This window comes from Trichechus manatus, unplaced genomic scaffold (genome assembly GCF_000243295.1).
Source record: "Trichechus manatus latirostris isolate Lorelei unplaced genomic scaffold, TriManLat1.0 scaffold00010, whole genome shotgun sequence".
Classification (NCBI taxonomy): Eukaryota; Metazoa; Chordata; class Mammalia; order Sirenia; family Trichechidae; genus Trichechus; species Trichechus manatus.
In genome coordinates, this window is record NW_004443946.1 from 13798685 (window position 1) to 13865133 (window position 66449).

General features: G+C 37.4%; 2 protein-coding genes across 5 annotated transcripts in view; both read left to right on the forward strand.

Annotated features, from left to right (window-relative positions):
* Positions 1 to 5302, forward strand: part of HIF1A (hypoxia inducible factor 1 subunit alpha) — a 54296-nt gene extending 48994 nt beyond the window's left edge. For 2 of the 3 annotated variants that reach the window (XM_023726262.1, XM_023726261.1), the window contains 3 exons: positions 2719 to 2827; positions 3410 to 3536; positions 3974 to 4310. In XM_023726262.1, coding sequence (XP_023582030.1) covers positions 2719 to 2827; positions 3410 to 3536; positions 3974 to 4125 — 388 coding nt within the window. In that variant the 3' untranslated portion in view covers positions 4126 to 4310. Of the gene's footprint in view, positions 1 to 2718; positions 2828 to 3409; positions 3537 to 3973 lie in introns of all 3 variants that reach the window. The other variant, XM_004370926.1, reaches the window with a different exon arrangement.
* A 15604-nt stretch (positions 5303 to 20906) lies between these two features.
* SNAPC1 (small nuclear RNA activating complex polypeptide 1) lies at positions 20907 to 55768 on the forward strand. Of its 2 annotated transcripts, XR_002823113.1 has the most exons (11): positions 20907 to 21108; positions 23196 to 23355; positions 23515 to 23655; positions 25349 to 25453; positions 31134 to 31292; positions 32977 to 33051; positions 33785 to 33847; positions 38211 to 38361; positions 46194 to 46239; positions 49152 to 49253; positions 54525 to 54540. XR_002823113.1 is itself a non-coding variant. In XM_004370929.2 (10 exons), the coding sequence occupies exons 1-10, from the start codon at positions 20981 to 20983 to the stop codon at positions 54572 to 54574; spliced, it is 1134 nt and encodes a 377-aa protein (XP_004370986.1). In that variant the 5' UTR covers positions 20907 to 20980; the 3' UTR covers positions 54575 to 55768. The 2 variants fall into 2 exon arrangements, 1 of the variants encoding a protein (XP_004370986.1); XM_004370929.2 differs by lacking the exon at positions 46194 to 46239 and having other exon boundaries at positions 54525 to 55768.
* The last annotated feature ends 10681 nt before the right edge of the window (positions 55769 to 66449 follow it).

The window sequence follows — 66449 nt, forward strand, 5'->3', positions numbered from 1 at the left end:
TATATATATATATATATATAAATAAATGCAGCCAATAAGTTCTGTAAAATAACTGGCCCAGGTATACTTCTTGCTCTTGTTTAAATCAAACTAGTTAACTATCCTTCTCAAGACTTAGATGTTTTGATCTCTTGGAGTTTTTTTTTCTTTTTTTTTTAAGATGCTTTGGGGGAAGGGGAAGCCCTTCCAGTTTAAGAGCACTTCAGTTCCTTATTCCAAATTGACAAGTTGTTTTTCAATATATTTGTTCAAGCCCCTGGTGGCATAGTGGTGAAGAGCTATGACTGTTAACCAAAAGGTCAGCAGTTCAAATCCACCAGCCGCTCCTTGGAAACTCTATGGGGCAGTTCTGCTGTATCCTATAGAGTCGCTATGAATCAGAATCCACTCAATGGCAACAGATTTTTTTTTTTATAGTTGTGTTACAACTCCTTTTAATTTTTCACTACATGTTTATAGAACATTAGCTATATTGTAGGTTAAACTGGTTTTTTGAGGGTTACAACGAGAATTTAAGCATGGTTTATGACATGCTTATGTGGAGCTAATTTGATCAAACATCTGGACAGCCCAATTTTTCAGTTGTAATTTCTGTATATAATTTTTTAATTGTAATGGGATTTGACATATTTTAAATTTTAGGCTATATCCAGAGGAAACAAATTTTAGCTGTCAGTGGGGAAGTGTGTGTGGAAGAGAAATGATTCATTCTCTCCACTCTATATATAGCAGTAGGAAAGAAGCACTGCTATGCTATAGCTAGAGCTTATGGCTTTTTTTTTACCCTGCCCTTATCACTAACTTGACCTGTAGCACTGGGTCTTCTTTCTGAGCTAGGAAAAGATCTTGGGGTTTTAGAGTAACTCAGAAGTATTTTTACAATACTTTATAAATTACTGTGTTACCAACTTACTTTCGACTCTGAGCTCCTCTAGAGTAGTAACAGTGTCTTGGGCATTTTAGTAGTACCAATATCTGAACTCAATACCTAGTGTATAGTACTTGGTCAATAAGTGGCTGTTGGATGAATAGATGAATGAATACAGGCAGTCCCTGGGTTAGGAGCGTCCTACTTACGTACAACCTGTAGTTATGAAGCAACCCCCATAAAGGCTATTATATTAAAAATTTAAGGTACATACAATGGTTCGAAATAACTAGCAGGCGCTACTTTGCAGCGCATATCAAAACATTATTATTATTGCTGTATTATGATGTTAAAGATGTTTTAGTGTATCTGGAAGTGTTTAATGCTTTTTTATGAATAGAAAGGTACGCTATATACTGTATACTAAGACAAACTTTTGACTTACTGACATTAGATACAGACAGTACTAACTACCAGTTTATGTACAGATTTGGCTTAAAGACAGACTTAGGAATGGAAGTCGTTCATAATCCGGGGACTTTCTGTAAATGGCAGTGACCTGTAATTTACAGTTTACTATTAGCTACAGAGGACCATGGATATTCCATTTTCCTTGTACTTTATTCTGGTCAAAACCAGAGTCTAACATCTAATCACTTTAGCAGTTTTTGTTTTCTACATGAGTTCTGATATAACCTGTAGTAAGCATTTTAAGGGATAAACTTACCTTTCACAAGCTTATGGAGGCTTTTTTTTTTTTTTCCCCTCACATCTCTAGTTAATTATTTGCAAAATCAAAATGTTGTACTAAACCAGAAGACTTACAGCTTTAGAACAAAGATTAAGATAAACCATTAAAAGTGTACTACTAAGATGGTATTTATATGATTGAGTTACATTTCATAAAGATAATGTATAAGAATTTAAAAGCCTGCCTGTTTATATAATGCAGGTTTTACAGAATTAAAAAACACACACAAATACAAAACAAAACTCCATATAGGACCGAAGTTAGTGTAATAAATCCAGTGGAATTTTAACCAAATGGCATTCTCAACTATGTGAAACAGAGAAAAGATCCATTATGATTATGTGTTGGGTGGTGGGGCTGGGTTGGGGGGAGCTTTTTAGAAGCCAAAGTAGATAAAAGAAAATTGATGTACTTGACTCATAAAACAGTTCTTCACTATTTAATTTTAGATACAAATATTTCAGGTTTGTTAACCTGATCAATATTGAGGGCAAAATGGTACAGTGGGAAGACAACAGAGGGAGGGTGGTGGGCATCAGGAGATCTAGATTGTGCTTCCGTATCTGCAACTTACTAGCAATGGGATTTTGAGCAATTTACCTAACATTGCCTTAGGTTTCTTATTTATAAAATGAGTATGATAATACCTATTTTACCGATCTTGGGGATTAGAGTGAGGTTAAAATGAACTAAGGAACATGAAATGTTTTATAAACTGAAAATGCTGTACAAATGTGAAATTAATCGTCATCTTGCATTTCATTAGTCCTAAGAATATCAGTCTATTATAGTCATATTAGGTGGAAGCATGTTAAAGGCAGATATTCAACTGTTTTTGACCTACAAAAATATCAGCTTAGTTCTGTTCAGGTCTATTTTATAAAATAGGAAAATATATATTTTAAGAAGTTTTCTGTTTTAAAAACTGAGGTTTGGCTTTTATGGTGATAAACTTTACTAATCAGGAAAGTTCTTTTATGCATAACATTACATTCCTTTATGTTGGAAAACTTGGCATTATGTATTTTGCTTTAAATAGGTATAGGTGTTTTTTTGTTTTTGTTTTTTAAATAATAATATTTGTAAATTTTTTCCCCAGAACTACTGTTCCTGAGGAAGAGCTAAATCCAAAGATACTAGCTTTGCAGAATGCTCAGAGAAAGCGAAAAATGGAACATGATGGTTCGCTTTCTCAAGCAGTAGGAATTGTAAGTGCAAGAGTATGTTTGCTTTTCTATTCTAGCTATTGTTATTTCTGAATTTTTTTATATATTTAAATTTTTGTTATTTTTCCAAATACTAAAGTTGTCTTTCAGAAGTTAGACATTGGTGTTTTACTTTGTATACTTTATTTTTCAAAAAATATAAACATTAATGAATACATTTTTATAAAAATTCTAAACAACATAGATGTATTTTGAGTAAAAAGTGTGAAGTTCTGCCCTTATTCCACTTCCAATATTACCATCAATACCATTCTCTTCCCTTTAAGTTACTTTCTTTTATTAACATAATTACTAGTGTTTGGGGATAAGTTAGTACTAGTGTAATCAATACTTAAACCAGTCTAAAGTGATACTTTCGGTCCAACTTAACTGGAAAGCATTTGTAGTCAGATTAATCATAATGGATAGCAAGTACCTTTATCATAGTATGATTAATAGAAATAACTAAAAATTATGGCAGTATTTATTAAGAAATCTGCCTACATATTAGTATTAAACTGATTTCAGTTTTTGAATTTTTAAAAAGTCAACATGATAAAATTGAAATAACTTTACTGTTTTTAGGGAACATTATTACAACAGCCAGATGATCGTGCAACTACTACATCACTTTCTTGGAAACGTGTAAAAGGATGCAAATCTAGTGAACAGAATGGAATGGAGCAAAAGACAATTATTTTAATACCCTCAGGTTAGTTTATTTTTTCTCCCTTGAACTTCACAAAGACAATTAAGTGAGAGTGACTTTGGTTCCTTAAGCAAGATTAAAAAATAAAGTAACATCTCATCTCATGGCAGTAACTCAGGAATAGATATTTTGAAATGGAGCTTTCATTGTTTAGTACTTATCTTTGATATATCTATATCTGTGTGTTATTAAGTATTGAATAGAAGATGAAACTTGTAAATTTTGATGCCTTTGCGCCTCCATTGTATCCTGTAGCACTTCTGACACAGCACCAATAACATTTGATTGTACTTGCTTGCTTACGTAGCAGTTTTGCCCATTAGATTAAAAACTTTTCTAGAAGCTGATTTGCCTTATTTTCCCCAATTCCTAGTGCATAGTAGGTGTTTAATAAATATTGTCTAGATGAATGAATACTTAGGTATCTCTTTGTTTTTCAGATTTAGCATGTAGACTGCTGGGGCAATCAATGGATGAGAGTGGATTACCACAGTTGACCAGTTATGATTGTGAAGTTAATGCTCCTGTACAAGGCAGCAGAAACCTACTGCAGGGTGAAGAATTACTCAGAGCTTTGGATCAAGTTAACTGAGCTTTTTCATAATCTCATTCCTGTTTTTGGACACTGGTGTCTCATTACCTAAAGCAGTCTATTTATATTTTCTATATCTAATTTTAGAAGCCTGGCTACAATACTGCACAAACTCGGTTATTTCCATTTTGATCCCCTTTTTACTTAATTTACATTAATGCTCTTTTTTAGTATGTTCTTTAATGCCAGACCACAGACAACACATTTTCACAATCCTTTGGTATTTAAATCAATACATTGCAGTAGCATCATTTTTAAAAATGCACCTTTTTATTTATTTATTTTTGGCTAGGGAGTTTGTTCCTTATCAGATTTTTTTCAAGAAGATGCCAATATAATTTTTTTAAGAAGGCAAGTAACCTTTCATCATGGTAATAGGCGGTTGAAAGATTTTTACTCAGTTTTTTTCATATTTTACATAAACAATAATGCTTTGCCAGCAGTACATGGTAGCCACAATTGCACAATATATTTTCTTAAAAAATACCAGCAGGTACTCATGCAATATATTCTGTGTTTATAAAACTAGTTTTTAAGAAGAAATTTTTTTTGGCCTATGAAATTGTTAAACCTGGAACATGTCATTGTTACTCATATAATAATGATTCTTAAATGCTGTATGGTTTATTATTTAAATGGGCAAAGCCATTTACATGATATAGAAAGATACGCATATATCTGGAAGGTATGTGGCATTTATTCGGATAAAATTCTCAATTCAGAGAAATGATCTGATGTTACTATAGTCATTTTGCCAGCTCAAAAGAAAACAGTACCCTATCTGTAGCTGTGGAAGTTTATGCTAATATTGTGTAATTGATATTAAACCTAAATGTTCTGCCCACTCTGTTGGTATAAAGATAATTTTGAGCAGATTGTAAACAAGGGAAAAAAAATCATGCTTTGTTAGCAAATTGCTTAGTATATTAATTTGCTCAAAATTTGATGTTTGGTTTTATGCACTTTGTCGCTATTAACATCTTTCTGTTTTCATGTAGATTTTAATAATTGAGTAATTTTAGAAGCATTATTTTAGGAATATGTAGTTGTCACAGTAAATATCTTGTTTTTCTATGTGCATTGTACAAATTTTTCATTCCTTTTGCTCTTTGTGGTTGGATCTAACACTAACTGTATTGTTTTGTTACATCAAATAAACATCTTCTGTGGACCAGGCCCCCTTTGATCAGCTTTTATGTTTTAATAGTATTTGCTACAATATCTCCAACTTATAAAATTGTTTACCAACTATGTAACTATTTTATGAAGATTATATTGGTATCGATTATTTTTATATTTATCTGGCCGTAAATTTAATGTATACTGTAATCTCTCTAAATGTCATATTAATAATAACAAACTAATACTCCACGGGAAAGAGTATGTTGTTAGAAAAGAAAGGTGTTATTTATAAAACATAGAATTTTAATATGTTAATGTAAATAGGATGAGTGAAGGAAATCCTGAACATTATGGTCACATAATGTTGTAAGGGCTAGAAGTTCCTCTAAAGATTTATAATCTATTCTCATTCACAGATGGAGAAATTTTGACCCCAAAAGACAAACAATTTGGCCAAGCCCTAAAGGTACTAAATGGCAGACCAAAGATTTAAACTTTGGTCTTCTGACTCCAAGGTCAAACATAAAGCATACCTTGGTTTATTTTTGTTTTAATGATACTGTATTTAATTTTTAAAATAGCTTTATTCTTTTTCTCTATTTCTCTTTTATGAAATAGCTACATTCTACATTTAAAAAAAATACTTTTTCTTTAAATCATACAGTACAGAAAGATACAAAAAAGATAGGGAAAAATCACTGTGAATCCCTGTACCCAGAGATAACAACAAATTATTTTTATGGACAAATTTTGTAGGCAATGCCAGAACCTTAAGTCTTTTAGCCTGAATGTGTAACCTGAACAAAATGAACTAAGCCACAGATCTATTTGGAGACTGTTTTTATCTTAGAATGAAGAAATGGGATTACTATTACATGAAAATTTTGGAACAAAAGTTTGTAATAGTAAGATCCACTCCAAAATTGTTGGACACATGTATACTTCCACCGCAAATATTATGACCCAAAATGCTTCGACACTTAATTACAGACAGTACTAGAGATGGTACTATGGGATAAAGTAGCTGCTTAATATTCCCAGGTTGCAAAATCAAAATACTTATTTTAGTAGCACATTAGCTTCAGTTGAGAAAAACAAAAACCAGTTGCTATGAGTTGGAATCACATCAGGGAAAACTGCTCTGTAGGGTTTGCAGTGGCAGCTTTTTCAGAAGTAGAACACAGGGAGCCTCTGGTGGATTCAAATGGCCAACCTTTCAGTTAGCAGCACTTAACAGTTTGTACTACCCAAGAATTCCTCAGTTGAAAACTAGAAGTTTATGTATAGTTTTCAAATATTAGTAAATTATCAGTTATATAACAGCCCGGAGTTTGGGAAAACTTGTGAGAGCAGTGATTAAAAGGGACAGCTGTCGAGTTGGTTCTGACTCATTTAGACCCTATAGGGCAGAGTAGAACTACCCCCATAGGGTTTCCAAGCAGTAGCTGGTGGATATGAACTTCCAACCTTTTGGTTAGCAGCCTGAGCTCTTAACCACTGCACCACCAGGGCCCTGATTAGAAGGGAAAGCCACGTAAAAGGACAGTAAAGCTGGAAGAAAACAAGTACCCACCTCTCAGTCACGCAGAAAACAAGCCACCAGGCATGCTTTAAGCTATTTGAAATAGAACCAATCCTTCCTTCCCAGCATTGTGCCCTCTCTCTGACACAATCACAATATTTTTTATCATGCCTTTGTAGGAGTATAACCCTATGCTAGCAACTATAACTCTATAATAGTTCTTCCTTCCTTAATATTCTTCTCCCCTCTGCATGCATACCTATACTTTCCCCTTTTCCGATGTTGCTGTGATTGAATGACCATAGTATTACTTTCACACCTGGAGAAAGTCTGGCAAAGAATCTGAGTGTATTTCATTTGTTCTAAGCATAGAAAGAGTTACCCAGAGAGTAGCAAACTGCTAGGTACAATGGCTCATAGGTTAGAAGTTAAGATGAATCTAACATCTGTTGAGTATTTATGATGTACCAGACATTGTGCTAAGCGTTTTGCGCGTACTATATCATTCTTTAAAAAAAAAAAAAAAATCCTATGAGTTAGTACTTGTATCTCATTTTGCAAATGAGAAATGTATTAGAGAGCTGGCAGTCCAAAGCCTATGGCTTTAACTGCCCTGCTATGCTAGCCAATCCAGTGAAACATGCCCCCCCACAAAAAAAAAAAAAAAAAAAACCCTTGCCATCCAGTCAGTTCTAACTCCTAGCAACCCAGGACAGAGTAGAACTGCCCCTTAGGGTTTCCAAGGCTGTAAGTCTTCACAGAAGCTGACTGCCACATCTTTCTCCAACAGAAAAGAGTGGCTGGTGGGTTTGAACTGCTCATCTTTCAGTTAGCAGTCAAGTGCTTAACCACTGTGTCACCAGGGCTCCTTTTTCCCCTTTGCCAGTTGTTTAAATGGCAAATAGGAGAAAGCAACAGGGGTGTCACTTGAAAGTAATGAGGGTACACAGGACATGAAGGGGATGTCCTAAGAGGAGTGGCAGGATAAGAGGAGAAAGAAATGAATAAAAGTGGGGTTTTGAAATACTATTAAGTGGGTTTTGAGTATGACCTGCAGATTCAGGTCTGGTTATGGAAAGTGCTTAATCAACTATAAAGGGCTATATTAATGTGTGGTATGATTCTCCTGGAACTGTTAGAATGGCATAATAGACATGTTTATTTTCTTTTAAGTTTGTATAACTTAACAATTACCATTTCAAGTCCTGAGTTCTCCCTATAATCTCTAAAATACAAAAAGATTGAAGTTACTGGATTTGCTGAAACAAACATTCTCATAGTTCATATTTTTAACATCGCAATGTCAAAAGCAATTTGCAAAGAACGTAGGTTTTGTTTGTTTTTTTAAATCTAATCAGGCTTGGTTAAATAAAACCTTTGCATACATATTGCTGGCTAGAACTAACAAAAATGTAAAGAAAAAAATCTTATCCGGGTGTTTAAGAACTCTGCCGCTAACCACTTTGCTCGTATTCCGTCCCTTTAAATAGCGTTGAACCTGTTGTCTGATCCTTTTACAGAGAGTTAGGACAATCTATAGAATTTGATACAAAGTAGACTCCCTGCAAAATAAAAGCTACACCTTACCACCAGCCTTTCTATGGAATGCCTTCTGGAGATTTGTTGTGTTCACGCCTTTCAGAGGTTTGGACATAATTTTTATTCTTACCTGTAGTGGAAGGTTTTATCCAAGGCACTGCCCAGACACCCGATCTTCTTGCACCATTTAATTTCCTTTATTCCCTCATCTTGGATCCGTTCCGACACAGAGAGGAAAGACAGGTGCCTGAGAGAGGCCATGATCAGACCCTCAGCGGGGAAAATACCAAGGATGCGGAAGGACCAGGTACCCCTTCTGTTTTGGTGCCGCTGGTACTACATGATAAGGATACTAAACATAAGCCACCCCAGAGACTTCCGTAAGCCCCGCCCGGCCCACTACAAACCACGCCCCAGTACGTGCTCCGGCTCAGCACAGCAGCCCCGGCCCCGGCCTCCCGCTCCCCAGCCCCTGGGACCCTACGCTTCGGACACGCGCGAGGCAGCTGCGTGTGCTCCGTGGGGTGGCTGCACCCCCCGCTCCTGCGCCTACGTGTGAGAGCGCACGTGGGAAGCGCCGGCCATTCCTGCCGTTTAAATGGAGCGGGGCGAGGGCGGCGACGGGTCAGCCCTGCCCTTTGTCTTCACTGATTTGTCAAAATGTGATGGCTGATCCCTTCCCAAAACTTTTTGAATGGGGCTCGGGAGGGTGGGACTCAGTGTGCTGCTGTAGGGCTGTCTCCCGAATTTCCTAGCAGATGCTTTGAGGTGTGCAGATGTGCTTTGTAGAAGAGTGCCTGAGGTCTCCTAGCAGATTGGAGCTTGGTTAACGTTTTTTTAAAACTGAGTGCTCATCTACTAATCTGGTCAAAAATAGAGGAGTTGATTGTTTATTTAAATATATCCCCCTGAAGGCCCTCAAAAGACTTAGTTTACTGGAGATTAAGCACTTTCAAAGGAGCTCTGGTGGCGCAGTGGTTCAGCGCTGGCCTACTGGGCTGCTACGGAAAGGTCAGCGGTTGGACGCCAGCAGCAGTTCTGGGGGAAAAAGATGTGGCAGCCTGCTTCCGTCAAGACTACAAGTTGGGAAACCCGATGAAGCAGTTCTTGGAATTGACTCCACGGCAGTGGGTTTCAGACATGGCTTATTAAGTAAATTGAAGCTTTAACTGCCTCAGGTGGCGTGGGTTTTGTTTTGCTCGTTTGCTCCGTTTTTGAATTTGTTGTGTATGTACCTGCATCACAGCGACCCTAGCTATTGAGAATCCTTTGGGAGAAGATAATCGTTGGGTGGAAGGGAGAAGAGTTTACAGAATACAGAAAAGTTTGCAGCCTTAAATTTAATCTCCTGTAATTAGTGCTTTATGATTGGGCAGTATTAGACAGGAAACTGCCAGAAATTCAAACCAGATTAAGAAGAGGAGGTGGAAGGAAGGCTATCACTGCTGATGTCAGATCCTGGCTGAAAGAGGAGAATATCAGAAAGATGTTTACCTGTGTTTTATCGAACATGCAATGGCATTAGACTGTGTTGATCCTAACAAATTATGGATAATGTTGCAAAGAATGGGAATTCCAGAACACTTCATTGTGCTCATGAGGAACCTGTACATAGATCAAGAGACAGTCTTTTGAACAGAACAAGGGGATACTGCCTGGTTTAAAGTCAGGAAAGGTGTACGTCAGGGTTGCCTTTCACTATACTTATTCAATCTTATGCTGAGCAAATAATCCAAGAAGATGAACTATGTGAAGAAGAACGGGGCTCCAGGATTGGAAGAAGACTCATTAACAACCTGCATTATGCAGATGACAACCTTGCTTTCTGAAAGTGAAGAGGACTTGAAGTACTTACTGAGGAAGATCAAAGACTACAGCCTTCAATATGGATTACACCTCAACATAAAGAAAACAAAAATCCTCACATCTGGACCAGTAAGCAACATCATGATAAATGGAGAAAAGATTGAAGTTCTCAAGGATTTCATTTTATTTAGATCCACAATTACCCATGGAAGCAGCAGTCAAAAAATCAGAAGAAGCATTGCATTGGGTAAATCTGCTGCAAAAGACCTCTTTAAAGTGTTGAAAAGCAAAGATGTCACCTTGAAGACTAAGGTGCACCTGTCCCAAGCCATAGTGTTTTCAGTTGCCTCATATGCATGTGAAAGCTGGACAATGAATAAGGAAGACTGAAGAAGAATTGACGCCTTTGAATTGTGGTGTTGGAGAAGAATATTGAATATACCATGGACCGCCAAAAGAATGAATAAATCTGTCTTGGAAGAAGTACAACCAGAATGCTCCTTAGAAGCAAGGATGGCGAGACTATGTCTCACATACTTTGGACATGTTATCAGGAGGGATCAGTCCCTGGAGAAGGATATCATGCTTGGTAAAGTAGAGGGTCAGCAAAGAAGAGGAAGACCCTCAACAAGATGGACTGACACAATGGAACAATGACTTTAAGCATAATGATTGTGAGGATGGCTCAGGACCAGGCAGTGTTTTGTTCTGTTATGCATAGGGTCACTATGAGTCGGAGCCAACTTGACAGCACCTGACAACAACTAGCCAGGTATTGTTTAAAATATATACCTCACCTCTGCGTATCTACAGCTCAGCTAGCACTCAGCTAGAACTGTGGATACGCAGCTGGTTACATCTTTTTTTTTTATAGAGTTTATGTTTATTTAGATTTAACCACATTTTCACCAATTCTTTTGATTATTCTTTCTTCTTGCACCTCAAATCTTCTTTCTGGGTTCAATGTCCATCTTCCTTTAGAAGTTTCTTTAGTGAGGGCCTGTTGGTAGTAAACCCACACTTCTTTTTGTTTAAAAATGTCTTTCGAGGGAGGTTCCTCAATCCTGAAAGATACTTTAGCTGGATATAAAACTCTAGGTTGGCAGTTGTTTTCTTTCAGCACTTTGAAGATATTGCCCCCACTATATTCTGGTTTCTAATGTAGCTAAGAAGTATGTCATCTGTCTAATTGTTGCTCCTTTTCTCTCTGGCTTATTCGCCAGCACAGCAATTCCATATTTACAATTCAATGACACTGATTACATTTTTCATGTTGTACCACCATTGTCGCTATCCTTTTCCAAAATATTCCACCACTATTAGCATAAACTCAATGCTCCCCCCAAACAAAAACTTCTTTCCCCCTCCCTCCCACTCCTGGTAACCATTAATAATCTTTGGTTTCTATATATTTGCTTATTTCATATAAGTGAGCTCATACAGTATTTGTCCTTTTGTCACTGACTTATTTCACTCAGCATACTGTTCTCAAGGTTCATCCATGTTGTGTGGCATACATCAGAACTTCATTTCTCTTTACAGCTGCATAGTATTTCATTGTATGTACATACCACACTCTAGCTTATTTTAAGCCTTTGTGTCTTTGTTGCTTTTAAGTTTTACTCTGATATGTCTAGATATTGATTTCTTTATATTTACCTTACTAGGGATTAGTTGGACTTCCTGAATCTGAGGACTGGAATTCTTCATCAATTCGAGAAAATTCTCAGACATTATATCTTTATTCTTCTTTCACATTCTCTGTATTATCTCCTTCTGGAAATACAATTAGATGTGTGATAGTCCAGCCTCTATCCTTCATGTCTCTTAACTTCTTTTTATTTCTTTGTTTTTATCTGTTGCTGCATTTTGAGTAATTTCTTCAGCTCTATCTTCCAAATAACTATTTCTTTTTTTTTTTTTATTGTACTTCAGGTGAAGGCTTACAGAACAAATAGTTTCTCATGAAACAGTAGTACACATATTGTTTTATGACATTGGTTAAAAACCCCACAACATGTCAACCCTCTAACTTCTCAACCTTTTTTTTTTTTTGGTGAAAATACACATAGCCAAAGATACACCATTTCAAAAATTTCTTGCACAGTTCAGTGACACTGACTACGCTCTTCCAGTTGTGCTGTTATTCTCACTTAAGATGAAGGCTTACAGAACAAAATAGTTTCTCATTTAACAGTTACTACAAATGTTGCCCTATGACAATGGTTAACAACCTCACAACACATCAACAATATCCTTACTCAACCTTGGGTTCCCTATCACCAGCTTCTTTGTCCCCTTCTGCCTTCTGGCCCTTGTCACTGGACTCCTGTACCTCGTTAGTCTCATTTGGTTTTACGGGGCTGTCCACTCCCAGGCTGAACGGTGAACCTCGGAGATAACTTCACCACTGAGCTAAAAGGGGGTCTGGGGGCCATACTCTTGGGGTTTCTCCAGTCTCCTTTAGGCCAGTAAATCTGGTCTTTTTTTTGTGAGTTAGAATTATGTTCTACAGCCCTCTCCAGCTCTGTCCAGAACCCTGTGTTATGATCCTGGTCAGAGCAGTCAGTGGTGGTAGCCGGGCACCATCTAGCTGTACTGGACTCAGTCCGGTGGAGGGCTTGGTAGCTGTGGACAATTAGGCAGCTGGTTACATTTTGCATTTTATGTTAAATGATTTCCTTCAGGAAAATTGTTTATGGTTTTTCAAATAGAATTTCCTAGAAAGTAAGGGTTCATTTTCAAAAAGTGGTCAATTGTTTTCAATATTTTTTACTAATAAAAACTGATTTGTAGCCTCAATCATCATGTGTGTGTGTTTAATTAGAGACGTGCCACTTGAGGAGAGTGCTATAATTCTTTTGGTCTTATGGATCCTTAACAATCCTTATAGAGTGATTCTCTACAGAGGGGAGCAGGCATGGTTGGAAGGCTGTAATGTTCATTGCAAAGGGTCATGCATTTTAAAAAGTTGAGAAACAGTATATAGCTTGACGAGTAGACTAGGATTCTGGGAAGTCAAATCTATTTCTGTGAAGTCAGATTTCTGAAATATTAAAACATTAAGAAACACTATTTTATGTCGAGCTCCTTTCCCAGATACTTCTGAATAATGTTATTTGCTCTTTGAAATGGATTTTTAATTAATGGTTCCACACACAACTGCGATCACAAAATCTTTCATAGGAGTACTGAACAAGCATGAGGTAAGCCATTATAAACTTTTCCTGTCTTCCCAGTCTGCTGGTAGAATATTTAAAGCAAAAAAAAAAAAAAAAAAAACTAACCAAAGTGAGCTACTTTGTTGTTAGGTGCAGTCCATAGCGACCCCTTGTGACAGAGTAGAATTGCTGCGTAGGGTTTTCTTGGTTGTAATTTTTACAGAAGTAAACGACCAGGTCTTTCTCTCATGTTGCTACCAGGTAGGTTTGAACCGCCTACCTTTTGCAAACCTACCTTTTGGTTTGCAGCTGAGCTCGTAACCATTGCACCACCAGGGCTCCTTAGTGAGCTACTACCACAGCACATTGGGGAGGAGCCCCCACAGTCTGTGTAGGTGCTTTGCATCAACCTATGCTGCTTCCTACAGTCTTCCACCTGCAAGTATTCATCACCCTTCTGAGCTTCCATACCAATTCATCTTTAGCTTTCTCATTTTACTTCTCTGTTTTTACCTCATATGATAATTTATGCATATGTCTTGCCTCCCATACTTAACTCTTAAGTTCCTTCGGAGCACAGTTCCCACCTGGATCATCTTTCATTGTTCCTGAAACCTTCCACTCTGAATGCACAAGGATAATTCCACACATGATTGAAGGGAAGGAGAGGATCCCAGGTGTTACAGACTGAATTGTGTCCCCCAGAAATGTGTTGTAAATCCTAACCTCTATGCCTGTGGTTGTGGAGCCTTGGTGGTGCAGTGGTTAAGAGCTTGGCTGCTAACCAAAAGGTCAGTGGTTCAAATTTACCAGCTGCTCCTTGGAAACCCTATGGAGCAGTTCTGCTCTGTTCTATAGGGTCACTATGAGTCAGAATCGACAATGGGTTTTAGGTTTTTTTTTGGTATGCCTGTGGTTATAGTCCCATTTGGGAGTGGGTTGTCTTCGTTAGATTAATGAGGCAGTATTAGTGTAGGCTGTATCTTGAGTCAATCTCTTTTTGAGATATAAAAGAGATTAAACAAGCAAACTAGGAAGAGAGATGCTAAACCACATGAAGATTGCCCAGGAGCAGAAGCTCAGAAGAGACAAGGACCTTCCTCCAGAGCCGACAGAGAGAGAAAGCCTTCCCCTAGAGCTAGCACACTGAATTCAGACTTCTAGCTTCCTACACTGTGAGAAAATTAATTTTTGTTTGTTAAAGCCATTCACTTGTATTTCTGTTATAGCAGCACTAGATAACTAAGACACCAGGTGTGTCATGGGAACCAGAAAGACATTATGATCAGAAGAACAGAATGAGAAAAACAGGACCATTTTCTAGCTCTTCCAATGAAATCTGTTCATTCAACGAGCAATTTACCTAGGGCAGAGTAAGTGTAAAATATTATTCTAGGAACTGTGGATGATACAAATTTTCTGGAACATGGTGTCTGCCATCAAGAGTGTGATTAATCCCCATCCTATGAGTTATCCACACATTCAACTGTAACTGTGTAAACACAATCGAAGGCTAAATAGAACTTTTATTGGCCGTTCAGGATGTTCTAAGTCACCATTACCTTTCCTTTTCATGAATTGTCTCTAGCTTGATTATCTCTACAGCCCAGACTGCTTCCACAGGCACCTCAAATCTGGCAAAAAATATCTCTCCTTCCGTCCTCTAAGGGGCTCCTCCTGCATTCCCTATCTCAGTGAATGGCACCACCATTCACCCATCCTTTGAAACCAGAAGCCTATAGATGTAACTTGTCACTGCTTCCTAGCCACCATATTGAGTCTGATGGTCTTTTTTTCCTTAAAATTTTATTTTGAAAACGTTTGAGCATGCACAAAAGTAAAGACAATGGTATAATGATACCAAAGTGTCTTTGCAGTTTGGGTTCCTTGGGAAGGAGGTTCTCAGATGGAGATTGCAGGTACTTTATTAGAGATACTTTTGGGACCAACACATGTGGGAAAGGAAAGAAGCAGAAGTAGACAGAGGAAGAAATTGAGCTGAGCTGAGTTTCAACAAAGACCTTAGGTAGCCACACGAGGAGCTTTGGAATTGGACAGCCCTTAAGTGTTGTCCAAGTAATGGGAGGATCTAGGCCTTTTCACCCCTATGGTGAACAGTCATTCGATGTGGGCTGCCCCCAGAACGATGCTTAGCTAGGCAGTTTTCTTCAACTGTGACAGTCCCCAAAGAGTAATGACAGCTGAGGACTGTCTTCCGCTGCACTCCCAGCAGATAAGAGAATGAGTCCTTCATTTCTAAGTGGTGATCTGGGTGTCTCATCACAGTGTCTACCACAGTACCAGCTGCAACAATTAACTCATGGGTGATCTTTTCTCATCTGTGCAAGTTGCCATCGTGTTGACCGACTCATGGCAACCCCATGTGTGTCAGAATAGAACTATGCTCCACAGAGTTTTCAATGGCTGATTTCTGGGAAGTAGAATGCCACACCTTTCTTCTGAGGTGCCTCTGGGTAGACTTGAACCTCCAACTTTTGGTTAGCAGCTGAGTGCATTAACCATTTGCACCATACTTCTACATATTTTCCCCCATCCTTAATTATTTTGAAGCAAATTCCAGACATCATACAATAATTTCATTTGTAAATAATTCAGTAAGTATCTCTAAAAAGCAAAGACATGTATATGAGCGTGTATATATATATATATGTACATATATATATATATGTATGTATATATACACACACTGTTATCACACCTAAAAATTTACCTGTAATTCCTTAATATCATCAAATATCTGGTCAGTGACACAGTCTTTTTTGTTTTTTGCTTCTAAATACTCTTGAATCTAAAAAAATAAAAATAAAAATAAAATACTCTTGACTCTATACCCTTTCTACATGTCCACTAATATTACCTCATCAGTTCCTGCCTGGGTTTTCTCTACCTTCTGCCTTAACTGTCCTATCCCTGCCATGCTACATGGTTGCCAAACTGATCTTTCTAAATCAAAACTGATTATGTTATTTCCATATTGGAAATCCCTTCTACAGCAATAGTATAATGAATATAAAACAGTGGTTATTCTTGCAGGGAGGAGTCCAGAGGACTTTTACTTCCTACCTACTGAATTTCTGTATCTTTGTAATATTTTATAAAGAGTAAAATTATTTTTGTTTTCAGAAAAATAAATTAAGATTTATTTTTGTTAGTACCACTGTTGATTTTCTTCAGATGGAAGTCCCAATGCTTTTACAAGGTGTTAAGTCCAAAACTCTGAGGGGTAGATATATAGATATAGATATGGACACACAAACATCCACCTCTCTTATCAAAGCTTAAATATTGTCACATAAGCTCCTTTGTTGGCTATTTTCTTTCTAATATTTATAAACAGGAGCCTTTTCACAATTATGTCACTTTTCTTTATTATGAAAACTTCAACACATAAATGTGGGTCTATATTCCTTTTTTTTTTATTGTTGTAAAAAATATATAACATAAAATTTTCTATTTTTACCATTTTAAGTGGCATTAATTACATTCACAATGTTGTTCAATTATCACCATTATTTATTTCCAAAACTTTTTCATCACCTCAAACAGAAATTTTGTACCCATTAAGTAATAACTCCCCATTCCCCATTTGTCCCAGCCCACGTTGTTGTTGTTAGGTACTGTCGAGTCATCTTTGACTCATAGGAACTCTACGTATATCATAACAAAATGTTCACCAGTCATGTGCCATCCTCACCATCGTTTCTATGTTTGAACCCATTGTTGTAGCCACTGTTTCAACCCATTTCATTGAGGGTCCTCCATTTTTTTTGCTGACCCTCTACTTTACCAAGCATGATGTCCTTCCCTAGGGACTAATCCCTCCTGATAGCACGGCCCAAAGTAGTCAAGATGAAGTTTTGGCCATCCTCGCTGCCAAGGAGCATTCTGGCTGTGTTTCTTCCAAGACAGATTTGTTCATTCTTCTGGCAGTCCATGGTATATTCAATATTCTTCACCAACACCATGATTCAAATGTGTCAATTCTTCATTGATCTTCCCTTTTCATTGTCTAGCTTTTGCATGTACATGAGGCTACTGAAAATACCATGGCTTGGGTCAGGCGCACCTTAGTCCTTAAAGTGACATCTTTGCCTTTTAAAATTTTAAATAGGTCTTTTGCAGTACATTTGCTCAATACAGTACATTGTTTGATTTCTAGCGTGCTGCTTCCATGGGGGTTGATTGTGGATCCAAGTAACATGAAATCCTTGACAACTTCAATCTTTTCTCTGTTTATCATTTTGTTGCTTATTGGTCCAGTTGTGAGGATTTTCGCTTTCTTTGTGTTGAGGTATAATCCATACTGAAGGCTGTAGTCTTCGATCCAGTGCATAATAACTATTAACCTACTTTCTGTCTCCATGCATCTGCCTATTCTAGGTATTTCATGTAAATGTCATCGTACAATATTTGTCCTTTTGTGGGCTGTGGTCTTAGCCCCTGGGCTTGAGTACTTTTCTAGGTGATTTGCTTGGTTCTTCTAAGACTAGTGCCTCTTTGGTTTGAGTCTATATTCTTGATGCTCCATTTGCAGTATATTTTATAATTTATTTTTCACTGTTAAAGTGAGGGAGGAAAGAAGTATTTCTACAATTTGGGTTCACCTTGGCCAGGCAGGTTTATATAACATAGCTTCACATGAGGTGGAAGACTGAAATGTGCAAGTGAAGAAGACATCATTCACTCATATTATAGATAAGAAAAACTGAGGTTCATTGCACTTAAGATTTCACAATAAATAAGGCAGGATCCAAACATAAGGCTAACTTTATGTCTAGTATTATCCTAACTTTATGTCTAGTATTATCCTTCCTCCAGTAGTCTTCCTGGTAACTAACCAACATAGCATGTTCTCTCTTACTTTGTACCTTGTTGCTATCCTCCATCATTCCAAAGGAATGTTTCATTTTTCTAGCCACCAGGAAAGCATCTAGAGACCTGAACTCATGTGGCATCTATTTTGGTGGAGAGCAGTCATGTTGTCTATGGTTTAAAGCACGGGCTTTGCAGTCAGACCTGGTTTCAAAGCCCGGACTGCTGCACTGCTCTGAGCCTCAGTTTCCTTGTTTGTAAAATGGTGTTAACAATACCTGTCTCACATAGTTGTGTGAAAAGAGTTTAGCAAAGTATCTAGTGCACCATAATGTTCAACTGATGTTAGCTATTACATGTGTTCTATGGTCCCTGGGTGGTGCAAATGGTTTGTGCTCAAATACTAACCTAAATGTTGGCAGTCCAAACTCACCCAGCAGTGCTCCAGAAGAAAGGTGTAGTGATCTGTTTCCATAAGAATTACAGCTAAGAAAACCCTATGGAGCAGTTCTACTCTGCAACACATGAGGTTGACATGAGTTGGAATCGACTCGATGGCAATGGATTTGGTTTTATTGTTTTAGGGTCATACAAAAGTCCTTAGCAGAAAATATTATAAATTGACTATGCTAAAAATAAGAATTTCTGTACATCAAAAATCACCATAAAGACAGTAAATAAAAACAAGCCACAAACTGGGAAAGGATATTTGGGTATACATAGGACAAACGTCAGTTTAGTCCAGAATATATAAAGTGCTCCTACAAATCAGTATGAAAAGGGCAAACTATCCAATTGAAAGATGAGCAAAATATATGAACAAGCATTTCACAGTGGAGAAAACATGAATGGAAAATTAGAATTTGAAAAGATGCACAACTATATTAATATTCAGAGAAATATATATTAAGGCTACAATTAACTACTCATTTTCTTAAATAATATGGTTCAACAGGGAATGCCAATATACTGCTAAAGCCCGTTGCCAGTTGAGTCGATTCTGACTCATGGCAACCTACTAGGGAAGTGTACATCAATCTCTCTAGAAAATAATTCGACATGAACTTGTGAAGTTGAATATTTGCACACATTATCATCCAACAGTTCTACTCCTAGGTATATACTCTAGACTCTTGCAACACATAAGTAGAATTGCTAGATTTAGCAAACAAAAATACAGGATGCCCAGCTAAATTTTATTTAAAATAAACAACGAATAATTTTTTTTAGTTCATCTGACATTCAAATTGAACTGCATCCTGTATTTTACCTGGCAATCCTACAAATTAAATGAGGCATGTACAAGAGTATTCATAGTAGCATTGCTTATAACAGCAATATCTGCAACCCACCTAAGTTTCCAGTGAGGAAATGATGGATAAACTGTGGTACAGTCACACAAGGGAATATTAGGCAGCAGTGAAAATGAAGGAACTACAACTGTAATAACATGAATGAATCTTAGAAACAATATTAAGTAAAAAAGCAAGTCAAAGAAGAATACATATTATTAATTGCAATATTATTTTCATAAAACTCAAAAACAACAACTAAATAATACATTGTTTAGAGTACATACACAGGTGATAAAGCTATATAAACAAGAGAAGGAGAAACAAAATTCAAAGTAGTTGTTATGAAGGCAGTGGTAGAGGCAGGGGAGGCAGGGGAACAGGTTAGAGGAGGCGGTCACAGATTGATGTGACAATGCTAGTAATGTTCTGGTTTCTACACAGGCAGAAGGTACACAGGTGTTCATTTTGCTGCTATGCGTCTTATGTTACACAAGTTCTTCTGTATACAGAATATTACGTTAAAAAATTAAAAATAGATCAAGGATCAGAAAATATGAATTGAACCTGCATCTACTGACAGAAAGCTCCATGCTTTCTATTATATTAGGATACCTCTCTTGAAGAATAAAAATAGCTTATCTTGCAATCAGAGAAGTGTTGAAAGCACAAAATAGTACTCCAAAGCTATCTCCTGGGAGCAGTTTAGAGGTAGAGTGTACACAGAAAGCCAATTCAGCCAAATAATAAATAATCAAGCAGATACTTTCTGCCAAATAATGTGCTAGATCGTAGTGTAGGGGTGTGTGTTTGGTCGGCGGATGTTTACAGAGGATAAGAAATACAGCTTCTCTTTTCAAGGGCTTTTGCAGAAGACTGTAGGGACTACAACGAGAGAGCCACACATTAAGCATCATGTTATGTGGTACAGACTACAGGGGCCATTGGCGATCAGGAGAACTGGTCCAGTTCATTTCCTACTACTCCTTTTTTTAAAATTATGCTTAATGAAAGTCTACAACTCAAGTTAATTTCTCATTCAAAAATTTATACACATATTACTTTGTGACAATGGTTGCAATCCTCAAAATGTAGAACGCGCTCTTCTTTAAAGCTCCTTCGTCTTTTTACGTGGGGTGGGTTGGGATTGGGACAATACCTCCGTAGCTCTAAAAGTTGACCTGTTCATCACTCTACAGTAACTTTAAAGGAGAGTTGAGAGTAACGGTACAGCCAATTTACATGAGAGAGCGGAAGATGAAGACCTAAACATCCTTCTCGCTCTTGCGAAACTCTTGAGATGTAAACTCTTTCAGTAAAACTAAAAGAACTGGCTTTATTTTTAAAGGAGTGAAGGTAAAAGCGCAGTTCTAACACAACAGCACGCAAATACGCACGCGCAACAACCACGGCAACCGCCACCACAGGCCAGGCTAAAAGGGGTTGGATCACAGGTCACGAAGCGCGTGTGCGTCACGGCGTAAGGGCGGGGCGTCCGGGCCCGGTTTCCTCGGAGACGGCGCGAGACTGGGCTTCTCTGGAAGGTAGTAGTAAACGCCTGGCCTGCAGGCCTAAGAGGCATGGGAACCCCTCCGGGTCTGCAAACCGACTGCGAAGCGCTGCTCAGCCGCTTCCAGGAGACTGACAGCGTGCGCTTCGAAGACTTCAGCGAGCTCTGGAGGAGCATGAAGTTCGGGACCATCTTCTGGTAGGTGCTTCTAGCTGCTAACCTCCTCTCTCCCCGCCCAGGGTCGTGTGGGAAGTTCTTCCTCTTCTCTCTCCGCCTACCCCCTCCCCCCCGCCCTCGCATCACCGTACGGGTATTGGTCTGAGATGGTCACCTATCTGTTCTCAGCCTCCAGTCTCTCCTGGGCCTTCGGTTTCGCTTTCGCCCGTTGATTCTATTGGGCTTCAGTTACATTCTTCTGCGGCCTCTTCCAGAATATGTGTCTCCTATAGTTGTTCTGAGGGTTAAATGAGCTAATATATGTTAAGTACACTCTAAGTGCTCAATAAATGTTTATGATCATTAATACTAACTTTTAATTTCCTCCCACTAGAATAAGCTCAGGGAGCGTTTGCGGCGCGGTTGTTAAGTGCTTGATTGCTAACTGAAAGGTCGGTGGTTTGAATCCACCAGCCGCTCGGGGGCGGGGAGAAAGATGTGGCAGTCTGCTTCTTCCACCGCAAAGATTTGCAGCCCTGGAAACCCTATGGGGGCAGTTCTCCTCTGTCCGGTAGGGTCACTATGAGTTGGAATCGACTGGACGGCGATGGGTTTTGTTTTTTGGTTAGAATAAGCTCTATGAGGAAGTAACTGGATGGATCTGTTATATTTCTGTTAACATAGTACATAAAATATTGTAAAGGCGAAGTAATTCACTGAATGAATGAGTCCTTATGAGTAAAATTATGTTTTGCTGAATAAAATGTAAAAAAGCAAAAAAAAAAAAACCAAACTCATTGCTGTTGAGTCGATTCCGACTCATAGCGACCCTCTGGGACAAAATGGAACCACCGCACAGGGTTTCCGAGGAGTGGCTGGTGGATTCAAACTGCCAAAACTTATCTTTTTTTTCTTTCTGTTGATGTAATTACCTATGCAGTTTGTACAATACTGAGGATGGAGAATGGAGAGCTACTTATTGTACAGTTAACGAAAGGAGAGGAACTAATTTTTTTAATGGCTACTAAATGTAATGCATTTATAGCTTAACTTATTTAACCCATAGAACAACTCTGAACAACAGGTATAATTATCCTTATTTTATAGGTGAGGAAACTGAGGCTTGAGGTGGTTGAATAATTTCCCTAAGATCACAGTGCTAGTAGGTGGTAGAGTAGATACTGGAACTTTATGATACTTTATGTCTGCTTGTTTGTAAAACCCATGATCTTCCACTATAGCCCTTTTTGGGGAAAATGGCAGTTCTGGAAAATTTTGCTAGGGTTACCCCAATTTTTGGTTAATGAGGAAAATGTCTAATGAGACAAGAAGCAGGGGCCACTTGAGGAGTGGTGAATTTTCTTTAGAAATTGCTTTGGTTACCAATACTAGATATTTTGCATTCTTTTATTATATTTATTATGTGAAGAGCCAAGGCAAATTCCCCTCTTCCTCTTGCAGTCAGATGTAGCAGAGCCCCTGTTTGCTGCCTGTAGGCATTTTTATGCCTTTATTTTTAAATGACAGTATCTACATTTAATTATGTTAGTATAGTATATCAATCACTTGTATTTATTGTATGATACACTTTTAGCCATTTTAGCCAAGACTGTAGTAAAAATGGACATTTTTTATCGACTAATTTCAAGTCATGCATAGAAAACTATCTATAATATGCACTAATTCTGCCTTCATTGTTTTGCCAAAGTTATAAGAAAGATGTTATATTGGCTTTTTTGAAAATAGTTTTGCACACAGCTGAATAATTTTGGGTAGTTTATTAATGATGTTTATGTCTACAGTAAATATATTTCCTATGTTATTTTATTTATTTATTTCTCACTTTATTGATGTTTGGACAAAGCTTCCCTGAGTATAATGCAGTCTGCTCCTCTCCCCAGTTTGAACCCATCTAGAGATATCATGGAAGAAAGGCCTGGTGGTCTGCTTCCATAAAGATTGCAACCTAGAAAACTATATGGCACAGTTCTGTTCTGTAACACATGAGGTCATTCATGAATCAGAATTGACTCAATGGCAACGGAGTTTGGTTAGGTATACCTCTTCTAGCTTTTGCTCATTATTTATTTACTGAGTGAGTCATAATATATTTTCTCTTTGTTTTTTAGTGGTAGAATGAGAAATTTGGAAAAAAACATGTTTACAAAAGAAGCTTTAGCTTTGGGTTGGCGATATTTTTTACCTCCGTACACCTTCCAGATCAGAGTTGGTGCTTTGTATCTTCTGTATGGATTATATAACACGCAGCTGTGCCAACCCAAACAAAAGGTAATACTTGGTGAGTTGTTTTCCCCAGCAGAAATGTGAAACAGGTACAATATTTTTACAACAAACTAATTTAAATAGAAATGCCAATGTTTTAATATTATAATATATTTGTTAAAAAAATTGCATTTGGTACAACTTTTTTACTCTTCCTTATTGCAGATTAGAGTGGCCCTGAAGGATTGGGATGAAGTTTTAAAATTTCAACAAGATTTGATAAATGCACAACATTTTGATGCAGCTTACATTTTTAGGAAGCTACGACTAGACAGAGCATTTCATTTTACTGCAATGCCCAAATTGGTATGTTACCTAAAATAGATTGTTTTTTCATAGGTTTAAACACGGAAGAAAACATTCTTTGATGTTTACAAGGGTGGGGAGGGAAGGTGAGGGTTATTTACTAACTAGATAGTAGATAAGAATTATCTTAGGTGAAGGGAAGAACAGAACACACTACAGGGGAAGTCAGCACAACTGGACTAAACCAAAGCTAAGAAGTTTCCTGAATACAATCAAACACTTTGAGGGACAGAGTAGCAGGGGTAGGGGTCTGGGGACCATGCTTTCAGGGACATCTATGTCAATTGGCATAACAAAACTTACTAAGAAAATGTTCTGCATCCTACTTTGGTGAGTGGTGTCTCGGGTCTTAAAAGCTTGCAAGCGGCCATCTAAGATGCATCAATTGGTCCCAACCACCTGGAGTAAAGGAGAATGAAGAACACCAAAGACACAAGGAGAGTATTAGCCCAAGAGACAGAAAGGGCCACATAAACCAGAGACTTCTTTACCTTGAGACCAGAAGAACTAGACAGTGTCCAGCTACCACCAATGACTGCCCTGACAAGGAACACAACAGAGAGTCCCTGATGGAGCAGGAGAAAGGTGGGGTGCAGAACTCAAATTCTAGTAAGAAGACCAGACTTAATGGTCTAACTGAGACTGGAGGATCCGTGGAAAGCATGGCCCCTGGATTCTCTATCAGCCTAGAATTAAATCAGTTTCCAAGGCCAACTCTTCAGACAGGGATTGGACTGGACTGTGGGACATAAAGTGATACTCGTGAAGAGTGTGCCTCTTAGCTCAAGTAGATACAAGAGACTAAATGGGTAGCTTCTGTCTGGAAGTGAGATGAGAAGGCAGAGAGGGTTAGGAGCTGGTTGAATGGACATGGGAATCGGGTGGAAAGGAGGAGTGTGCTGTCACAGTATGGGGAGAGCAATTAGTGTCACATAACTATGTATAAGTTTTTGTATGGGGAAAAAATAAAATAGATTGTTTTTTCAAAGTAAGCAATTATGCCTTATTGTTCATAAAGTATCCCTATCTCTAAAAAATAGAATATTATATATTCTAATGTTTGTGGAAAGCTTTCTTAAAATAGGAATATTTTATTTCTTGAAATAAGACTTTCTTAAAATATCTCCTGATTGCTTTTTTTTTTTTTTTTTGGAAATGAAAATTCAGCCTTTGCTTTTATATGCAATATGTTCTGGATGCCATGTATTAAGTAGATTGTTATGAGGAAATTGGATTCAGCTCATGCCTTTATTCAGACATCAGAGAGGTAACCAATGAAAGAGGACCAAGGAATTTTGTTGTCAGTTAATGAAAATTTGAAACTTCCACTAATAAGATATGATAATTCTTCAGTCTTGTGACAGTTGAAGCAGTCTGATATATAGTTGCAAGAGCACTGGGCTGGGGGCTAGGAGCCCTACGTTATAGTTCTGGTTCTGCTGCTAGCTGACCACTATGTAACTTCTCTGAATGTCATCTGAATTTGTAAGGATGTGGCATGGCATCTTAAGGGATATTTCAGAAGTCTAATAAACAGTCTTTGAAAAATAGATAATTTAACAATACATGGTTAGAGTTGCTTTTGTTTCATTAAAGTTTACTGATAGACAATTTTTACTGCTGGCTTGGATTTTAGTACTTTAAAACTATCCTTTAAAGGACATCATTTTAAAAGATGTTCATTATCATGTAGCTGTCATATAGAATGAAGAAAAAAATTCAAAGAGCTGAAGTCACAGAAGAATTTAAGGATCCAAATGATCGTGTAATGAAACTTATCACTTCTGATGTATTAGAGGTAAATTTGCTTTTATGCTCTTGAACTTTCTTAAAAAATTGTTTTATTGCCAACTATATATGTAAATATGTATATGTGTGTATATATATATGCGTACATATATATATACACATATATATACATGTACATATGGAGCTCTGGTGGTGCAGTGGTTAAGAGCTTAGCTGCCAGCCAAAAGGTCGGCAGTTTGAATCCACCAGCCGCTCCTTGGAAACCCTATGGGGCAATTCTACTCTGTCCTGTAGAGTCACTGTGAATTGGAATTGACTCAACGGCAACGGGTTTGGGTTTCTTTTTGGTTGTGTGTATATGTATATGATTTCATTTTACTTGGATGCGCAGTCAACACCCATGGAAGCAGCAGTTAAGATTTCAAACAACATATCTACTGCAAAAGACCTCTTTAAAGTGTTCAAAAGTAAAGGTATCACTTTGAGGACTAAGGTGTGCCTGACTCAAGCCACGGTATTTTCATTCGCCTCATATGTATGCAAAAGCTGGACAACGAATAAGGAAGACTGAAGAAGAATTGATGCCTTTGAATTATGGTGTTGGTGAAGAATATTGAGTATACCATGGACTGGCAGAAGAACAAACAAATCTTTCTTGGAAAAAGTACAGGCAGAATGCTTCTTAGAGGCAACGATGGCAAGACTTGGTCTCACGTACTTTGGACATGTTATCAGGAGGGACCAATCCCTGGAGAAGGACATCATGCTTGGTAAAGTAGAGAGTTAGTGAAGGAGAGGAAGACCCTCAAGGAGATGGACTGACAAGTGGCTGCAACGATGGGATAAGCATAGCAAGAATCATGAGGATGGCGTAGGGCCAGGCAGTGTTTTGTTCTGTTGTACATAGGGTTGCTGTGAGTCGGAACTGACTCAGTGGCACCTAACAGCAGCAACATATATTGAGGTTATACCTTTTATCTACTGTATACGCGAACTTTTTCTATCTTTTGACCGATTATAGAATACTACTACTTTCTCTAAAGTATCAGAAATAGTATACCGTAAATATATCAAGAAATCTTGAAGCACAGTAAGAAACAGAAAGATGTAGACGGCTGGACTTGGATTCAGGGTATATGGATTCAAAATATGAAACTACCATCTGATATCTGACTTTAGCTTGGTCAGAAAACAAGAATTTAAAGTGCCTTTACTTTTGAGAAAGGATTCTTAATCTGGTGATTGTGGGTGGCCTTCAGATGGTCGATGTGTCGTCCCCTGAAATTGTATGAAAAATTGAGTGTCATGTGTATGGCACTTTGTTAGGGTGAGGTATCATAACTATCCTCAGATTCTCAAAGGTATTAATGCCCCCCAAAAGGATAAGAATTACTGCATTAGAAGGAAACTAATGCGTATTAAATGCCTGAAGACAGTATAGTGCAGGACCTTTGCATGATTTTTTGTATGGATTATTTTATTCCTCACAACGTTCCTGCAGAGTAGATGTTTTTAACAATTTTTAATTATTTATTATTATTTTTTTAAAGTAGGTGGTTTTGTCCTTGATTTAAAGTTGAGCAAACAGGCACAGAGAAATTCAGTTAGAAAGTGATGGAGCCGAGGTTCATACCCAGTTCTATCTGGCTGCATTGCTTGTTTGTTGGACAAGGGCCTGGTGCCATCTGAACTGGGGCAGGAGTTAGAAATATATCTTTCAGCAGACATCTGAGTGCCCCTGAAGTATAACAAGAACTATGATCTTTTCCCTCTAGGGGCTTACTGAGAAAAGGATGAGAGAGATCATATGTAGAGAAATTAGTGTGATAAAAATATTTTATATAATAGAAGGAATTTGGATTTTCTCTTTTTGGCAGAAGGGAATTGTTTGAAAGTTTTAGAGACTGGAAAGACTTAAAGTACATTTTTAGTCTTAGGGTAAGGAACCAGTTAGAGGGAGAGGTTCTGTAAAAGAGAGGAAGCAATGTTTCCACATGGAGGGGGTGGGTGGGTTTATGATCTAAAGCCCAGTGGAGGGATTAGCCTTGAACAGGAGAAATCATACTTTTTCCTTTGAAACTTGAGGGAAGGATGTGAGAATAGATTCATATAATTCACTGTAAGAAATGAGAAATAAAAGGCAGACAGACCTGGTAGCCTAAGCTTTAAGGGAGGGCCTTGGGGGTTCCAGGAACTGGAATTGTGTGAAAGTTTAGAATAGCCACTATGGAGAATGGAAGAGAGAGTTGGATTTGCCAGGAAGTACCAATGTGAATCATGAAGAGAGAGGCTATTTTAGAATAGCAAGACATTGTTTTTGTCAATATTCTAATGAAAAAAGATGATCTGAACCCAGTCAGTTACAGTTTTGGATGACTAATCTGCTAGTTGTCAAGGATTTCATTTTGCTTGGATCCACAAGCAGCAGCTGTCAAGAAATCAAATGACGCATTGCGTTGGACAAATCTGCTGCAAAAGACCTCTTTAAAGTGTTGAAAAGCAAAGATGTCACCTTGTAGACTAAGATGCACCTGACCTGGGGTTTTCAACTGCTTCATATGCTTGTGAAAGCTGGACGATGGATAAGGAAGACAGAAGAATTGATGTCTTTGAATTATGGTGTTGACGAAGAATATTGAATATACTATGGACTACCAAAAGAACAAACAAATCTTTCTTGGAAGAAGTATAACCAGAATGCTCCTTAGAAGCAAAGATGACTAGACTTCGTCTTACATACTTTGGACATGTTATCCCTGGAGAAAGACATCATGCTTGGTAAAGTAGAGGGTCAGCAAAAAAGAGGAAGACCCTCAACGAGATAGACTGAGAAAGTAGCTTCAAGCATAATGATTGTGAGGATGGCACAGAACCAGACAGTGTTTTGTTCTGTTGTGCATAGGGTCACTATGACTCAGAGACAACTTAATGGCGCCTGACTACCACAACAGTCTGATAGTAGAACATTTGTTTTTTTTTCAACGTATCCTAAACATACTTTTTCACTTTAAGCTCTTTTGCTATAATGTGTTGAATTAAAGGTTCCTCTGTTAAATAAATACTGTATGTCAGCAAATAGATATGGAAGATTTTAGAGAACAGACTTTAGGGTGATTGGAGAGGAGGATCAGAAGGGCCGGGCTCTGAAATGCCTGTTTCTGGAAGCTTCTAAGAATAGAGTCATCTGTGTGAAGTCATCCTGGTATTTTTTTATGACCTTTGGTTGACACAGTTCTGTCTTTAGAGCCTTTTCCCTCAATACTTCTGTCAGCATTTTGTTTGTTTTGACCCAGTTCTTATAGTTTTCTCTAATAAACTCAGCTCCATCCTTAGGAAGTCACTTACTTACAAAAATATGGAGCCCATGATGTTTCATTTTGTGGTATTACAAGTCTGTTTCTTCTTTCCTAGCAGAGGGGAGGACCCACTCTCACTCATAATCCTTAAATTTAGTGCATTTCTATTTCCTTCTACTGCCTGCAAATGCTGTGACGTCTCCGTTTCAGAAGACCTGGATTCTGGTTATGACTCTGCAGCTCATTAGTTGTAGTTTTTTATCTAAAGAGGCATAATGAAGTGAAAAGTGAACAGCGTATTGTATCAAAATAACTGATTTCTAATTCTAGCTCTGCCATTTAAATATGGCCTTGAACATCTGATTTTATTTGAGTCTGTTTTTTCATTTACAAAATTATAATAATGATCATTACATATTGTATACTGATCATGTGCCAGGAACTATGCTAAATGTTTTACACATATTGTCTCACTAATCATCATCATAATCCTACAGAGAGAGGAGGTGATATTATCCCATTTTAAAAACGAGGAAACTGAGGCTCAGAAAAGTAATTGGGTGGTGTCGATGTTTAAGTGCTTGACTACTAGCTGTGAAAGGTTGGCAGTTTGAACCCACCCAGAGACACCTTGGAAGACAGGCCTGACAATCTTCTGAAAGGTCACAATCTTGAAAACTCTATGGAGCAGTTCTACTCTGTAACACGTGGGGTTTCCATGAGTCAGCAACCAACAAGAACAACAAGGTGCAGTAAGGTGCAGACACTGAATTTGAATGTCCACGTCTGTAAGGCTCAGAAGTCCATACGTGCACTTTCTTTTACTTCTTAATTCTCTAATTTTGTATTATGCTTTATGTTATACAAAACACTTTTCACTTGTATAAGCTCACTTAATACTTCTACCATCCCAGAGGGTTAGGTGGTATTATTTCATTTTGTACAAGTGTGGAACGTGATGCTCAAGTTGAGGGATTTGCACCAGGTCACACATCTAGCGTTTGACGGAATTCAGGCTCAAAACCAGGTCCAGTTAGTGGTCTTCCCACTGTATTGCATGTAGTTTGTATTGCCTGTAGAATAAGGATGGAGTGCAGCACATTGTTAACTGTAAAGTGTTAGGGGCTCCCCATGTCTGAACACCTTTCCCTCATTGCAGATCCTGCATATGTGAGCGCTCACCACTACCTAGCAGTGTCTGATTCCGTGCATAGATGTCGATTCCACCAAAATCTACAAGAAATGAATTGAGTCTAATTTGGGGATGACTCAGATGTTGCAGGAGCCATCTGTGATGGAGGTGTCAATACTGCTCTACTGGTCTTAGAGCTAAGACCCTATGCCAGGTTTTTTAAGAGTTCTTAGATCTGCCTGCAATGTGTTATCTTTCTGCTGATTCTATAGACCTGCTTATTTGACTGGAGGTTTCTGGGGAGGAAGGTCTACTTAATAAATGATGCTACAAATGGTGTCATAAATCACCCTCTATTTCTTTTAATCCTGAGTTTTACCACTGAAGTAATGATGAAATTTATGGGGAAGAACACACAGGCTTTGAGATTTGTGAAAGTCAGCACATCTCTGTGAAGGTTTGGGTGAGGGTTGTGACATAGGAATTTCCAGCCCAGTATAAGAACTATGCAAATATTCTTGATGTGACAACCACAACTACTGCCGTTGAGTTGATTTTGACTCGTAGTGACCCTGTAAGACAGAGTAGAACTGCCCCATAGGGTTTCTAAGGCTGTAAATGCTTACAGGAGCAGACTGCCACATCTTTCTCCCATGGAGTGGCTGATGGTTTTGAACCACTGACCTTTTGTTTAGGTGAGTGCTTTGACCATTATGCCACCAGGGCTCCTCTTGATGTGACAGTATGACATACAGATATGATCTTAGTTATCAGTGGTGGTATTTAGTGATATGTTGTACAGTAAATAATTTTTCTTCTATCCTGGAATGCAATTCTGTGTTAACTAATTAGTCTTTCCTCAGCTTCGGTCTTTAACAGCGTATCTTAGTTTGTTGAGTTGAATTCAATTCATCCATACCTCTGGAAAGCAGCCTCTTCATTAATAAAGTTGTAGTACTTTGACTGCATGATTATATTGTTTTCAACATTTAGTGAAACCTGTGAGAGCTGGAACTCAATGGGACTGCCCTTGTTTTTCCGGGTCTTGCAAGTTCTCTGCCTTTGACAGTGTGCAGTCTTACTACTTTTTTATTGCTTGTTTTAGTGGAAAATATTTGAGTTTTCCTTCTCTGACAGGTTTCCACCTTAGATAGGTTTTGACTTTCACAGGTTTTTCTGTAGTGTAACATGTTGTTCCCTATCAACTCAGTTACTTTGGAAGATGATTTTATTTTTTGTTGGTTTGGCCTTTAAGCGTCTCCATAGAAATTGAAATAAAGGACTCTTCTTTTCACCTTTAGGAAATGCTGAATGTTCATGATCATTATCAGAACATGAAACAGATAATTTCAGCTGATAAGTCCAAGCCAAACAAAGCCCTCAGCTTGATAAAGGATGATTTTTTTGACAATATTAAGAACATAGTTTTGGAACATCAGCAGTGGCACAAAGACAGAAAGGTATGTGATTGCTTAATACCTCACCTCTGCATTATACTGGGATGCTTAGGCATGGATAATAATGTTGAGAGGCAGCCTGGTTTAGTGACTGCATTCTTATGGAGCTAAGATTTAGAGGGCTTTACTTTTCTAGTTCTGGCTTTGCCACTTGTTAGCTATGTAATATTATTTAACTTTACAAATGGATTATACATGTATACATGAGTATGTGTATGTGTGTGTGTGTATGTATACAGGAATATATATTTTTTTTCCAGAGGAGTAAGTAATCTTGTTATACCGCTTATTTTTTATAATCTTTATAATTTGGCATTTTCCAGAGGCTGCACACTGGCAGTTTTGGGCCATATCCAGCGCACAGATGTGTTTTGTTTGGCCTTCGCAGCGTTGATCCTAACGTTGTTTTACAATTTGAATTAATTGCAAACATTTGAATATTAGTGAGCTTGATCAAAAATTTCAGATGTCCAACATCTCTTAAAAACAGAAGTTCCCATTGTGACAGAGCATGTTCTTCTCTGTTTACCGTTTGCTGCCTGGCTTGGTTTACCCATTTACATTTTTTGCCTGATCCCTGAGGTGTTTTAGTTTGTGACTCGAATGCAACCAAAAGGCTCAAGATGCAGACATTTCAGATCTCATCAACACAAATCTTTGATTTAATCTTCTGATCCAAAGGTGCTGATGCTAGATTTGCCCATATTCCACAGTAGCCTTTCAGCTGGAGAAACTTTTCTACTTTGGAAACCTAGAGGCCTGCCTTACTAAATTTGCCTTTAAAACTACTACTACATCTTATTTTAGTAAATGCTTCAGGGAAAAAAGAAGAATAAAAAACAAAGCAATTTCTGATTATCTACTATATGTCTGATAATGTGTTAGTGTTTTCACAAATGCTAGATAGGTATTATATGTTGTCTTCCAGAAATATTTGTTGCCACTTTTTGGCTTTCCATTATATGAAGGAAGTTGTCTCAACTTTATTTTAGCAAAGATAAAAGGGCAAGTGATAAGGAGATGGTTTTGGGAAGAAGGAAATAATTTGCTTCCTCTGCTCACATTTATTTTAATGAGAGATAGCAAGTGTCAGGAGCCCTGGTGGTGCAGTGGTTAAGAGCTCGGCTACTGGCCGAAAGGTCAGCAGTTCAGATCCACCAGCTGCTCCTTGGAAACCCTATGGGGCAGTTCTACTCTGTCCTGTAGGGTTGCTATGAGTCAGAATTGACTTGATGGCAACGGATTTGGTTTTGGGTCCTTTAGTAAGTGTCAGAATGTTTAGATACTTCAGGTGCTACAAATTGGGTTACACAAATGACCTAGGCATTTAATGTAAAATTTGTTATAGTATTCTCTTTTAAGAAATAAATACTCTTCATTGAGTTAAGGCAGGTCTTACCTCTGAAAACTTGAAGGCAAGGAGAATAAACCAGTTTTCTTACTGCCACATAAACTTCATGTTACCCTTCATTAGTTAGGAGAATTTAGGTATTTTATTGATGAATTTCAGAACTATTCTGAAACCTGTGATCTTAATGTCAAGTGACGAAATGATCTCTTTAGATTTTTCAGTAATTAAAAGTGATTTTCATTGTTCTGAAATTGATTTGCAATTGTAGTTAATTTGAATTGTGTGTGTGTGTGTGTGTATATATATATAATAATGTATGTATATTTTCTCTTTCAGAATCCATCCTTAAAATCCAAAATTAAAGATGGAGAAGAAAAGAGAGAGAGAGAAGGAGATTCACAAGAATCAGAGGTCAGAAAAATTCACTGTATGATTGCTAACAAGGCATTAGTTAGTTTAACTTCTTTTCATTTTATGAGTGGCTGTGATTCTGAATACTTAGTGTTATGACCCTGGGTTAGTACTATAGTAAATATCTCAGAAAACTCAAAAACTTGGGTTCCATGAAAAGCTGGTATGTTCTTTGTTTGAAACCTCATGAAAGACCATCTCAGGCGTAGGTTGGGAGTGAGGATGTTAACAGTTTTCAGCAGGGAAAGGGAAGGATGGAAGGTGCCTTCAGTTCTTAGAGGGGCAAAGTAAGGCTTTTGTATGTCTTTTTAACTTCTGTCAGCCTTTCAACCAGTGTGGAGGCCAAGCTACTATTTACTGCTTCCTGTCCCCAGAGTTTTCATCCTTCTTAGTGGATGAGACAAAGAACATCTTTGGGCACAGGCAGATGAAGAGAGAATGGCAATCAAAGTCCCTGTCTGTTCACCACGACTTTTCATTCGTATTGTCCTGAATCTGAATGAAAACGGTCAATAACTATGGGGATAGTATCATGGCACCTGCTAGATCTCCTAGAGAATGTAGTGTGTGTTTATGTGTCAGTACTCAGTTCGTATCTAAGAAATGTTAGTTTCTTTTATCCTATGTTCCATCTCAGATCTTATTTTTGTTAACAAATACTTTGGTATTCATACTTTGACCTGATGTTTCTGTGTTTTAACTTTTTTTCCTTCCTGTTTATTTTTATTTCCAGAGATGTGAAAGGGCAGCATCATTAGCAAAAATAAAATCAAAGGCTTTTTCAGTTGTTGCTCAGGTAAGTTATTTCCTTAATAAGGTAATTTAGTAATTGATAGGGTGCTTTTTAAATTTTATATGTATATATATATTTTATTTATTGTGCTTTAGGTGAAAGTTTACAGCTCAAGTTAATTTCTTATACAAAAATTCATACATATATTGTTATGTGGGAAACCCTGGTGGCATAGTGGTTAAGTGCTGTGGCTGCTAACCAGAAGGTCAGCAGTTCGAATCCACCAGCCACTCCTTGGAAACTCTATGGGGCAGTTCTGCTCTGTCCTATAGGGTAGCTATGAGTCAGAATCGCCTTGATGGCAATGGGTTTTTTTTTTTTTTTGGTTCATTGTTATGTGACCCTAGTTGCAATCCCTATAATGTGACAGCACACTCCCCCTTTCCACCCTGGGTTTCCCGTGTCCGTTCAACCAGCTCCTATCCCTTTCTGCCTTCTACCCACCTCCTGACAGGAGCTGCCCACTTAGTCTCGTGTATCTACTTGAACTAAGAAACACACTGTTCACGAGTATTATTTTATGTTTTATAGTCCAGTCTAATCTTTGTCTGAAGAGTTGGCTTTGGGAATGGTTTTAGTTCTGGGTTGACAGAGAGTCCGGGGGCCATGTCTTAGAGGGTTCCTCTACTCTCAGTCAGACCATTAAGTCTGGTCTTTTTATGTGAATTTGAGTTCTGCACCCCACTTTTCTCTTGCTCCGTCGGGGACTCTCTGTTGTGTTCCCTGTCAGGGTGGTTATTGGTGGTAGCTGGGTACCATCTAGTTCTTCTGGTCTCAGGCTGATGGAGTGTCTGGTTTATGTGGCCCTTATGTCTCTTGGGCTAATATTTTCCATGTGTCTTTGGTGTTCTTCATTCTCCTTTGCTCCAGGTGGGTTGGGACCTATTGATGCATCTTAGATGGCTGCTCGCAAGCTTTTAAGCAGAACTTAGTCTTATTGTTTCCCCTTTATAAGTGACTATTTGTTTTTCTTAAGCTGCTTTCTCAACATAATACATGTATATAGTTTAAAAAGTTAAAAATACTTTATAGCTTATTAAAATTCAATAGTTCCCACCCCACCTCTATATTTTTAATCTCCAGAGGCGATCACCTTCACCTTTTTTTCTTTTAGCTATTTCTACTGGTATTTACCTGGAATTTTGACACTGTTGTTCTCTGTTTTCTGCTAGCTTCTAGTATTCCTGGTCCTGGAAGCTTTTAGTGTTTCTGTTTATCCCTGGAGTTTTGAAATTTCATGATAACGTAACTTAGTGTAGGCCTTTTTCCTCATTCATTGTCCTTGGCACTCGTGATGGGCGTCCTTTCAGTCGAATAGCCTTCGGTTCTGAGAAATTTTTTGTATTGTTCCTTTGATAATACTTTTGGTTGCATTTTTTTCTTTTTCTTTTATTTTTCTCTTCTATTTTAATCCCTCTATCCATTTTTCTATTTTTAGGGAGATTTCTTAAACATTATCTTCTGAACCATTATGTTGAATTTTTTTATTTTTGCTGATATTTTTTCATTACTAAGAGTTTTGCTTGATCTCTGAATTTTATTTTTTTTAACTTTGAAAATAATTGTATTCTTTTTCTTTTTTCACTGGCTGCAGTACCTTCCTTTATGTCTGTGGAGATATTATAGTTTTTGAAGTTTCCTCCTATTTCCTCAGAGTGCCTTTCTTCTGTTTATTTTGATGACTGTCTTTCATGTTGGTGGCTTTTTTCAAATGTTTGAAGAGCCTCAGATGTCTGTTCATATTTAAGACTGGTCAGGTGAAACATTTTAAACCTCAGTATTTCTTTTTCTTGGATCTAGTCATTTTTACCAGAGAAGAATTTAGGAACACAGGGAATAAGTCAAGCTGCCAGTGTTTTGGAAGCCTACAAAGAGAACCAGCCCTGAGGCTTACCAATCCTTAGGGAGGTTTCACTTAACCCCTTGATTTTCAGTAAGATGCCTCATCCCCATCCTCAGCTATACCCGTTTCCTCAGGCTTAAAGCTTTCTTGGTTTAGCCTCTGCAGAGAGCAAACCTCTTATTTTCTACCGCAGGAGGTCAGTTACTTAGTTTTGAGGCTGAGGAATGGGACACTATTCCCTGTGTAGATTTTCAGCACATCTGCCCCTGTGTTTCGTCACATTTCTGATGACTCCAATTCCTTATCCACTTGGGTCAGTTTGCTTTATACTAATTTCCTAGTGCAGGCAGTTAAGTTTAAGCTTTCTTCATTTTGTTAAGTCAGCTATCACTCACTTTTCGGCTTCAAATTTTTGTTATCTTGTTTACAGCTGTGTTGTTTCCTGTTATCTTTGTTTTTTGGGCTTGTTGTTGTTAGGTGCCATCAAGTCAGTTCCGACATATAGCAGCCCTATGTACAACAAAACGAAACACTGCCTGGCCCTATGTCATCATCATGATCATTGTTATGCTTGAGCTCATTGTTGTAGCCACTGTCAATCTATCTCATTGAGGGTCTTCCTCTTTTTTGCTGACCCTCTACTTTACCAAGCATGATGTCCTTCTCCAGGGACTGGTCCCTCATGATAACATGCCAAAGTATGTGAGACAAAGTGTCAACATCCTTGCTTCTCAGGAGCACTCTGGTTGTACTTCTTCCAAGACCAATTTGTTCGTTCTTCTGGCAGTCCATGGTATATTCAGTAGTCTTCGCCAACACCATAATTCAATGGCATTGATTCTTCCTCAGCCTTCCTTATTGACTGTCCAGCTTTCACAGGATATGAGGCGATTGAAAACACCATGGCTTGGATAAGGTGCACCTTAGTCCTTAAAGTGATGTCTTTGCTTTTTAACACTTAAAGAGATCTTTCACAGCTAATTTTCCCAGTGCAATGTATCTTTTCATTTCTTGACTGCTGCTTCCATAGGTGTTGATTGTGGATCCAAATAAAATGTTTTTTTTTTTTATTTCTTGTCTGTGGGGCTTCATGAAGAAGCATGGATGAAAATATGTGTGTTTAATCCATGTTTTTTCCTGAATTTTTATCATAAATCTAAGAATGGCTTAATTCTGTGGGAAGTTACTGTTATTTTCTAGTTGTAAAAATGAAAAAATAAAAAAATTAAAAGTGACTGTAGATTAGTTACATGTTATTTATTTGCTACAGCAGAGTAAATGGAGTGGAAATATTATTGTGTGAAAGCACCAAAGACAATAAACTAATATATCTCAAATTCTTTTTAACTAGAGCTCTCTTTTCATATTGTAGAGTGGTATTTGATGTTTAATGTTTATCTGAAAGCATTGTGAAATAATTTTTTAAATCATTGAACAATTAAATTACGTTCTCTATAAATGGTTGTGTGTGTCATTACATGGTAGTGATTTTTTTTTTTCTTTATTGAGGTACAATTAACGTACAATGCACGGTAGTTTTTAAAGAATTACTAATATCTGTACTGCATATATGACATTAGCTGAAAACTGCCTTGTTAGTCAGGACTCTTTGGCTTAAGAAAATAAGTGAATTCATTGATGGATATATCTGAAATGTCCTTAGGTAACTGGCCTTAGGCACAGGTATCATTGGGACTGTCCCTTCCTCTTTTACCTCCTGTGTTGATTCCACTTTCTTCATGTGCTATTTGTGACACCTCCAACCTTGCATGTGCCCAGCTCAATGGAAAGAGGAATTTTTCCTTCCTAATAGTTAAAAACAGATTTCCAAAATTGAGTTACATTAGCTATGATTGAGATCACTTGCCCACCCCTGAACATGGTTAATCACAATGACCATGGACATTTGGCTATACATTTGTGCCACATGGCCATACCTGGAGCCAGGGATAAGTAGTTATACTTGAAGTACATGGTAGTGCCCAAGGAAAATAAAAGGTTATTATTAGAAGAAAGGGAGACTAAGTTATTAGGCAGTGAAATACAGTACTTGTCTTCTACATCTCCATTTCCCAACCATGCCAGATAATGGAACAACTGCATTTTTACCCAATATGAGTAGACAGTAATGACAGCTGCAGGGAACTTCTCATGGTGTAAAGATAAGATAGACTGTGTACATGGGACAAGTGGTTGAATTAAGCAAGCCAGTGTGATGGTAGAGTACTTTATGACAAGTATTTCTCTAAATCTGTCCTCATTTAATTGTGTATTTTATCTTTCTTGAATTACTGCATTGGATTGACACAGTGGCTTCAGCAGCGGGCTCAAGCATAACAACAGTTGTGAGAATGGCGCAGGACTGGGCAGTGTTTCGTTCTGCTATACATAGGGTCGCTGTGAGTCAGACATGACTCGATGGTCCCTAACAAAAACAATTACTGCATACATTTCTATTATTTTACTTATCAATTGGATTCATTTTCTGGTTCTTTGTTGTTAATTGGATTTCTAACTCCTTAGGCATCCAAGTCCAGAAGGCATCGTCAAATCAGACTTGACTCTTCTGACTCTGATTCTGCATCTGGTCAAGGACAGATCAAAGCAACTAAGAGAAAAAGAAACAAAGAAGCATTGAAATCAGCAGGAAAGAAGGTGTCCTCCAGAAACAAAGGTAGCTTTTTAAAGTCTTACTGAGATCCAATCAGGGAGAGTGGGTCTTACTTATAACCTCCCCTCATCTTGTTTTCCCTTTTTTAAATGGTTGGGTACTTGTTTTAGTGAGAACCTCCTGAGACTTAATATTAAAAATAAATTCATTCTCTTAAGATTCTTGGGATCTTATTGTTGAAAGGGGCCCTAGGAGTCATATGAAATTCATCATTTCATAGTTGATGAAATTAAGACCGATGCAGATTAATTAGCTTGTTCATAGTGATATAGATAGTTACAGATTTAGCCTAGAATTATCCAGTGCATACTTTATTAGTCATTTTTGTGTGTGAATCAAACTTATGAGTAGAGTAAGGTGGTAAGTTTTATAAACCATATTTCCTTTTGACTGTACTAATTCAGCTGTATACGCTTTTCTTTTGAAATAGTGTATCTGTAAAATTACCTTTGGCATTTGGATCTTAAACTAATGACTATATATTTTAATAGTTTAATTTTTATAAATTACACTAAAGTATATATTCATCATACATAAAGTTGGAATATGATTAGCAGGCTAAGAGGAAAAAAAAAGACATTAGAAACCTTAGTAAACATTTAATACCTAATACGTAACACACTCCTAACTACTGCAGGAGTATATGAAGATAAATTATAGCCTTTTAATGTGTGTGTGTTTTTCTTTATTGAGGCAGTGGGGGAGAATTGAAGCTAAATACCTTTAATATATTTTAGATATTGATTAAATGCCTCAACAGTTGCTGAAAGTGCACAGAGAATTCAGAGGAGGAGATGTACCACATTTTGTGAAGAGCGATCAATAATTCAAAAGAAGAATTTTCTAATTCTTTTCACAAAGCTAGCATGACATCCTTAAGAGAAGTCATTAGACCAGTTTCACTTAAAAGTATTACTGGAAAAATCCTAAGTTATATGTATCAAAAAGAACCCCAAATACAAAGCACCTTGACTGTATTTATCTAGGATGCTAGAATGGTGCAATTTTTAGGACTCTATTCATATAATTTACTATATAAATAGGTTAAAGGGGAAAATGTGCATTCATTTCAGTAGTTACCAAAAAAGACGTTTGATAAAAATCCAGCACTTCACTAGTCATGTTTTATTACTTAATGTATTTATCCAAAGCATTGTTTCACAAATTGTGAAATTAAGGATAGGAGTTGGGATGTATATTTAATGAAAGATAATGGCAGGTATTGTAGCACATCTGAGATTTCTTAATTTATCTGGGATGTCATGGAGGATTTAATCCATGAGAAAAAACAGTATAATAAAATGCAGTCTGAATTTGGATCTTTGATCATAGACTCAATATTCCAGCTTGTCAGCTTTGTAACTCATTGTTGTTAGGTGCCATTGAGTCATTCAAACTGATAGCGAACCTACATACAACAGAATGAAACACTGCCCGGTCCTTCCCCATCCACACAAGCATTGCTATGTTTGAGCCCGTTGTTGCAGCCACTGTGTCAGTCCATCTCCTTGAGAGTCTTCCTCTTTTTTGCTGACCCTGTACTTCACCAGGCATGACGTCCTTCTCCAGGAACTGAAACTGGTCCCTCCTGATAACGTGTCCAAAGTATGTGAGATGAAGTCTTGCCATCCTCGCTTCTCAGGAGCATTCTGGCTGTACTTCTTCCAAGACAGATTTGTTCATTCGTCTGGCAGTCCTTGGTATATTCAGGATTCTTCACCAACAGTATAATTCAGAGGCATCAAATCTTCCGTCTTATTCCTTGTCCAGCTTTCACATACATATGAGATGATTAAAAATACCATGACTTGGGTCAGGTGCACCTTAGGCCTCAAGGTGACATCTTTGCTTTTTAACACTTTAAAGTGGTCTTTTGCAGCAGTTTTGCCCAGTGCAATACGTCATTAGATTTCTTGACTGCTGTTTCTGTGGCTGTTGATTGTGGATCCAAGTAAAATGAAATCCTTGTAACTTCAGTATATTCTCCAGTTATCGTGATGTTGCTTATTGGTCCACTTGTGAGGATTTTTGTTTTCTTTGTTTTAAGATGTAATCCATACTGAAGCCTGTAGTCTTTGATCTTCATCAGTAAGTGCTTCAAGTCTTCTTCACTTTCAGCAGGCAAGGTTGTATCTTCATATTGCAGGTTGAGGTTGTTAATGAGTCTTCCTCCAATCCTGATGCAGTGTTCTTCGTATAGTCCAGTTTCTCGGATTATTTGCTCAGCATACAGATTGAATAAGCCTGCTGAAGGATACAACCCTGATGCACACCTTTCCTGATATTAAACCACGCAGTATCACACTGTTCTGTTAAAATGACTGCCTCCTAGTCTATGTACAGGTTCCACAGAAGCACAATTAAGTGTTCTGGAATTCCCATTCTTCACAATGTTGTCTGTAATTTGTTATGATCCACACAGCTGAATGTGGATCATGTGGAATATGACTTTGCATAGTCAGTAAAACACAACTAAACGTCTTTCTGGTATTCTCAGCTTTCAGCCAAGATCCATCTGACATCAGCAATGATATCCCTGGTCCCATGTCCTTATCTGAATCTGGCTTGAATTTCTGACAGTTACCTGTCCATGTACTGCTGCAACTGTTTTTGAATCATCTTCAGCAGAATTTTACTTGTGTGTGCTATTAATGATACTGTTTGATAATTTCTGCATTCTGTTGCATCACCGTTCTTTGGAATAGGCACAAATATGGATTTCTTCCAGTCAATTGGCCAGGTAGCTGTCTTCCAAATTTCTTGGCATAGATGAGTGAGCGCTTCCAGCATTGCATCCATTTGTTGAAACATCTCAATTGGTATTCCATCAGTTCCTGGAGCCTTGTTTTTCTCCAGTGCCTTCAGTGCAGCTTAGACTTCTTCCTTCAGTACCATTGGTTCTTGATCATATGCTACCTCCTGAAATGGTTGAATGTCAGCCAATTCTTTTTGGTACAGTGACTCTGTATTCCTTCCACTTTCTTTTGTGCTTCCTACATCATTCAATATTTTGCTCATAGAATCCTTCAGTATTATAACTCGAGGTTTGAATTTTTCTTCAGTTCTTTTCAGCTTGAGAAATGCCAAGCATGTTCTTCCCTTTTGGTTTTCTAACTCCAAGTCTTTGCAGATTTCATTATAATGCTTTACTTTGTCTTCTCTAGCCGCCCCTTGAGATCTTCTGTTCAGCTCTTTTACTTCATCATTTCTTCCATTTGCTTTAGCTACTCTACATTCAAGAGCAAGTTTCAGAGTCTCCTCTGACATCCATTTGAGTCTTTTCTTTTTTTCCTGTCTTTTTAATGACTTCTACTTTGTTCATGTATGATGTTCCTGATGTCATTCCACAACTCGTCTGGTCTTTGGTCATTAGTGTTCATTGAGTCAAATCTGTTTTTGAGATGGTCTCTAAATTCAGGTGGGATACACTCAAGGTCATACTTTGTCTCTCGTGGATTTGTTTTAATTTTCTTCAGCTTCAGCTCGAACTTACATATGAGCTATTGATGGTCTGTTCCGCAGTGGGCCTCTGGCCTTGTTCTAACTGATGATACTGAGCTTTTCCATCATCTCTTTCTACAGATGTAGTCGATTTGATCCCTGTGTATTTCATCTGGCGAGATCCACACGTATAGTCACCATTTATGTTGTTGAAAAAGTATTTGTAATGAATAAGTCGTTGGTCTTGCTAAATTCTATCACACGATGTCTGGCATCGTTTCTGTCACCAAGGCCATGTTTTCCAACTACAGATCCTTTTTCTTTGTTTCTAACTTTTGCATTCCAATTACCAATAATTATTAATGCATCTTGATTGCAAGTTTGGTCAATTTCAGACTGCAGATGTTGGTAAAAGTCTTCAATTTCTTCATCTTTGACATTAGTGGTCAGTGTGTAAATTTTAATAATAGTTGTATTAACTGGTCTTCCTTATAGACGTATGGGTAATCCTGTCACTGACAGTGTTGTACTTCAGGATCGATCTTGAAATGTTCTTTTTGTTGATGAATGCGACAACTTTCCTCTTCAGTTTGTTATTCCTAGCATAGTAGACCATAGTTGTCTGTTTCAAAATGGCCAGCACCAGTCCATTTCAGCTCACTAATGCCTAGAATATCGATCTTTATGTGTTCCACTTCATTTTTCATGACTTCCAATTTTCGTAGATTCATACTTTGTACATTTCATGTTCAGATTATTAAAGGATGTTTGCAGCTATTTCTTCTCATTTTGAGTCATGCCACATCAGCAAATGAAGGTCCTGAAAGCTTACTCCCTCCACATCATTTAGGTTGACTCTACTTTGAGGAGGCAGCTCTTCCCCAGTTGTGTTTTGAGTGCCTTCCAATATAGGAGCTCATCTTTTGGCACTATATCAATGTTCCACTGGTTTTTTGTAAGATTTTCACTGGCCAAATTTTTTAGAAGTAGATCACCAGGTCCTTCTGTGTAGTCTGCCTTAGTCTGGAAGCTCCACTGAAACCTGTCCATCATGGATGACCCTGCTGATATTTGAAATACTGGTGGCATAGCTTCCAGCATCACAGCAACATGCAAGCCACCACAGTATGACAAACTGATAGATGTGTGGTGGTTGTAGCTCTTAAGATTTTGTAAATACTCTGAAACAGAGGTAATTTGTTATTCTCTACCTAAATAAAGATCCAAAACCAAAATCAACCTTGTTGCTCTTGAGTTGATTCTGACTCATAGCAACCCTATAGGACAGAGTAGAACTGCCCCCGTAGGGTTTCGAAGGAGCAGCTGGTGGATTCAAACTGGCAATCGTTTGGTTAGCAGCCGAGCTCTTACCCACTGCACCTCTGAATAAAGATCCAAGTCTCTTTAATTAAAAGTTCATTTCCTTAAAGTGGGAAGGTATTTTTGATGCCACAGTCTTTTGAAAAAGATGAGCTTTATATTCCATAAAAGGCAAAAGACCTTGGAAAACCACTTGCAGCACATACGATAATGTTAAAATGTTAAATTTTAGAAGCGCTTTTAAATGAGCTTAGGACATGAACAGGCAATTCAGAAAGCAAAATTAGTCAACATGAATATGAAGGTATATTTAATTAATAATTACATGTAAGTTAAAACATGATTTTGATATCATTTTTTTAGATTGGCAAACATTAAAGATACTGAATACATACTCATTGTCAAAGCGTGAGGAGGTAAGATCTCTGAATTGAAGTTGGAGTGTCAATTGGCACATCCTTTTCAGAGAGTAATTAGTAGTCATCTGTGAAAGTTTTAAATGTGCAAAACCTTTATCAGTTTATTTATTTATATTTTTCTTTAGATGAAGATTTACAGAGCAAATTAGTTTCTCAATAAACAATTAATACACATATTGTTTTGTGAAGTTGGTTGCCAACTCCACGACATGTCAGCACTCTCCCTTTCTTGACCTTGAGTTCCCCATTACCAGCTTTTCCTTCCCCTCCTGCCTTCTCATCTTTGCCCCTGAGCTGGTGTGCCCATTTAGTCTCATTTTTCTTTATGGGCCTGTCTTTTCTTTGGCTGAAGGGTGAACCTCAGGAGTGACTTCAGTACTGAGTTAAAAAGGTATCTGGGGGCTGTACTTTTGGGATTTCTCCAGTCTCTGTCAGACCAGTAAGTCTGGTCTTTTTTTGTGAGAATTTTGTTCTGCATTTTTCTCCAGCTCTGTCCTGGATCCTCATATATATATTGTGATCCCTGTCAGAGCAGTTGGTGGTGGTAGCCAGGCACCATCTGGATATAACCTTTATCAATTTAATTTCTAGGAATTTATCCTTTGAAATTGATAAATACTAAAGGACATTCATTGCAGGATTATTTGAAGTGGCAAAAAATTGTAAACAACTGAAATGTATGACAGTGAATGACAGTTATTAAAAAGAGAGTGCTCCATATATACTGACCTAAAAAGATGTCCACAGTGTATTGGTACATTGTTTAGTGAAAAAGACTTTTTGCAGAAGAACATGATCCTATTTCTGTTAGTAAAAATATGTGTATCCGAAAGCACAATATATATCATTGAAAAAAATCTGTAAGTATATTAACAGTGGTTAACGCTCAGAGATGGGATCTTGAGAAATTTCTACTTTCAAGTCCATGAATTTCTATGATGTTTGAATTTTATATAACTGTGTATTGCTTTAGTGGTCAGAAGAATCTGAAGTTTTTAAAAAATAAAATAAATATTACAATAGTTCTGTTGTTAGGTGCCATCAAGTCAGTTCTGACTCATAGCGACCCCATGTACAAGAGAATGAAACACTGCCCTGTCCTGCGCCATCCTCGCAATCATTATCATGCTTGAGCCCATTGTTGCAGCGACTGTGTCAGTCCATCTCATTGAGGGTCTTCCTCTTTTTCGCTGACCCTCTACTTTACTTAGCATGATGACCTTCTCCAGGGACTGACCCCTCCTGATAACATGTCCAAAGTATGTGAGATGTAGTCTCGCCATCCTTGCTTCTAAGGAGCATTCTGGTTGTACTTCTTCCAAGACAGATTTGTTTGTTCTTTTGGCAGTCCATGGTATATTCAATATTCTTCACCAGTACCACAATTCAAAGGCATCAGTTCTTCTTCGGTCTTCCTTGTTCATTGTCCAGCTTCCACATACGTATGAGATGATTGAAAACACCATGGCTTGGGTCAGACACACCTTATTGCTTAAAGTGACATCTTTGCTTTTTAACAGTTTAAAGAGATCTTTTGCAGCAGATTTACCCAGGGCAATGCGTCTTTTGTTTTCTTGACTGCTGCTTCCATGGGTGTTGATTGTTGATCCAAGTAAAATGAAATCTATGACAATTTCAATCTTTTCTCTGTTTATCATGATGTTGCTTATTAGTCCATTTGTGAGGATTTTTGTTTTCTTTATGTTGAGGTGTAATCCATACTGAAGGCTCTAGTCTTTGATCTAAGAAAAATAAACTAACATGAAAAAAGACAAGGTATCTGGGAAGGATAGAGCCAGGGGTCCATTTTGGCTGGAGTGTAAAGGATGTGTTATGGAGTTATTGTTAATAATGCTAGAAAAATATATTGGGGATTGTATTGTGACTAGGCCTCAAATGTGGAATCAGGAGGTTTAGACTTAATTTGTTAGGCAGAGAGGACTCATGTGAGACTTTTGAGAAAGAAAGTAGCATGATCAAGTTTTCCTTGAAGAAAATCAATCTGGGAGTAGTATGGTAGGTAGGTGGCAACAAACTCAAAGCAGGAACACTAAGTAAAATGCTGTTACAGTAGATCAGGTTTCGAAGTGATGACCACATGGGCAGGTGGTATAGGAGTTAAGGAAGCTGACTAATAAATCTGAGAGTCATTGTATACCTGTAGGTAACTGGATATGGATGCTGATAGAGAGGGATGAGACGTGATACTTAGTACTTAAGTAACTGGGAGAATGTTAGTGCTTTTAACAGAAATAAAGGTGACAGGATGAGGATAGTTGCTGGCATATAAATAGGTGCTCAGTTAATTGATGGTATTAAGTTTGTATTATTTATGCTTCAGCTATACCCGTTCACCATTCCTAGAATCTAACATACACATTCCTGGGATGACATCATTAATAGTAAAATGATGATATAGTGATGAAGATGATGGCAACTTTAATTTATGTAACATTTATGCATTATGTAATGGGGTTGCCATGAGTTGGGAGTGACTCAATGGCAACTGTTTTTGTTCTTTTTTTATTGTGTACCAAATTTTTTTTTCATGTGTCTAAGGTCACCTAGCTAGTAAATAGCAGAGCTCATACTTGAATGAGAGTGTGGCTGAATCCAAACCTGAGTTTTTAACTGCTACACTGTGCTCCTTCTCAGGTAATTGGAAATGTAGATCTGGATCTCAAATTAGACGTGCACTTAAGTAAGTTTATTTATTTATTTTTTTAATTGTACTTCAGGTGAAGGTTTACAGAACAAATAGTTTCTCATGAAACAGTAGTACGCGTATTGTTTTATGACATTGGTTAACAACCCCACGACATGTCAACCTTCTCCATTCTCGACCTTTTTTTTTTCTTTTGGTGAAAATATACACAGCCAAAGGTACACCATTTCAAAAATTTCTACATGCACAGTGCAGTGACATCAACTACGCTCTTCCGATTGTGCTGCTATTCTCACTTTAGCTGAAGGTTTACAGAACAAAATAGTTTCTCATTAAACAGTACACGTTTCCCTGTGACAGTGGTTAACAACCCCACAACACATCCACACTATCCTTACTCAACCTTGGGTTCCCTGTCACCTGCTTTCCTGTCCCCTTCTGCCTTCTGGCCCTTGTCCCTGGACTGCTGTGCCTCATTAGTCTCATTTGGTTTTATGGGGCTGTCCACTCCCACGCTGAACGGTGAACCTCAGAAGTGACTTCACCACTGAGCTAAAAGGGTGTCTGGGGGCCATACTCTCGGGGCTTCTCCAGTCTTCTTTAGGCCAGGGAATCTGGTCTTTTTTTTGTGAGTTAGAATTTTGTTCTACATCCTTCTTCAGCTCTGTCCAGAACCAGTAAGTTTATTCTTAATTGACTTACAGCTACATGTCTAGCAATCATTTGTTTTGACGATGAGCAATGGTTGTTACTGATAATTGCATCCCACATGATCAGCACTGTGCACAGTAAAACTAGCTGTATTATACCTCTGGGAATTAGTTTTGTGGATAACTGAGGTTAATGATTTAAATGTCAAAACTTTACTTTTTAACAATTTAATTATTTTGGTTGGTATTCTAAAATATATTGTATTCTTTGTAGGTTTTTTGCTTTCTACAATGTGCATTTATCATTTTTATAATTAGGAAAATACTAAAATAAATTGTATTTCATGTGCTCCCATTTTCTTAAACAATGTATCCTAAATATAATTTGATTTTCTCTTGATGATGCAGGGTTATCGTCATGAGCATATTATTTTAGTGGATTTTATGATATAATGGTAATATCAGATATCTCAAGTGGTGGGGGGTAGTTTATCTTTATAATAAATGGCTTTATGCTGGAGTATTTTGACAGTTCTTATGTCTTTTTAAAATGAAATAGTTTTTCTGTCTCATTTGCTATTTGTAGTTGTCTTCTTTCCGTCCTCAGTATACAGACTTGGAGCAATTTTTTGTCCTTTTGCTGCTTCTAACCTGTAATAGTCTAGGAAACTGGTTGACCGTTCATTTCAACTTTATGCACAATAAATGCAACTAGGTTCTGGATAAAAGCTTTAACACACCTGTGACCAGAGTTCATGAGCTTTATTTAATATGTGGACTTTGAGGTTTAACGTCCCAAAGTTTTGTGCTTTCACTTCTTTGCTCCTGCCTGCATTCTACATGGCTAAGGCATTGTATTTGGTTTTAAGAGCTATTAAAGAACATTGTTTTTTATTCTTTTAAATTAATTTAATATAGAAATAAATCTCTAAAATACAGTTAATTGTCATGAAGCTTTGTTTCTCAAATGTCAGTTTTTAACTTAGAAATCTTTCTCTTGACATTGTTGGATAGATTCTGTTAGATTGTAAATATGGGTTTAAAAAAATCATTAATAATTGATGTGGATGGACATGGCTAAAAGACTGTGAAGAACAATATTAGTAATTTTGGGTAGATGGCATTAATTATAATTTTGTGAACAACTAAAAAAAATTACAGGTACAAAGTCTAAAAAAAGACATGATTAGGTATAAATATTTCTTAAAAGATTATCATCTCAGAGATTTAAAAAATATCATTGTATTTAATACATAGGACTTACAAGTAAAAGTCAAATACTATTTTAATGACTCAACAGGAAATTGGCATTACTGTATTGTTTCAATTGTGTTTAAAATGGAAGCCTATTGCTATAGTTTACTCAGCTCCATCTTGGCGTACTCTATTAATCCCATAAACTCTGCAACCCAATAAGATCCCAGTGTATCCATGTTCAGAGGAGAAAGCGTAAACTCATTTTCATTTAACTTGCTGCCTCCTGTGCTGACAGGTACTTATTAACACATCTACTTTATGAAATACTGTGTGAATAGTTGAAAATAGTTGAAACCATATGCCAGGCACTTTTCCAGTTGTGCTGGGGTACATCAAGTAAACAAACCAAAATCTACCCTTGTGGAACTTGTATTGTGGAGAAGAATAAAGCAGCATAAAGAATAGAGAGAGACTGGGGGTAGTGTTGCTGTTGGGACATGAAAGTTCTGTGCTAAATAGAATCTGATGTCACAATGGTATTTGGTAAATTTGGTTAGTATATTTCTTCAGGCAACAAGAGATTGATATAGAAAATCTCCAGTATTTTTGAAAACAGAAAATCGGTAGCAAATTATGACTAGAGAAATGCATCTTGTAGAACACATCTTGTGACAAGAAGGTATGTCTGCATTCAGAAACAAGGCTATTAAATTTAAAATTATATTTGTGATTAATTAATTCAGTAAGAAGTAACAAACATTGTTCCCTGCTGTCTGCAGATATAACCCCTTTGATATGTGGTAGAGATTGAATAAGGTATTTGTGTTTGGCTAATTTTGTTTCTTCCCTTTTTCTCATTTTTCTTTAGTGTGAAAATTGGTGACTAAAGTTTTCAAAGCTTGGATTCAAATATATTAATACTTTTTAAAAAAGATAATGTTCTAAAATGCATATTCCTGTTGGCCATTACAATTTTAGTGTTTAGCATAAATACCTGATTTTTATGTTACAGTAATAATGACATTTTTTATTTGTGTAAAAAGTTTTCTTAAAGGTTATATTCTTCATTTTCATATTAAATCATTATCTAAATATTTCCAGGTGACATGCAGAATGTAAATAAAGAAGATAAATCTTTAAGTCTGAGTATGCCTGTAATTACAGAAGAAGAGGAAGAGCAGAATGAAACTTTTAGTAAAAGAGGTACGGATGAAACTTTGTCAAACTACTGAAAGAAACATGGTTTAGATCCTTTGAAGGGCATAACAGTTGGCTGTGTGTTTCTGTGATTCTTTATAATTGGCACATTGGAGAATTTTAGTATTAATCATAGCATTAATCATAACACTTAAAAGTGAATGGTAATACAATAAATGAATGGATGTGGGGGCAGGGGTAGAGGTGAGAGATGAAGGATAGGATAATACTGTTATCAGTAAATGAATATCCCTATTCATGGGAATGTTTATAATATATTCCCATCAAGTGACAAGGTTTACAAAATATGTATTTCTGGATATAAATTTAAAAGTAAGACGTTTTATTATAAAAAATGCTTATTTTAAATTTTAATAAATGTAAAATTTTCACCTATGAAATGATGTTTGTAACTAAATAGTGGCATATTAAACAACATGAATTAAAATAGTTTTACTTTGTAATGTTGTAGTTTTAATAATTTGTAGTAGTTATTAAACAACAGTTTATTATCTGCTATAACAATTATACTATTGCTGAGAATAAGTTATATTTAACAAGGTAGGCTTGATGATTGGTAATCTATCAGTAATAATGAGTGTAATGTGTATTAATATTAAGAAAAAGGCCTGACTGTTCTTTTCATTCATTCGACAAGCATTTATTGCCTACCGTGTATCAAGGAGCCCTGGTGGTGCTGTGGTTAAGAGCTTGGCTGCTAACCAAAAGGTCAGCAGTTTGAATCCACTAGCTGCTCCTTGAAAACCCTATGTGGCAGTTCTGCTCTGTCCTACAGGGTCACTATGAGTAGGAGTTGACTCGACGGCAACAGATTAGGTTTTGGTTAGGTACCGTGTATCAAGCACTTAACTAGGTACATTTGATATTCTTTAATATATCTTTACTTCCCACCCCCAAACACATGCATAGTCCCCACCCCCCACCTTCCCAATATACCTATTTTAGTTAAATCAGTATTCAGCATTTACAGAATGCTATTGAAATGCGTCTGTCAGTTTGTCATACTGTGGTGGCTTGCATATTGCTGTGATTCTGGAAGCTATGCCACCAGTATTTCAAATACCAACAGGGTCACCCGTAGTGGACAGGTTTCAGCTGAGCTTCCAGACTAAGAGACACTAGGAAGAAGGACCTGGCAGTCTACTTCTGAAAAAATTGGCTAGTGAAAACCTTATGAGTAGCAGCAGAACATTGTCTGATATAGTTCCAGAAGATGAGCCCCTCAGACTGGAAGGCACTCAAAATATGACTGGGGAATAGCTGGCTCCTCAAAGTAGAGTTGACCTTAATGACATGGTTGGAGTCAAGCTTTTGGGACCTTCATTTGGTGATGTAGCATGACTCAAAATGAAAAGAAACAGCTACAAACATCCATTAACCATAAGAATGTGGAATGTACAAAGCATGAATATAGGAGAATTGAAAGTCGTCCAAAATGAAATGGAACTCATAAACATTGATAACCTAGGTGTTAGTGAACTGAAATGGAATGGTATTGGCCATTTTGAACTGGATGATCTTATGGTCTGCTATGCCGGGAATGACAACCTGAAGAGCAATGGCATTGCGTTCATCATCAAAAAGAACATTTCAAGATCTATCCTTAAGTATAACACTGTCAGTGATAGAATAATATCCATATGCTTACAACGAAGACCAGTTAATATGAGTATTATTCAAATTTACTCACCAACCACAAAGGCCAAAGATGAAGAAATTGAAGATTTTTACCAACTTCTGCAGTCTAAAATTGATCAAACATGGAATCAAGATGCATTGATAATTACTGGTGATTGGAATGCGAAATTTGGAAACAAAGGAGAAGGAACAGTAGTTGGAAAATATGGCCTTGGTGATAAAAACAATGCCAGAGATTGCATGATGGAATTTTGCAAGACCAATGACTTTTTCATTGCAGATACCTTTTTTCAACAACATAAACGGTGACTGTACATGTGGACCTTGCCAGGTGGAATACACAGGAATCAAATTGACTACATATGTGGAAAGAGATGATGGAAAAGCTCAGTATCATCTGTGAGAACAAGGCCAGGGGCTGACTGTGTAACAGACCATCAATTGGTGATATGCAAGTTCAGGTTGAAGCTGAAGAAAATTAGAGCAAGTCCACAAGAGCCAAAGTATGACCTTGAGTATATTCCACCTGAATTTAGAGACCATCTGAAGAATAGATTTGACTCATTAAACACTAATGACTGAAGACCAGATGAGTTGTGGAATGACATCAAGGACATCATACGTGACGAAATCAAGAGGTCATTAAAAAGACAGGAAAGAAAGAAAAGACCAAAGTGGATGTCAGAAGAAACTCTGAAACTTGCTCTTGAACGTAGAGTAGCTAAAGCAAATGGAAGAAATGGTGAAGTAAAAGAGCTGAACAGTAGATTTCAGAAGGTGGCTTGGAAAGACAAAGTATAATGAAATGTGCAAAGACCTGGAGTTAGAAAACCAAAAGGGAAGAACATGCTTGGCATTTCTCATGCTAAAGAACTGAAGAGAAAATTCAAGACTCGAGGTGCGATATTGAAGGATTCTATGGGGAAAATATTAAATGACGCAGGAAGTATTAAAAACAGATGGAAGGAATACACAGAGCACTGTGCCAAAAAGAACTGGTCGACCTTCAGACATTTCAAGAGGTAGCATACGATCAAGAACCGGTGGTACTGAAGGAAGAAGTCAAGCTGCACTGAAGGCATTGGTGAAAAACAAGGCTCCAGGAATTGATGGAATACCAATTGAGATATTTCAACAAATGGATGCAGCACTGGAAGCACTCACTTGTCTGTGCCAAGTAATTTGCCAACCAACCGGAAGAGATCCATATTTTTACCCATTCCAAAGAAAGGTTATCCAACAGAATGTGGAAATTATCAAACAACATCATTTATATCATACGCAAGTAAAATTTTGCTGAAGATCATTCAAAAGTGGTTGCAAAACTACACAGACAGGGAACTACCAGAAGTTCAAGCTGGTTTCAGAAGAGGACGTGCAACCAGGGATATCATTGCTGATGTCAGATGGATCTTGGCTGAAAGCAGAGAATAGCAGAAAGATGTTTACCTGTGTTTTATTGACTATGTAAAGGCATTTGACTGCATGGATCATAACAAATTATGAATAAAATTGTGAAGAATGGGAATTCCAGAACACTTAATTGTGTTTCTGTGGAACCTGTACACAGACCAGGAGGCAGTCGTTCGAACAGAACAGTGTGCTACTGGGTGGTTTAATATCAGGAAAGGTGTGCATCAGGGTTCTGTCCTTCATCATACTTATTCAATCTGTATGCTGAGCAGATAATCCAAGAAACTGGACTATATGAAGAACACTGCATCAGGATCGGAGGAAGACTCATTAACAACCTGAAGTCTGCAGATGACACACCTTGCTTGCTGAAAAGGACTTGAAGCACTGGTGAAGATCAAAGACTAAAACCTTCAGTATGGATTGCACCTTAAAATAAAGAAAACAAAAATCCTCACAACTGGACCAATAAGCAACCCTCATAATAAATGGAGAAAAGATTGAAGTTGTCAAGGATTTCATTTTACTTGAATCAACAATCAATGCCCATGGAAGCAGCAGTCAAGAAATCAGAAGACGCACTGCATTGGGCAAATCCGCTGCAAAGACCACTTTAAAGTGTTAAAAAGCAAAGATGTCACTTTAAGGACTAAGGTGCACCTTGACCCAAGCCATAATATTTTCACTTTCCTCATATGCATGTGAAAGTTGGACAATGAAGAAGGAAGACCAAAGAAGAATTGATGCCTTTGAATTATGGCGTTGGCAAAGAATATTGAATATACCTTGAACTGCCAGAAGAATAAACGAATCTGTCTTGGAGGAAGTACAGCCAGAATGCCCATTAGAAGCGCAGATGGTGAGACTACATCTCATATGCTTTGGACATGTTATCAGGAGGGACCGGTCCCTGGAGAAGGACATCATGTTTGGTAAAGTAGAGGATCAGGGAAAAAGAGGAAGACCCTCAGTAAGATTAACTGACACAGTGGCTGCAACAGTGGGTTCAAGCATAGCAACAATTGTGAGGATGGCACAGGACTGGGCAGTGTTTCGTTCTGTTGTACATAGGGTCACTATGAGTCGGAACTGACTCAATGACACCTAACAACAACATTGACAACAGGGCCATGTAGTATACTATGATTCGTCCTTTTATCTGCACATTTTTTTTCATAGAGTCAATAATGTTTTTTGCTTTTTTAATTCATTTGTTTATTCTTCCTAGGTATTTATCACTAATTTATCCCCAAACTCTTCCTCAGTTATGTAAATCTCTTCTCAGTTCTCAAGCATATTAGGTATTCTGTTAGTTTCATCTTGTTAAAAAAGTCTCTCCCAGACCTCTAAACTGCTTTAATCTGGACAGTTTGTTCTCTTGGTCTGCTACGTTCTTTATCCTGGTTACTGCTTTCTCAAGGAATCTGTTTTCTTTTTCTTCTCAATTTTTCCTCATCTTTTTCCTTTTCCTGCTGTTCCTCTTTTGTTTTTTGTTGTTGGGGAGTTTTTCTCTCCTTCACATCTTTCATAATTTTCATGTTTTTGTCTCTTTTGTTACTTTTTTTTAATGTTTAATAACTTACATTCACAGCTGTTTCCAGATGAGCACTTTTTGAGTGTTGGTTATGTCAATTGCTGTAGTAGCCTGAAGGATGTATGGTACTAGTGCTTTGGATTATGTTTTCAGACTAAATTGACATGAAATTGAAATCTTAGTAATTTACTTCATCTCTCTTAGCAGTGGTCTAGATACCTTTCATATCTGGCACACTTGTAGAGAGGACATACCATATGAAACAATTTCAAAGTAGCTTATTAAGTAGAATTTAGGATGACAAAGATTCATATGGAAACCCTGGTGGCTTAGTGGTTAAGAGCTATGGCTGCTGACCAAAAGGTCAGCAGTTCGAAACCACCAGGTGCTCCTTGGAAACTGTATGGGACAGTTCTGCTCTGTCCTATAAGGTCACTGTGAGTTGGAATCGACTTGATGGCAACGGGTTTTGTTTTTTTTTTTAAGATCCATATTAGGAAGTTTTAAACTTTAATCTCATTTTGAAGGAAAAAGGCATGTATATGGTCATGTTTAAGGTTCTTACGGGATCTTTGCTGTTATACCAATTAAACATCTATATAGTTTAAATGTGTATTGTTAACTAAGTACTATTTTTGTATCTAACAGACTTCTAAATTTTATGTCTTTAGAGTTCACCGTACCTAAGAGAAGAACACTGAATAAAGTACCTGGTATATAAAGTTTTTAATTTTGAGCTGTCTGCCAAAAGATGCACATTTGATGTATTGAACAGGAAGACCACCAGTATTAAAAATAATTATTCTGGGAAGCTCTAGGTTATTTCTTTGAAATGGTAATATCTTTCCACCGTTTTAGAATAAAGGTGCAGAAAAATTAAAGTAAGAATTTACTCTGAAATTTAATTTTAACATTTTCTTTTATAAAACCTGCATAAATTGAGATAAAATTTGGATTTAGAATGTAATAGAAGTCCTGTTAATTGAAGACTGTTATTCTGTAACTTTTTGTGATATTATAGACCTACTTGTCACTTACTATCTTGTTATCTGACGTTTCACATTTACAACAACTTTCAAAAAATTCTCAGGCTGTGCCTCTGATGGTCTGGGCCCCATGCGGGGCTGCGGCTAGGCCCTCTAGGGTAACCTCTGCGGGCCATCCTGAACGATACATGGGAGGCAGCAGAGGAAGGATGAGTAGGGTCTGCGCCCAGGGTGGCAGAGGGAGGCAGTGGGTAGCGGGCAACCCTCCACCACAACCACTCCCAACCCCTGCGGGCACCCGATGGGCAGTGAGTGACTGGAGGACACCAGCGCCAAAGATGGGGCACGGCCCTTGACTCTCGCTTAACGCTGATTTCACATAACGACCTGTTCTTTGGATCTTAACCATGTCGATAAGTGAGGAGTAAATGTACTGTGTTAGTACAGTTTTAATAATACTAACTGCCATTTTATTTAAAATCTTTTTACTTGAAATATTGTTATTACATGTAAGTAGCTAATTATTTTGTGTCTATAATTTGGTAATGGATTTGTTCATGATGTATATTTACTATTTTGGATGTTTGTTATGGTGAAGTGCAATAAAGCTTTTGCCTTATTTGCTTTATATATTAAACTTACATGATTGATAAATTATTTGATAACTTAGGAAGTTCATAACTCAGTTTCTGTTTTTGTAATCAATTGAATATTCTTTAGTGCTTGTTTTAAAACTCCTTTTAGTCTGACGTGTATGTGAGACGGTATATGTGTATGTGTGGATATATGTATGTATGTGTGCATATACACACATATATGACTGAACAGTACATTGTTTAAGTACAGTATTTAAATGCAGATTATTTTTTTTTACAACTAACATGTACTGAATTACTCAAAATTCCCATTAGATAAATTTGATTAAATATGGCAGATACCCTTCTAAATTCTCTTTTTATTATTATTTTTTTTATTGTTGTAGTTTAAATGAAGTTTACATTTCAAGTTAGTCTCCCATACAAAAATTTATACATACATTGTTATGTAACCCTAATTGCTCTCCCTATGCCGTGACAGCACACTCCTCCTTTCCACCCTGATTCCCCATGTCCATTCAGCCAGCTCCTAACCCTCTCTGCCTTCCCATCTCACCTCTGGACAGAAGCTGCCCATTTAGTCTCTTGTATCTACTTGAGCTAAGAGGCACATTCCTTATGAGTATCACTTTATGTCCCACAGTCCAGTCAAATCCCTGTCTGAAGAGTTGGCCTCGGAAATTGTTTTAGTTGTGGGCTGATAGAGAATCCAGGGGCCATGCTTTCCGGGGTTCCTCCAGTCTCAGACCATTAAGTCTGTTCTTCTTACTAGAATTTGAGTTCTGCACCCCACCTTTCTCCTGCTCCATCTGGGACTCTCTGTTGTTTTCCCTGTCAGGGCGGTCATTGGTGGTAGCCAGGTAAATGCAGATTATTTCTAATAAAAGCTTTTAGAGTGGTAGTATAAATTCCAAAATGTGTTTATAGAATAGAATACTTGGTACTTAGAAAAAAATTCTGTAGCTTCATGAATATGGCTTTCTGTTTCGTATGCCAGACATCTAAATAGAGTTTGAGTTGTGTCGTCTGAATTGCTGCCAGTAGTATACCATCTCCATATCATGTGGTTGGCTCAACCTATCATACAGTTCGTTATTCTCAAACTTGTTTTCCATCACTGTATTGTTCAGGGATTTAAAATCTGGATTGAAGACTAAATCCAAATCTACAAATATCCTGTGAGTGAAAATGTGTGATATCTATCTATATATATATGATCTTTTAAAATCAGTATACAAATGCTAATCTGAATTAACTCTCATTTGTTAGAAACCATGCTATCAAAGTAAGTACTAAAAGCAATTGTTTCCCTTGACTAACTCTGAATGTTTTTGCTAATAGGTCAGTTTTCATAACGTGGACGCTGGGCAGAGCTTCTGGGATTTCAGTACTCTAAGATTGGGACACTTGGAGATGTGGATTTCTTATTGGCCTTTTGTATACTAGGTTATTTTCTAGAATTTTCCTGATCGTTAAAGTTAACAACATTATACAGCTAACACAGTGAATTGACTTCTATTTTTTCACAACAGTACTTATAAAGTAAAACCCAGAAACAAAAAGCCATTGCCATCTAGTTGATTCTGACTCACAGCAACTCTGTAGGACAGAGTAGAACTGCCCCATGGGGTTTCCAAGGAGCGGCTGGTGGATTCAACCTTCCGACCTTTTGGTTAGCAGCCAGATGCTTAACCACTGCACCACCAGGGCCCTGATACTTATAAAGTCAATGGTATCATTTCACTTGTAATTTGAAGAAATTGTACCTCAGGATGGTAAATGACATGCCCAAGTTCACAAAGTTAGTAAGTTATGCATCTAGGATACAAATCCAGGGCTCTGGTCTGTAATTCCAGTGTCTTTCTACATAAGGCAACAGATGTGGAAATCCAGAGGGATGCTTTTGGCTCTAAGCTGTAAAACTCCAAAGTGGCTTAAACAATAAGGAAAGTTTATTATAAAACCAGTTATTCCCAATGCAGGATGGCTCTGGGTTGTATAGTACATCAGTTCTGTAATGGCTTCATATACCCAAGTTTGGGTTTTTACTTGCTTCGACTCTGCCATCCTTAGTATGTTGGCCTGTTGTCTGGTGGGTGTCACATGCAGATTTGGCAGCATCCACTTTCTTTTCCTTGTGCCTCTTTCTAAGTGCAAAGAAATCTTTCCCAAATAGCACCATCCCTATCTACCAATAGCAGACATTCTTTAGTAGATATGTCGATTACTGGCAAGAGGAATGCAGATTATTTAAACTAATCAAGACTTATCTCTAGAACTGTGGCTAGGATAGAGATGAACACCTGAAAAGGGCTGTGCTAGCATGAAAGAAGGGAGGAATAGCTGCTGGGTAGGTAACCAGCACTGTTTGCCACAGAAGAGCGTGTTCTTCTATGCCAAAAGTTACATTCAGTTTACATACGTTAAATTTTTTTGTTATTATACAGAACCTTTTTTTTAAAAAAAAAACCCACATCTTAATTGTTTAAAATCTTAATTTGTTTTCTTATTACAAAAGTAATGCTTATTAAAAGGTCAGCCTATAGTGATAACTGAAATAATCTTCAATTTTCAATGCATATAATTCGTTCATCCACTACCTTTTAAGAGAGATGGGAGAATAGCAAACTATTTTGCAACTTTGGTTTTGCTCTTAATATATTTTGGGCATCTCTCCATGTTCATTAATTTTAATCACTGCATTTATTTAACCAATGCTCTGTTGTAGGACCTTAGGTTCTGTGTCAGGGGTTCCCAAGACCACCCCCAAGGTTTCAGTGATTGACTAGAAGGACTCACAGGACTCAGCATGTAGTTGGACTCACAGCTAAGATTTATTACAGCGTAAGGATACAAAGCAAAACCAGCAAAGGAAAAAGGCACGTGGGCGAAGTCTGGAGGAAACCAGGCACAAGATTCCAAGAGTCCTATGCCAGTGGAGTCATGCAGGACATGCTTACTTCTCTAGCAATGAGTTGTGACAACATGTGTGAAGTGTTGTCTAATTCTAATAGGGAAGCTCATTAGACACTCAGTGCCCATGCTTTTTATTGGAGGGTGGTCATGTGGGCACCTTTTCCCTTGAGTGTGCCAAAATTCCAGACTCCCAGAAGGAAAGCAGGTGTTCAACATAAATCATTGTTTGTACAAACAGTTTAGGCACAGTGAGCCACTCTTATCATTTAGGAAAAGCTCTGATATCAGTGTAGGGAACTGTTGTATCAGCCAAGTTCCCAGTTGCCAGCCAGGGATCAAGTTAAGCAAGACTTTCTAAGGATAGCAGTCTCAGGCCTGCTATGTTACCTCTTTTCTGCACAGATTAATTTCATTTCTCACAATTTCAAGTAATACTACATTGTGTATAACTTGACTCACTTGTGTTGGTATTCCTGTTGGGTAGATCTGAACATGAACTTACTTGGTCAGTGTGTTCATATAAAATTTTATTAATTATTGCTCAGTTGAGCTGAAAAAAGATTGCCAATGTATACTTCCACTAACAGTATTTGTGAGTGACTCCTTCTTCACACTCAATTGAATACAGCCTGAATCTTAACTGAAGCAAATATAAAAAGGTAAAAGTAACAAAACTCTATTAAGCAGATGAGAGTTACTTGATTCATGTGGCAAAGTACAGTGCTTTAGCTGATAGTGAGTTTTTCATTTACAAATTTTGAAGAAAGTATGAATCACTTGATAGATTGAATTAAATGTGAGACTGAAGGATATTGAACAAGTAGGAAATGTTTGTGTCTATTAATGGTTTTAACTGCACCAAGTCATAAATAATGATTTTAATATTAAGTATTTTTTAATGTTTTGTGATAGTGTACATGAACCTACCCCTTTGCCGTTAAGTTGACTCTGACTCATAATGACCCTATAGGGCTAGGCTTTCCAAGAAACGGCTGGTGTATTTTAAAACTGTACCACTTTACTTTTAGAAATCTTAATCTATGAAAGTATTGTTTAGAGAATTGGAATTATAGTAGTTTTAATGTTACATACCAGATTTACTTGTGGTACCTTAAAAAAAAAAGTAGAACCATAAAGAAAATGCAACTTGTATGAATATTTTAGGATGAGAATTTTTGTACTATAATTTCTTCAGAAGAAGGCTACCCTAGTAATGTGCAGTTCTCTATGGGGAATCATAGTGTGTTGTCTTTGTTTTCTTTTCTGATACAATTATGGGCTTATGTTGTAAGCACACCCTAAGATTCCATCTGGGTTTATAACCCCTTTCTTTTAATGCCTTGAAGGTTACTTAACTGTGAGTGGACGTATTTAATGAAGGGAAGCATCCCCAATCTCTTCAACACCCAATTTAAGTGCTTGTTCCCTGAAACAGAAACAGTTGTACCATCTGCAAGGTGTTTTCTACTGCCAAAGTCTTTTGGGCAAAGACTTTGTCTTATACTGGGATTTTCTAGAACAGTGATATAATAGGGAAATGCATTACAGGCTTTACTGAAATGATTTGAATACTTGTGTTTTTCTGGTCTAGAAACTAGAAAGTCAGAAATTTGTATCCTGGTTCTACCATTGACTCATTGTGTATCCTTAAAATATTCATTTGTTTTTGGTTAAATCCTTTTCTTGGCTGTAAATTCAAGATAATAATACAGAATTATTTTACTGACTTGTCAAAAAATACTGAGAACTTCATAGTGGTTTGAAAATACAAAGATACGAATGCTAATCTTCAAAATAATTGCAGCTGGAAAGTATAAGCTTTTAAAAAGTACTTGAATGCCAAGGAAACCAAGGTGATTATTAGTGTTTAATGTGGTGACTTAGGTAATTTTCTTAAGTCATGATAATTGAAAGCCTGTGTGTTTTACACACATCGTCAGATAAGAGGCCGTATTCTCAGGTTCTACTGACAATTTAAGGAGTATCTGGTTTCCTTTTGTCAGCTTGAATTAGGTACAATGTATAACGTCTTCCCAATAATCTATATTGGTTAGAACGAAAAGATTCACACGTGCGTAGAGAGATAAAATACATTTGAGGAATTTTTAAAAAATGAACTTTATGAACTGAAATTACTTTCACTCTGACGCAAAGAACCTAGGAAAATAAGCATAATTACTAAGTCTTCCCAACTTACGCGTGGTTTTTGAATTAGATTACAGTTTGAAGAATGCTTGCTTTTTAAATGGCATTGAGAGGATTCTGTGGGTGCTTAACGATTCACATTTTCACTTTTGAATAACTATGTAGTAATTTTAAGTGCACATTGTTCTTGTTCCTTGTGTTAAAGTAAATGCCAAAGCCTAAAACCTCAGGCTGTATAACCCCTTCTAACTGGTATTTTTTTATGCCTGACTTATTTGATATAACGTGCTGTATATTGCAGGTCTGGATTTTTTTCTTCTTAAGATAACAAATTTAGACAGGCTCCTTTAGGTTGAAAGGATCAAAGTCACACTCAAATTCTCTTAAATGCAGTGGCTGATTGATTGTAAGAATACAGAGGAAAGTAAAGTGACTACCTCAGCAGTGGCACAACTTCTTGGAAAGCTGGAGAAATGGCTTTTTGTCATGTAGTAAAACACCAGCAGCTCGGAGACCCAGTTGCATCCTCACCTTAGAAGTGGCTGTCCAGTCATAACATGCTGCGTAGCTATAATATGCATACACTAATGCAAGTGTTCTCCAGCTTCTCTCTGCCTGCTTCTTCCTCTGCTACTTCTGCTATCCTCCACTGTCCGTAAAAGAGGATCTGATTGACTCTCTTAATCCAAAATAGTGCCCACTGATTAGGCAGAGATTTTTCTACTGTGTCATTCTGGTACTGGCCTCCCTTATGTTCAGCTAAAACATGGCTGTCCTTAACTAAGGCAAAAATGCAAAAAAAAAAAAGAAAAGCAAAAATATAAAAAGAATGAATAATAGTCTTATATTTATCCACACAGAAACTTTTTCCAGTACTGTTAATTCCTTCCTGCCAATCTATGATTCCATCTGGAATAATTTTCTTTCAGTGTCAAGAATTTCCTATAATAATTCTACTTTGCTGGAGACAAATTTCTAAGCTTTTGTCTGAAAATGTCTTTGTTTCACCATTTTTGCTGGATTTAAAATTCTGGGTTGACGGTTCCTCCCTCTACCCCCTTAGGTTCGTAGATAGCACAAATGGTTTGCACTCAACTGTTAACCTAAAGGTTGGCAGTTTGAACCCATGCAGCAGCACCACGAAAGAAAGACCAAGTGATCTGCTTCCTTAAAGATTATGGCCAAGAGAACTCTATGGAGCAGTTCTACTCTGTAACACATGGGTTCACCAAGAGTCAGAATCTACTCAGTGACAATGGTTTAATTTTGTGGTTTCAGCACTTTAAAGATTGTTCAGTTGTCTTTGGCATCTATTGTTTCTGATATATAATGTGCCCCCTTTCTCTGGCTGCTTTTAAGATTTTTTCTTTATTTTTAGTTTTTAGCATCTTGACATGATATGCTTAGTGTGATTTATTTTTCCAGTATATCGTATGTGTTTTTTGCACTGGTCTGATACTCTTCTCTTTCTAGGACTCCAATTACATATATGTTGACTGCTTGATACTGTACCACAGGTGATCATGGCTTCCTACCACCACCCCTGCCCCCCCCACCCCCCAATCTTCTTTTTCCCTATGCTTCATTTGGGATGATTACTTTTGACTTCAAATTCATGAATTGTTTCTTCTCTTGTAACCAATCTGCTGTTAATCCTATCCAGTAGCTTTGATTTTAGATGTGTTATTTTTCAGTTCAAGGATTTCCCCCTAGTTCTTTTTCATGGTTTTCATATCTCCACAGAAATTCCCCATTTTTTCATTCATTATACCCATTTTTTGCTTTAGATTCTTTAATATTTATCTAGTTATCTTGAAGTGTGTGCTAATTCCAACATTGGACTCATCAGTGTATCTGTTTGTATTGATTAATTTTTTTTTTTCTCTTGAATGTGGGTCACATTTTCCTGTTTCTTTTCTTGTCTGGTAATTTTTTGTTGTATGATGATACATTGTAGAGATTCTGAAATCCCTTCTCTTGCTGAAAAGTGTTAAGTTTTGCTCTAGGAGGCAGTTAAGTTACTGCATCTTGAGCATCTTGAACTTGTAGAGGTTTGATTATAGACTTTATTAGGGCATATTTATTTCAGTTTTGTTCTTAGTCCTAGGAAGAATAGTGTAGTCCTGGTACATGTTCTATACTTCTAAGGTGTGGCCCTTCTGAGGTTTTAGTAGAAAGCCTGAAGTATTTGCCACATCACTCTATCCTGTTAGAACTCAAACTTTGAAATCAGTCTCTCCTTAGTGGACAGCTGCTGAAATACCTGCTCAGCACTTTCAGATACCCAGCTTTTTTATCCCTGGAGGCATTAGAGTTTTTGCCCTGCTTGCAGCCAAAGGTCTGAGTGGATTTATACTCAGACTTTGGGGTTTCCCTCCCTGTGATTGCTCCTGCCAGGGACTTCCCATCTCAATTTCTAACTATTCTGACAGCCATACTCCACCATCTGACTCCTCAGATAAGTAAGACTGTGGTTTTATGCTTGAGTTATACCTGTCTTATGTCATGGACTGGGGACTGCACTTAGAGGTAAAGGTGTATAAACATGGATCTCTCCTTTCATGGGTTGAATCTCCTACAGTTTCTATCATAGAAAGCAATTACTTGATAAACATATTGCCATTGAGTCGATTCAAACTCTTACAGAGTCTATAAGACAGAGTAGAACTGTCCCGTACGGTTTCCAAGGCTATAATCTTTACTGAAGCAGACTGCCACATTTTTCTCCTGTGGAGCAGCTGGTGGGTTTGAACCATAGACCTTTTGGTTTGCAGCTGTGTGCTAGACCACTGCCACCAGGGCTCCTTAATTACATGGTAGCCTCCTACTGACCCAGAAGTTAACTGACTCATCTTCTCTGGAGTATCTCCTATGTTATCAAGATTCTAATTTTAGTACTCTTTGGGTATATATTAATTTATTTAGGTCACCCAAGCAGTACGTGATCATAATTTAGTGTCATACTAACCTAATGGCTTGAAAGAAGCTGGTGTACTTCTGAAAATGTTAAAAATCTCTGTTTTTTCAAGGAGGCTAATCCTCCCAAAATTCTAAGCAACTACAGAATAATAAAATTATGCCATTGATCTTTCTTTGATTTCAAGATACAAAGTCTTATCAGGCTAATTACAGATTATACTATAAGAAGAAAATATTTTTATGTACATCAGTCTCCTTTCCCTACCAGCACTTTAATATGAGATTTTAAAAGTCTCATATTAATATAAATAAAAAAAGAAAGCCTTCATATAGTTACATTATTTAGAGACTGATTTCAAATACCTTATTACCATAGTACTTAATTAAGTGGGCTATATTAGCTTCAGTTAACTACTTCTAGAGAAGTCAACACCCACAAGATTTGTTCAACCTGAACTTGTTATGGTATATATGATTTTAAATGAAATGAATTTTATTAAAGTCTAACAAATTATTAACTCTTCTTCCTTTGTGAAAAGTTTTAAATGGTTGATTTATCTCTTAAATCACTTTTTAAAAAAATTAGTTAAGTCGCTTAGTTTTCCACTTCTTACAGAATAATTGCCACATTGCCTATAGAAGGGAGCAGTCTGAGTGCAGCCTGCCACCTTTCGCTGTGACCTACAAATGAACCTGTACTTAGGACCAGATGTGTTAGCCTGATTTCTTGGCTGGGATGTGAGTGTGGACTGACTCCGTTTCTGGGGCGTCTCTACTCAGAACACATCCCATAATAGATTGTGGTCTGTCAGCACATTCCTCCCCTTTTGCCTTGAGTGCGTGTTAATATTCTCAGGAACTGCTAAGCAAGTGTATTGTCTGTCATCTGGCCATCCTCACTGCTATATCTGTTCCCACTGGAGAAGGAATGGGGTCTTTTGTCTACAGCACAAGAGAGATGCATGAAGACCATCTCTTGTAGAATGGATTGGCTGCAAAAGGAGACCTGCTGGCCATGGAGGACCAACACTCACTATGGAAGGTGATCTTGCTCTGTCTCTTCTCAGTGTGAGTAAATTGTTGTCCCATCCAGTGTGAGTTGTGTCTTTCTTGGTGACCCTGACACCTGCAAACCATGGAGTGAGTTGATATCCCAGTGCTGCTGCTCTTGGTGGCAGGCATTATTATGCTCTTTGCTATCTTCCATACGGTAGGACTCCTTCCATGGAGATAACAGGTGCAACTTACTTGATATTGCCTGTTTACTAACTTTACAGACTTGGTCACCTGAAGGTATTCTCTCCATAAACTTCAACTAGTTGGCCAATAAAGTTTTCTCAGTGGAAATTTTCTGTATTGCATTTAAAAACTAAATACCCTGTCCTTTATTTAGAGACCCATGTATCTGGAAAATCATTTTGTGTGTAATTAAAGATGATCCAGTCAGTGAAAAGATACAGCTTGTCTTCTTTAATGTTACCACAGATGCTTAACAAAATATTGGATTACCAATAAAGTTACTTGCATGCATAATGAATCAGTAATAACTCTATTAGCCTTCTTTCTGAAAACCCCCTTTATTTACAAATGTAATTCATTCACAGAACTACACTCCACAGAATTCAAACTATCTCTTTATAAGGTTTCTGGATATCTATAATTAGGATGTATTGCTTTAGAGAAGAAAATGAAAAAAGTAGAATGACTCCTCAGGGCTGTAAAGTCAGAAAACCCTTTGTTCTTTGATGGAGTTCCACACCTTTTCTGATACGAACTTTTAATGATATGAGGAGAGTATCTCTAGAAGTTTGTACATTCTGAGTGACTACACAGAATAAAATAAGGCAGGAGTGGGCTTCCAAGCAGGCCTCTTTAGACCTGGAATTTGTGGTGCCAAAAGGGACTAAATCTAGGCCAGGCCATTGTTCTATCCATTGAGTTTTTTAATTCCCTCTTTTTTTAATTTCTGAGAGATTTACTTATTATTTCTATCTACCTAGATTTTTTTTTTATATTCTCTTGTTCCTTAATCATTTTTTTTAAATTCATCTTATATTTCATTAAGTATTTTAAATATACTTATTTGACATTCTATATTTGATCATTTCAATATCTGAAATTCATCAAGTCAAACCACTATTTGTTGTTTCTGCTAACTCACGGTGGTTTCCTTGTGTGCTTGGTAGTTTTTATATGGAGTTCATATTTTCTTAAACCAAACACATGGAATCCTGTGGGTCTTATTTGAGATGCTTTTCTTCAGAGAGGATTTATGTTTGCTTCTGCTGTGGGCCAGGAACAGTAGTGTCTGGCACCTATAAAGTCCTTTCAGTCCTTGGAGTTTCAGGTTAAGCTCAAAGTGGGGTCTCTGAATCCTAAGAGTTGATCGGGTCAACTCTATTTACTGATCTCTGCTCTATTTGCTTACAACTTACTGCCTCTTGCTCTGGTTTCGGCTCTTTGTTTTCTTTTTCCCCTTGGAGATTTTCTTTCCTTTCTAGTTAGCCAGGAATGCATTAAAAACTATTTTTGTAGTAATTTATTGAAGAGTGAGAAGACCCTTCAAAACTGTCTGATCTGTCATACTGCAGAAGTGGAAGTCCAGTAGGTATTAATTTATCATCGTTTTATAGAAGAGGAAACAAAGGCATAGAAATGGTAAGTAGTGGGGCCATAATTTGAACCCAGGTAGTTTGACTCTAGAGCCCACACTGGTAACCACCACACACATGAGTCTAAATCTCACAGAGTTCAGTTCTGAAAATGCAAAAGTACTGCAAAGAATCGTTGAGACCGTGAGAGGTGATAGAATTACCAAGGGAGTGTGTAGGATGGAGCAGTGCAGTCAGGATGGAGCAACAAATATAAGGCAAATGTGAAGGGGAAGAGACTATTGATAATTGTAAGAAATGCAGGAGGAAATTTAGGAAAATGACGTGTCACAAGTCACAGAAGCCAAGGGAATAGAAGTTCAAGGAAGAAGTGGTGAATAGTGTCAACATATGCAACAGTATAAGACGATAAAGACCAAAAA

Excerpts from the sequence above, each read along its gene's own strand:
- SNAPC1 (XM_004370929.2), top strand. The coding sequence starts at position 20,981 with ATGGGAACCCCTCCGGGTCTGCAAACCGACTGCGAAGCGCTGCTCAGC. Across the intron at positions 21,109-23,195 it reads AAGTTCGGGACCATCTTCTG|TGGTAGAATGAGAAATTTGG; the intron begins GTAGGTGCTTCT and ends TTTGTTTTTTAG. Across the intron at positions 31,293-32,976 it reads AGTGGCACAAAGACAGAAAG|AATCCATCCTTAAAATCCAA; the intron begins GTATGTGATTGC and ends TTTCTCTTTCAG.